We start from the raw sequence: 70,900 nt of genomic DNA, 5'->3' as shown, positions 1-70,900 counted from the left end.
AATGAAGGGTGGGAGGCCTCAGTACAGCTGTCACTCCACTGACCGAGTCCCACCAATGCAGGTGGTAGCTTACATACAGCTGTGCACCCCACTGACCGAGTCCCACCGATGCAGGTAGTGCAGACTCGGTGCAGCTGTGCACCCAACTGACCGAGTCACACCAATGCAGGTCGCAAGGCCTCGGTACAGCTCTGAACCCCACTGACCGAGTCTCAGCAATGCAGGTAGCGCGGCCTCAGTGCAGTTCTCCATCCCACTGACCGAGTCCCAACAATGCAGGTGGTGCAGCCTCGGTACAGCTGTGCACCCCACTGACCGAGTCCCACCAATGCAGGTGGCGTAGCCTCAGTACAGCTGTGTACACCACTGACCAAGTCCCACCAGTGCAGGTAGCTCAGACTAAGTACAATTCTGCACCCCACTGACCGAGTCGCACCAAAGCAGGTGGTTCAGCCTCAGTGCAGCTGTGCACCCCACTGACCAAGTCTCAGCAATGCAGGTAGCGCGGCCTCAGTGCAGTTGTCCATCTCACCGACCGAGTCCCAGCAATGCAGGTGGTGCAGCCTCGGTACAGCTGTGCAACCCACTGACCAAGTCTCACCAATGCAGGTTGCTCGGCCTCGGTACAGCTGTGCACCCCACTGACTGAGTCCCACCAATGAAGGGTGGGAGGCCTCAGTACAGCTGTCACTCCACTGACCGAGTCCCACCAATGCAGGTGGTAGCTTACATACAGCTGTGCACCCCACTGACCGAGTCCCACCAATGCAGGTAGTGCAGACTCCGTGCAGCTGTGCACCCAACTGACCGAGTCACACCAATGCAGGTGGTGCAGCCTCAGTACAGCTGTGCACCCCAGTGACCGAGTTCCACAAATGCAGGTTGCTCGGCCTCGGTACAGCTGTCACTCCGCTGACCGAGTCCTACCTATGCAGGGGGCTCGGCCTCAGTTCAGCTGTGCACCCCACTGACCGAGTTCCACCAGTGCAGGTGGCCCAGGCTTGGTACAGCTGTGCACCCCACTGACCGAGTCCCACCAATGCAGGCGGCTCAGCCTCGGTACAGCTGTGAACCTCACTCACCGTGTCTCAGCAATGCAGATAGCTCAGCCTCGGTACAGCTGTGAACCCCACTGACCGAATTTCACCAATGCAGGTGGCTCGGGCTTGGTACAGTGGTACACCACACTGACCAAGTCCCACCAACGCAGGTGGCTCAGCCTCTGTAGAGCTGTGCAGCCCACTGACCGAGTCCCACCAGTGCAGGTGGTGCTGCAGCTGTACGGCTGTGCACTCCACAGATCGAGTCCCACCAATGCAGGTGGCACAGCCTCGGTACAGCTGCTCACCCCACTGACCGAGTCCCACCGATGCAGGTCGCAAGGCCTCGGTACAGCTCTGAACCCCACTGACCGAGTCTCAGCAATGCAGGTAGCGCGGCCTCAGTGCAGTTCTCCATCCCACTGACCGAGTCCCACCAAAGCAGGTGGGAAGGCTTCAGTGCCGCTGCGCACCCCACTGACCGAGTCCCACCAATGGAGGTGGCGAGGCTTCAGTGCAGCTGTGCACCCCACTGACCAAGTCCCAGCAATGCACGTGGCACAGGCTGTGCATGCCACTGACCGAGTCCGACCTGCATGGTGCCGCAGCCTGAGTACAGCTGTACACCACACTGACCAAGTCCCACCAATGCAGGTGGCAAGGCCTCGTGCAGCTGTGCACCCCAGTGACCAAGTCTCACCAATGGAGGTGGCGAGGTCTCGGTGCAGCTTTGCACCCCACTGACCGAGTCCCAGCAATGCAGGTGGCGCAGCCTTATTACAGCTGTGCACCCCACTGACCAAGTGCCACCAATGCACATCGCACACGCTCAGTACAGCTGTGAACCCCAATGACTGAGTCCCACCAATGCAGGTGGCAAGGCCTCCGTACAGCTGTGCACCCCACTGACCGAGTCCCACCAATGCAGGTGGCACAGCCTTGGTACAGCTGTGCACCCCACTGATCGAGTCCCACCAATGCAGGTGGCGAAGCCTCGGTACAGCTGTCAACCCACTGACCAAGTCCCACGAATGCAGCTGGCTCGGCCTCCGTACAGCTGTGCACCCCACTGACCGAGTCCCACCAATGCAGGTGGCAAGGCCTCAGTAGAGGTATGAACCCCACTGACTGAGTCCAACCAATGCAGGTCACGCAGCCTCATTACAGCTATGCACCCCACTGACCGAGTCCCACCAATGCAGGTGGCGAGGCCTCGGTGCAGCTGTGTACCCCACTGACCAAGTCTCACCAATGCAGATGGCGACGCCTCAGAGGAGCTGTGCACCCCACTGACTAAGTCCAACCAATGCACGTTACGCACGCTCAGTACAGCTGTGCACCCCACTGACCGAGTCCAACCAATGCAGGTGGCGGAGCCTTATTACAGCTGTCACCCCACTGACCGAGTCCCACCAATGCAGGTGGCGAGGCCTCGGTAGAGCTATCACCCCACTGACCGAGTCCAACAAATGAAGGTGGCTTGCCTTAGTACAGCTGTGTACCCCACTCACCGAGTCCCACCAATGCAGTTGGGAAAGCCTCGGTGCAGCTTTGCACCCGACTGACCGAGTCCCACCAATGGAAGTGGCGAGGCATCAGTGCAGCTGTGCACCCCACTGACAGAGTCCCACGAATGCAGGTGGCACAGCCTTGGTACAGCTGTGCACACTACTGACCGAGTCCCACCAAAGCAGGTGGCTCGCCTCGGTATAATTGTGCACCCCACTGACCGAGTCCCACCAATGCAGGTGGCTCGCCTCGGTATAATTGTGCACCCCACTGACCGAGTCCCACCAATGCAGGTAGTGCAGACTCGGTGCAGCTCTGCACCCCACTGACCGAGTCCCACCAATGCAGGTGGCAAGGCCTCGGTACAGCTGTCACCCCTCTGACTGAGTTCCACCAATGCAGGTGGTGTAGGTTACATACAGCTGTGCACCCCACTGAGCGAGTCCCACCAATACAGGTAGTGCAGACTCGGTACAGCTGTGTACCCCACTGACCGAGTCCCATCAATGCAGGTTGCGAGGCCTTCTTACAGCTGTGCACCCCACTAACCGAGTTCCACCAGTGCAGGTGGCCCAGGCTTGGTACAACTGTGCACCCCACTGACCGAGTCCCACGAATGCAGGCGGCTCAGCGTCTGTACAGCTGTTCGCTTCACCAATCTCACTATTCTGCAAACCATGGGAATTCCTTTCTCGTCACCAATTTATGTTGTAGATAGATTCCCAGGAGTAAACATCTGGGTTGGCAAGCCAGCACACACACACACACGCACACACACACACAAACACTCTTCAGGAGCAAGCTTATTAGGAGATATTTACAAACAGACCGACCTGATGGTAATCTCGACAAGGACCACCTCAACGCTTGTCCCGATCGTCTGCATGGTGAGAGAGAGAGTCGGCAGGCACAATCTTTGCGGGAGTCCCCGAGGAGGCAAAGTGGTCCTCTGTTGTGTAGCAGCATCTCTCTCCTTTGGAAAAAATCAGGTATTCATGATTATTTGCGGTAGGCAGGAGTCCTGGCACATGGGGCCACCAAATGCAGGGAGTCTAGCCCAACTCCGCCCCAGTCGCATAAACGGGCTATCATACTGCACACGTGTGCAGACTTATTTCGGGGACCACACTTGACTTTGGGGGTCACTGCTTCACTACTCTTCAACTTCTACCTTCATGTTAACTGCAGCTGCACTGGAAAGGCTGTCTGACACTGACAGAGCAACTCAGCACTGCAACAGCCCTCCACATAATGCCACACCTCTGCTGTGCCAGCTGTGCCACCGTCTCTGCCCCACACAGCTGCCTCGTCTACTACATGCAACCAAGTGCCAGCAAGAAGACAGGCATGCAGGGCACTCCCCACTTGCACACGCCCCAGGCACTGCTCTCCTCACTGCCTTCCCTTGACTCCAAAACCCAGGCACGCAGGGAAGCTCTTGCACTAACACCAAAGGTGGCCAAGGCACTCCAGGCCCACAAGGCACGTGCAAATGATCAGGCACAGAGCTGGCTCCTGGCATGATGTGGCTCTTTTCACACGGCAGGATCCTGCTCTCTTTGGGCAGAGCAGGCTGCTGCTTTCCATCCCCATCCGCTCAAGAATCTCCACCTAAGTATGGAGGGACCGAGATTTTCTTTAGGAATACAGAAGTTGCAGATACAACGTTGAAACATTTGAGAGTCCTGAAGGCCCCCTGACCTCAAAGTAACCTCGGTTCCCTTCCTTTCCTTACTTAGAGCCCCTGTGATTGGACAAAGGTGCAGAGGTTTTGAAATGAGGCCCTAGCAAGGAGACAGCCCCAGGCTGGAGGTCTGCTGAAATGCCAGCTCTCCTGGCTGTGCGGCCTCTGCAGCAGGAGTCCCAGCTCCACAGTTGGGTTCACACAGCACTGAGGATTGAGTGCCACGAGCAGCCTGGCTCTGGGCACATCTTCAGCCCTCGCAGAGCCAGGAGCCCAACAGCTCTGAGACCTCCGTTCAAGCTACCAAGGATTTCGGGCACTCACACAAAGGCACTTGACAGATGCTGGCTTTCATTATAAGGGTCTTTCACTCATCCTACAGGGCACCACAACCTTCTAGGAAAAGCAAGGGGCACAATCTCATTTCCTGAGTGTGCTGGCAGTAACAGCATCTGTATGATGTGGGACGTGTAGCACAGCAGAGGTACCAGAAGGTGAACCCACACGCCCCAGATCACCCATGGAAGATGGGCGCATTCATGGAAGCCTTCACATCCAAGCATAGCCTCATCTCATTCACTTGCAGCCACTTTCACAGAGGGCTCACAATGGTGGCAAAGATGCTGACAGCTACAGGGACACACCCTGGCATCCTGCCTCCATCCTCAGTGGCTCGAGGATTGCACGGGGAACCTACACAACTGGAGCAACCTAGAAAGAAAGAAAGACAGAATCGATTAGGATGCAGTACGTTCTGAGATGGGAAGATGCAAGGAGGGTCCAGATTCCACAGAAAGCCTTGAAGGAATGAGCAGACCACTTTCTCCAGCAGAGTCTGTAAAACCCAAAAGACTCAGGAAGCATCAAGACCTTCAGAAACTGCAAGCCTGAACCTCAGCTGACAGAAAACAACTAACTGCAAGCATCCCTCGCTCACACCAGGATGCTCCAAGCAGGGAGCACAGTCAGCACCAGTGCTCACCCAGGGCTCCCACAAGGACACTGGGATGGCAGGCTGGCCTCTGGGAGCAGAGCACTGCTCTCTCCACACTCCTCCTCCCATGCTGAGCAGCACAACACTGAGCCAACATGTGCCTGTGCATCAGTGGTGTACAGGGCACAGCACCACACACGGCAGCACACAGGACACCCCCAAGGGCCCCACAACACAGAAAGCACAACTCTCCAGCCCTTCCAGTCCCTTCTAGGCCTCCAAGGCATGGGAAACAGTGCTTCCTCTGAACATCCACTCACAGCCCTGACATGGTCACTTCCCATCTCCAGGAAGCAGAGAGCAAGCGCTCTCACAGCTGCTGATCAGGCCAGCTCTTGCCGCTCACTTTTGCCTTACATGCCCTCAAGGCGCTCACCCAAAGGGGCCTTCCTACTGACAGGCCCCTAGAGCCTTCAAAGGGAAGCCCATCCTCACACCTTCTCTTCCCTACAGCTCGGAGGCAGGACAAACACTTTCTTCTGAAATGGCAAAAGGTAGCTTCACTTGAACAAAAAAGGAGGACAGATCCACAGGCTCATTCTCCACATGCAGATGACAGCTGCCCGACAGCCCACAAGGTACCCAGAGATGACTGGCTGGGGGCAGGCTTCAGCACCAAGGGAAATACAGTGGCCTCAGAGACTGCTGGAGCTCATGGCAGCTTTGCGAATCTCTGAAATAAATGCAAGGCTGCTTGGGCATCGCCTGCTGCCAGAAGGATGCTTTGGGCAAGAAAGGGTCAAAGATGGTACTCCATGTCTTAGGTACACCAGGAAGCATGACCCACCATGCCTGACAGGAGCAGAAGGACTTGACTGTCCAATTCACAAGCCACTCCACAATACTCGACAGCTGAGGTTGGCACTGAAACTCAGTCAGGGAGCACACAGACTTGGGCCCTGGCCTTGATGACCTGCCATTTGCCATCGATCATCCTCAGAGAATCCAGGGAGTGATGCCAGAGGACAAAGCGTGGTGCTGAGCCATCTCCAGAGCAGTACCTGACATAACACAGCTCCTGAACTTAGGCCTTCCCACAGTGGAGCCAGCAGTAAAAGGCTTCAAGAACAGAGGGGACATAATGCACGCCAAACAGGTGGGAGGCTAGCGGTGGGATGTATGTGCTCACCACCACTGCCTTGACTCCAGCTACTCCGAGCAATGCAGCTAGAGCTAAGTGGGGCTCCTCACCACCACCCAAAGTGCAGGCAAAATCCAGTCCCTTGCCAGGGTCAGCAGGGTCAGCACCTAACCACACCACACTTAGCACACTGATGGCTACACGTGGCTGCTTCCTTATTTCCCCGCTGCAGCACAGAAAGCTCACACTACAGCACGATGGTGGGGTAAATTGCAGAGACTGCACCTGGAAGGAAGAGAGACGTGGGCTGCACATCCCTTGCAGGGCACTTTTGCCTTGCTGCTCCCATTCAAAGGCACTCCTCCAAAAAAATGTGGTACAGGAAGGATTCCACCCCTTGACAGTCAGCTCCCAAGAACTCACCTGCCTTTCTCCAAAGACCACCACACCACAAGGCCTTCACTCCTTCAAAGGGATTCCAGCAGGCTAATGCCCAGACAGAAAAGCGCATCTCCCACAATGTCCGCTCCTCTCAGCACACACTGCTGCAGACCAAAGCTCTTACGAGCAAGAGGAAATGAGAGGAAAGGAGGGAAAACACAGGCTTGGTTCGCATCCTGGAGCAAGGAGAAACACTCCCTGGCCGTCAGGAAAAATCCATGCTGCAGATCCTGGAAATTGCTTAGCATCTCCAAGGCCTGAACCTCAGTGCATCAAAGGCAGCAGGCTGCCAGCGACTCTGGCCCATGACACCAGGGCAGCCTAGGCCCAGCCAGCATAGTCACACCCCCACCTTGCAGTGCTCCCCAGCTCCACACTCTGGTACCACTGCCCACACACAGCACCGCCCTCGCCAGCTATCTCCTCCCATGATGAGCACCAAAACACTGGGACCACCACCCGGACCCACCACCCGGCACCCCTGCACTGTGACACCCTGCCCACACCACTGCTCGCCTCACAGACGGGGGCCAGCAAACGTGCACCTCTGCATCAGCAACACAGAGGGCACCCCAAGTGCCCCACAACACAGAAAGCCCAGCTCTCCAACTCTGCAGTTCCCTTCTAGTCCTCCAAGGCTTTGCAACAATCACTGCCTCTCAGCATCCACTCACAGTCCTATACACAGTTACTTCCCTTCTCCAGGAAGCAGAGGAGTGCTCTCACAAGCCCTGATCGGGCCACTTCTTGCCACTCATTTGTGCCTCAACTTCACTGAAAAGAACATCTCTTTCAAAATGTGGCCGGTACCTGTTTGGGGGTGACATTCCTTCTGTCTCCTCCAACAGACTTGGCACCCATTCTCCACTGGCTGCACACTTGGACAGAAAATCACCAACCTCTAATGTATTACAGTTCCAAATGTGTCATAAAATCAGGTGGACACCTGAAAGACAGGTACAGCATTTGGGCCTTGCAGGAACATCTCACAAGCTCCTTGCTGTTTCCACAGGGGGAATTTCCAAAGCACACACAGACAATGGGGAGAAGAGATTACTAACACCACTGCTTACACCAGCATCAGATTGATTTAGCAGCCTCAAAACTCTGTCTGGACTCCCTAGCTGACCGGGAGCAGCCTGCAAGCTTCTACTTAGCAACAAGTGCAAAGTCAAACTCCATGTCCATATTCACCAGAGAACAACACCCACATTTTTCATGTAGTAGTACTGACACAGGATGACAGACTGGAACAGAATTTGTGTCAGACGATGTGGAACATCTGCTTGACTGAATAGTTACATTTACATATTGCTGTAGAGCTCTGCAGCGGTCAGTCCCTCCTCTGGGCACACACAACAAACCCAGAAGTCACTTCACCACCACCATCCAGGCTGCGTGTCTTCTCCTGATCTACCACCTGCTCAGAGAAGTGACCTCACAAGGGCAAACCCCCAACACACGCCTACAGCTGCTACGGGCTGCAGAGATACACATTTCCTCAAAATAACTTCCCCCGCCATGAACCACTGCTGCCTGAGCAGGTACTCAGACAAAAGAGACCTCACACTCAACGCCCATGCCTAACACACACTTTGGGAAGAAGAGATTATTAGCACCACTGCGTACACCAGCACTAGATTTATTCAGTAGTTTAAAAGATCTAGTTGGACTCCCATGATGACCACTAGTAGGCTGCAAGCTTCTACTTAGGAACTCAACAAAGTCAAGCTCCATGTCCATGTTCACCAGAGAACATCATCTGTAGAGAATTGGCTGCCTGAGCATGGATATCAGGCCATGCAAATGAGCAACCCTGACTTGCTGATATGGAGTAACCTTGGAGACACCTTGAAGGACAAGTAATGAGGGAGTAAGAATGAATGCTGTGTAAAAACAGGATGAAGGGGTTGGCGAGACGGGACAGTGAATATGTGGATAGCCAATAGCACAGAGCTTTGCGGCATGAACTATAGTAGTAAGCCAATTAGATATAGCCAGCTGGATGCTTGAGCGTGTGAACAGCATACGATGGTATATAAGCAGGTTAAGTTGCTGAAATAAACGGATCATATTGCTAGCTCATATTGGGTCGTCTTATGATTCCGCGAGCCCGCCTCCGACAATCATCCACATTTTAAATGTAGCAGTACTAACGCAGGATGACAGAGTAGACTAGAATTTGTGTTAGATGATGGGGGACATCTACTTCTGCTTGATTAATTTGTTGCTCTTCTCTGCTGCGGTAGAGCTCTGCAGCGGTCAATCTCTCCTCTGGGCACACGCAACAAACCCAGGAGTCACCTTACCACCACCATCCAGGCCATGAGGCTTCTCCTGACCTGTCAACTGCTCACAAGGGCAAACCCCCAACACATGCCTGCTGATGGCCTACGGGCTTCAGAGACACTAGTTGCCTCAAAAATAACTTCCCCAGCCATAAGCCACTGCTGCCCGAGCAGGTACTCGGACAAAAGAGACCTCACTCTCAACGGCCACGACTAACTGCCTGCTGCCAGTCTATCAGGGACTCAGACAGATGGGACCTCGCAGTCACCTGCACAACCAGGTCTCAGTCACTGGCCAAAAAGCCCCCAAGGCAGGAATTACCTCACTAGAACTTCCCCAGCCAGCAGACAAATCCTGGCTGATCCGCTGCTCAGGCAGAAACCATCTCAAAAACACATCCCAGTGTGGACCTGCTGCTGCCCTATCCACTGCTCCGTGGGAAGTGACATCACAAGCAACAGCCACGCCTTCTCCCTCCAGCCGGCCTATCAGGGACTCGTGCAGAACTGACCTCACCATCAACAGCTGAGCCATGGGCCTCCTCCAGCCCCACCAGCTACCTACAAACACTTGATGGGACACAGGGCATTTTCTCATACAGCCCTTTTAAACACTAGGGACCTCACTGCCCACCCTGCTGCTGCCTGCAGCTCCCCCTGCCCTTTCCCACGGCTGAGCCACCTCCTGATTCACTTCCTGGCTTCCCAATGCTCACAGTGCAGCAAAGCACCCATTACGTAGCAGTTGCAATCCCCTAAAAATACATTAGCTTTAGCCTAGACAGTCTGTGTATGTAGCAAGAGAGCAGGGCCTCATGTCCCAGTCAGAGGGAGAAGCCTTCCACAGCTCACAAGTCAACTTCCTTCCCAAATGCTGAACAAGCACAGCAAATCCTCTGCACATCGAGCACGACAACCATTCTCCTATTTTACGCACTGACAATTTGAGATACGGCAACGGACTCCATCCAGGACATTTCAATTGCTGAAACCAGCAGAGCCAGAATTCAGCAATTCTTCATCCTCATCTAGGATTATGCGAATAAAAACGGCGAGTGTGAAAATGGCCTTTTGTCAACTTCCAAGGCCCCTGAAAAGCAAAACACCTCACACTTAAGAGAGCTCTTCTGCAAAAACCCTTCAGGCTGCTCCCAGGGTCACAGGTCCTGGAGCACACCAAGAACTATGGAGCAGGCACAACGACTTGGGCACGACACCTCGCAAGGACAGCAGCAACCTGCTCACACTTTGACCAGCAGATCCCAAACACAGCTCTGAGCAGCACCTGGGGGCTGCGGGGGCAGCAGCAACTCAGGGAAACCCTTGAAAATGCATCTCAGACCGACAAAAGGTTCAAAGCTTCCTGCACCCAAACCCCACCAAGCTGCCCAGGCCCAGCTGCTCGGCGCAGGCCGGCATGCCTGGCTCGCAGGTCAGTTCCCCTCGGTGACAGGGCGCTGGGTCCCCTGGCCACAGCCCCAACAGCCCCTTTGGGAGCCCCTGCAGGGAAGCAGCCCCCTCGCCAGCACCGCTGCCCTTGCTGCAGCGAGAGGGCACCCGCCGGCATTTGAACGCACCCGCAGCCCCCACCAGCCCCACTCGCACCCGCTCTCACTCCCGCTCCCTTCTCGCCTGCTTCGCTCCCTCCCTTCTCGCACCTCTCTCTTCTCTTGGCCTTTTCCCACTCTGGACTATGCTTGGCTTAGACAGTTGTCATTCCAATCCATCCCCGCCCTCCTCCTCAGGATAGCCAATAGGAGGGCCGCATTCAGGCGATGCCATGGCAACGCCGCATTGTCCTGCCCTGACAGCCAGCTCTGCCCCCTCCCACCGCGGGATGGCGCCATCTTGTGGGCAGCAGCACGGGGCGCGGCGGGGCCTTGGGGCAGCCCGGCGCCGGGTGTCCGGGCAGTGCAGTGCCCCGGGTTGCGGCCGCTCTGCCACAGGGTCCTCGCGGGGCTCCTCGCTGCCCTGCACCCTGGGGGCCGTGCTGGGCTTGGAGGGCAGCCCTGGGGCCTGTGCTGGTGCCGGCGCTGGGGCCCTGGGAATGGCCAGGGTGCCGGAGCCTGCGGGCGATGTGCTGCTGCTGCCAGGGCAGGGCAGTGTCCTCTCGGCCCTTCTGCCCCGGCCTCTTCCCCAGGGTAGCCCCAGGTCTTTGCAGCCCTCCTGCTGTGCCTGGCAGGGCTGGGAGGGGGTCCTGGAGGGGTCACTCCAGAGGGCTGAGGAGCCCCATGGGGGCACAGGGCAGCAAGGGGGAGACCAGCTCTGGGCCTGTTGGTGCCAGGGAGTGGAGGTATGGAGTGACCAAGGGCATCGGGGGAGATGGCCATGTTGGGCTCACCCCAGCAGTGCACCCCCCAGAGAAAAGTCCTTGGGGTAGGCAGGTCTTACAGGGTGACAGTGGTGCCTCCACCTGTTCACGAAGTGCTTGCCCAAACAGGCTGTCTTTTGGGTGCAGAGGTTGGGGCCCATTTTGCAGGAGGACAGAGGCTGTGGCCATCTCAAGATGAAATCTCAGAGCCCCAAATCTGCTCTGCCAAGTTACAGTTATAAAAGGGTACAAATGGTGTCAATCCTCACTGGAGAGATACAGAAGGACTGGAAACAAGCAAGTGCATTCCTGGCTGATGGTGTCCCTGCAGCAGTCCTCCATCTCGCTTGTCCCTTTGCCCTCAGCTCACCTCTCAAGCCCAGGACGAGGGATGCTCTTCCTATCTCATCACCCAATACTCCTTTCCAACATGCTGCTGCTCCTCCACATGTCGACAAGGGCTCCTAGTGCAGCCCCGTTGCCTCCTGTCCCCCGTCATTGCCATGGAACCACCACGAAGGACAGTGGTGAGGACTGCGTGAGCAGTGCCCAGCAGCACCTGGGCCTCGCAGGGCAGTGAGGGCCCCCACCCAGGACACCAGGGAGACCTCCCTGTGATGCAGCACATCCCGCTGTGACCTCAGCTCGTGTCATCTGGGGGCTCACTATGCCATTGCCATGGAGATGGCCCAGCCAGGGAGCAGAGAGATTTCCTCCCACGTCCTGGAAAGCCATCCACTCCCTTACCCCAGTTATTTCCCAAACATTTCTGATAAATTCCTTCATCTCCAGAGGGGCCTTGGGTCAGGGCAGCCCCAGCCCCAGGACCCAGGCGTCTTGGCTGCCACATGGTCTCCCGAGCCACACAAGCTTCTCAGGCAGGATTTTGCCCGGGATCCACAGCAGGTTTTTCAGATCAAAGTTTCTGTGTGCCTCCTCAAACAGGAGCCCCTGAAGGCTCCAAGGGAGCTGCAGGAGCGTTGGGAACAAGGAACTGTTGCCTGGGCTGATGGTATTGGTCCAGCAGTCGTCCCTCTCACTTGCTGCTTGTCCTTGCCTCACCTCTGTAGCTGAGGAGGAGGGATGCTCTTCCTGTTTTGGCACCCAAAACTCCTTTACAATGAGGCCCTGCCCCACTGCCTGCTGGCGAGGGGCCCCAATGTGGCCCCATTGCATCCTGTCCCCACTTCTTTCCATAGAGCTGCTGTGGAAGACAGAAGTTTCTTTACTCTTCTTGCTCTCCATTTCCTGCTTTTGCCCATAGCAAGACAGCAGAAAAATCTCACTCTTTCAGCAGAGTCCCCTACTTTTACACACCTGCTTTCTGCACTTTTTCAACACCCTCTGTCTCCCCAACCTATGCCCCCCCATAGACCAGTTCCTGTCCTTTGCTCCAGCAGCATGCTAAGATTGAGAAAGCCTAAGTGGGGTGTGTATGCGGGCGAAATAAAATAAATAATGAGATGCCAGCATGAACAGCAGTGGGATGGCAAAGCAGGTGGTGTACGAAAATGCTTGCAAGCCATGTCAGACACCCCAAAGAAGTCACGTCCTTCCAAAATCTGCCAAGTGGAAATGACGTACAAAGCCTAACATTTCTGAAGGCTTGTGGAATTTGGTGCCTTCGGTTGTGCATGATGTCAGGGCCACCTGGCTGTAAGAAGCACTTGGGAGAGGGCCAAGCCTTGCAGGAGGCAGCCTCGGCTGGAGCTGAGCCCTGGCAGGAGCAGGAGAGAGCAAGGCAGGGGTCTTGCGGGTGCTCTGCTTCTCCTGCTAGCCAGGCTGTCTGGGCAGAGGCTTTGTCAGTGTGGGGCAAGAGATGGGAAATGGCAGCTGCCTTGGGCACCCCCAGGTATGTCCTTGCAGGCTGCCAGGCAGAGCATACAGTCAGCTTGCTGGCAGGCAGAGACCTCCTGCTCCTTGCCAGCACTTCCCACCTGCTCCTCGGCAGCTCCGGGGAGTCAGGCAGAGGCTTTCAAGGCCACCGTCATGGTCAGCTCTGCACCTTTCCAAAAGCACGTGAGCCCTGTGCGTTGGGAAGCCGAGGCAGCCTATGCCTTTGGTGGGAGTAAGCTGGGCTCCGGCTGCGCTGCACTGCTGCGTGCAGCTGCTGCTGGCCACCTGTGGGCAGAAGGACTCACAGGGTGGAGGTGGTTGCCTTGGTCTGAGTGGCTGGTGAAGAGCAGGAAACCTGAGGGCTGTGTGCAAGGGAAGCTCTGGCTGCACGCGGCCTGGCTGAGCTGGGCCCAGACCTGCTCTCTGCCCCTCAGCGCAGAGCTCACGGGCTCTGTGGGGCCCTTGGAACACGCAGGTTGCTGTGCTTTGTCCCAGGGAAAGTCCCGAGGACCGGCAAGAAATTCCCACCTGGCTGCAGCAGCTCCTGCCTGCCTCTTTCACCCCAGCTCCTTTGCCAAACCAGCTGCCTGCTCTCCGGGCAGCTCCCATGCCTGCTGCCTGCCCCTGCCTCCAGCCCCATGGCTCACCTCACCCCTGCGCTCCGGCGTGCCTGGCAGTGCGTGTGCAGCCTGGCAGCAGACGTTTGCTGCCGCTCCTCATCCCTCTGCATGATCCTCTGCTGGGGTCCTGCTGCTCTGGCCCCAAGGGCAGCTGCTGCCTCCTCAGGGAGCAGCTCTCCTCAGAGGGAGGACCCCGGGGGCTCTGTTCACAGCAGGGACACAGTCCCCATGGAGACAGCCCCATCACCAGGGCCTTGGAGGCACCATGCCACCACGCCCTGCTGCTCACTGTGGCAACACCCCTCACCAAGCCCCGGGGATCGCTGGGGGCACCCCCAGCACAACGCCTTGGCAGTCCCCATGGGCACACCCATCCCCACGGCCTTGCCTCCAAGCCTCTGCTTTCAGCTTTGGAGCCTGCCTGGCAGCTGACAGCTGGGCAGCACCACCAAGTTGCCTCTCTCCACCCCTGCACTCCATGCCCCTTGCACAGGATACCCTTCCTCAGGCACTCCAGAGCACACAGCCACTCCAAGGACACCCCTTGCTCTGCCTGCTAATCCTCCTGGCACCATCTGGCACCTTTCCTTGCCATCCGAGGCCATCTCTTCCTTACTCACTTATCTTACAGTTACCCTCTCCTCCAAGTTTCTGGTGCTAGAAGGCTCTCCTCTCCAGCTTGCCCAGCTGATTCACCCTAACCAGCTGCAGCCCACAGCCCAGCTGGGCTAAGAGAGGGGCTGGGGACCTGTCCCAGGGAAAGCGGGGCTGTCAGCAGGGGCACCGGGGTACTGGCTGCCTCCTGCCTCCAGCCTAGAGAGAACACAAGCACCGCTGCAGCCACGGCCTCTCCTCACAGCTGGGATGGTGCTGAGAAACCGGCACCACAGCTGGCACTGAGCCACAGGAGAAAGGATGCAAGAGCCGGGGACTCCCGGGGGCCGGAGGTGGCCCAGGCCGGGCCGGGCCTTCCCCACCGCTGCGGCCACACAGCCAGGCTGCGACGGCTCCGGCTGCCCCACGCACACGGCCGTTCGCTCTGCCCAGCCCGCGGCCCTCGGCCCCAGCGCGGCAGCTCCCGGCGCTGTGGCTAAAGGCTCCGGGCGGCCCCGGGCCGGGAGACGCTGCCCCACGGCAGCAGCCGCCTCTCGCCCCCTTCCCGCCCGCAGGGCCCGGGCAGCCCCGCACCCGCCCCGCCCCTCACTGCCCTCCTCTGGGCCACTGCGCATGCTCTACCGTGACCGGCCACGCCCCTCCCTCTTTACCACGCCCCTCTTGGTCCCTCCCCGCGGCTCCCCTGCCCGCCTCTCCCTCCCTGGCCCCTGAACAGCGCACACGCACTGCTGCCTCCCTCCCGCCCCCTCCCTGGGGTCCCACCCCACGAGGCCACACCCCATAGGAGCTATTGGAGGAGTGAGGGGTGGGAGGGTTTGTGGTGCAGGGGGCGTCACTTCCGGCTGTGGGGGCGGGGCCTGTGTGTCCCTGGCTGCTGGTGCTGGTGCGTGGGGAAACGCTGCTGCGGGGCGCTGCTGCCGCAGGGCCCTGCTCTGCCCCGGGGCCTGGGCGAGCCTGCGGAGGGGAGGGACGGGAGAGAAACCTCTGCACTGCGCTGGGGGCAGCTACTACCTGTGAGCATCCCAGGGACACAGCGGGGGTTTTCAGCCCGCGCTGTGGCCTGGAGGGTGCCGAGAAGCCCTGAGCTGTGAGAACTGCAGCACTAGTGACCCCACAGGCAGCAGGGGAGGAGGGAGAGGAACAGAGCAGCTGCTGCCTGTGCTGCTTCTGCCCCGGGATGTTCTCCCCTCCTGGAAAGCTGAAACGCCCTGGGCGTGTGTGGGGAGACTGTTAGGAAAAGCAGATAGGCAGGAGCTGCTGTTGTAGTGTGCGGGCGCAGTGCAGTATTCAGTTTTCTCGATCAACCTGTGAAAATTTGATTTATTTTCAGCTTTAAGTTACAAACGTTAGCAGTCTGTCCTCTGCAGTAATGAGGAAAGAAGATGGCTGTGAAAAAAAGCACGGCCTGAGCCCTGAGGTATGTACATGTAGAGCTCTAGTGCTATTTTGGGGTCTTCCTCTTGTCCTCCTTTTGCTAAGGAGGAAAGGAAAAAGATGGCCATAAATGGGCTCTGTCCTTGCTAGAGCAAGGAGAAGGATGTGAACACACCCTTGCATGGAGAGCTATTTCAAAGAGCTTACAGGTCAGGGCCCGTTGTTTCTGTTTATTTCTATTGACCCCGGTGTCCCTACTCCTTTTTCCCAGGCCCTTGGTTAAACGTACATTTTAAAGCCAGAGCATAAGGTGTGCACTGCTGCTGGAGGCAGAGGTATCTAAGCAGAGAGAGATTATTTTTTCTTGCATCTGCGTTGTGGCCATCCGTGTTCCCTGGCTGCAGCTGCTTTAGCAAATCCAAGCTCTCTCCATTCATTCCTGAATATGAAAATAAATTGGCTTTTCCTGTATGGTCAAACTACTTCTGACCCCCAGAGTGTTTGATAAGGGCAGAACAAGGTCTCCCACATGGTGAGTGCTCTCCTAAAACTGGAGAAAGATATGCTTCTGTTCAACAGTAGGTATTGCTACTACAGCCAGGTATTTAAACTGTCGTCATCCCTGAATGTCACCTTGAGCAGGCTGTAGTGTTCTTTCTCTCTGCTGGCAGGCAGATGCTGGCCAGTTGTGACTGAAGAGAGCTCGGCACAAACTTGTGTCTTGCTCAAAGTTGACCTGGGGGACACAGAAATCATAAAAATCATAGAATCACAAAATAGGAAGGATTGGAAGGGACCTCTGGAGATCATCTAGTCCAACCCCCCTTCTCCTGCAGGGTCACCTAGAGCATGTTAGAGAGGGTTGCATTCAGACAGGCTTTGAATATCTCCAGAGAAGGAGAAAAGATTCTGCCCTTATCACATGGGACAACTGAAAAGAGTTTGTCCCTGTCCCCTTGACACCCTCCCTTCAGATACTGAAGACATTGATAAGATTCCCCCCTCAGGCTTCTCTTCCCCAGGCTAAACAGGCCCAGCTCTCACAGCCGTTCCTCACAGGAACAGAGACTTTGAGCATCTCTCTCTGCTGGATTCTGACCCACGCTTGCCCACCTTGCGGTCACTCCTGGTAATAGCAGCTGGACAGTGTGCATTTAGAAGTATAGCAACTGGTGCATAGGTGAAAATCCATTCCAAATTATATACTCAGGCAAATGGGGACTATCAAAATGTAAAAGTACCATTGAGACTGATGTTACCTCCTGCCTCCTGGGCACAGAAGCAAGACCATCCTAGCAGGGAACTGTACTATTTTAACACAGTGAAAAGACCTAAAAAATTAAATCAGTTAATGCGTGCACTGTTCCCAAGTGTGGGTGTCATCTCTGCCACCCTTGAAATCATTCAAAATGCTGCTCTTAAGTGTCTCAAGAAACCTAAAAGTAGAAGCAAAGTCTTTCTCTCCATTAGCCCTCTAGAATCGCTGGGCTTTAGATTACCTAGTGGCCACACAGTAGGGAGTGTGTGTGTTGGCATGCACTGTCTAAAAACAAATATTATGCAAACATCATTCAATGACATGTGCGTACCTTCCATCGAGTAGCCAAAGAGCAGTAACTGCTTAATTTCCTAGCAACAGAACTGGTCATGGTTGTGGTCATGGCTACCAGGTCTGGGAGTGTGGACCAGATGTATTTTAATAATTTTAACATTAATCCTGGCAGTAGGAACGGTGCTTTTCTCTTGTCTCATGCATGGGTCAAATATGCCTCTCCATGTGTAAGGAGATATCGGTGTAGACCAGCGTAATATTGAAAGGTGGTATGCATGAAATGAAAGGAGGGAATGTTAAGGGAATTTCCACTGTCCTCTAGTTTAGCAGAAAAAAGAACATGGAAGCTCATGTACCCTGCAAGCAGAACATCTTATCTGACTTCGCCTTAGGCCTGTTCTTGTACAAAGTTGAAGATCTGCAAAGAAGCCAGGTTAACCCAGCCAGCAGTACAAAAGTTGTTCCAAGGTACCAGCAGAAGAGGTGCAAAATCAGCTCATGAAGAAGATGGACCATATGAGGTTGTCACGGAACTCTCTTGTACTGTAACACAGCAAGAGGATGGGTAGAAGTAAAAATTGTGGATCGATCTGGCTGGTTGTGTAAATTAAAGTATTGAACATGTAACAATTAACTATTGCTTAAAAGTTGTAACAAAAAGCTGCTTGTGGCCCCTTCTTGTGCTGCCAGCCAAGAGGCAGTTTATTGCTAGCAATAAAAACTAAAAAAACTTAAAAATCTGACTCCAGCTGCTCATTACTGGTGCCTGTGAATGCACAAACGAGAACAGGTAATTTTGACACCATAACCCGCTTCCTGCTCACACAGTACCTCTGCCCTTCAACAGTTTTCATCCCCTGCCCAGCAGTTTTGCGGCCTCATGTCCCAGCAGGACCTCTGGCTCACGTGTTCCTATTCCCATCATGTTCATTTTCTCTCTTTCCCACCCAGGCCCCTCAGACTTCTCTTGGCTCTCCCACTGGTGGGATCTGTGAGTGGAAGACCGTTTTCCCGACCTCCGGACGTCTCTCCTGCCTTGTGGTGACACATTCACTTCAGTGCAGGAGCAGGACCCGCACAAACCTCCCAGCTCGCCAGACTCGAGCAATGCACTTGTGGGTGAAAAGGCTCCCTGCACTTGTGAATAGGGGGCTCTCTGGTTTGACAAGGAACTCTGCTCAGGAGGGTCTAACAGCTGAGTAGGAAGGCTGAAAGTGATGTAGGAAAAAAACAGGCTTGGGGGAAATGTGAGGAAAGGTTATTGAAATTCTTTTTTACTCAGCAATATTGCCTGCCTCCTGGAGGCTGGGTTACAAAAAGCACTTAAGGTGTGCCTTACTCTGCTTCTTTACTGGCACGTCCTTTCCAAAGTCTATCAGCAGGTGTTACGTAGTTAAGCCTTGTTCTTGGCGCATACTCACTGTTAAAAGGTATGGCCTTCTCCTAGAGCAGGCAGCAGATTGCTGAGCACATCACCTTTTCTATTCTGATTACAACACCCTGGGGTGAATTCGGGGCTGAATTTCTGTACTTGCGCACAGCTGTACAGGGATCCTTCACAATGTCTCCTGCCCCTCCCTGCCCCAGCTGTGTCCTGATCCAGTTGAGCAGTCCAAAGGACTTGGAAGGATAACCATTTTCCCTTTCTGAAAAGGAAAACTTAATGGCAGCCCCGATGAGGACACCTCCGGGAGGCTGGGAGATCAACAGTGTTAGGACCAGTACCCAGCACAAGGCATACACTTTACTAGGGCTAAAATATAATCAGTCAGGGTTATAGAAGGCTCTCTCTTCTGCCCTGTGTCATCTTCCAAGAAAGAGAAGAGCGAGCATCCTGAGCAGCCACAAATGAAACCCAAGAGTTTCCCAAAACATCTCCTGGCTGTGTCTTCACTGGCCTCTTGATGTGCTGGGAACCTTCTTGTGCCTCCCCTGCTCACGGGAAATGCTCTTTTCTGCTACCAGGAACTGACCCAGGAAACCCAGAGGGAAAAGGGAAAATTCCCCTCCTCACAACAGATGAGAGTGTGCAGGGTTGTTCAATTCAGCACTGACTACAAGAGCACAGGACATGTAGTTCAGACTTCTCTCTGCTGCTCAGTCCCAATGTTCAAATAAAGAAAAAAATCCTCACAAGTCCAGAAGTACCTACAATGGCTGGATTTGTTTTATTCAAAGTTGAAAAATACCAACTGCCAACAACAGCATGGCAATGAGGTGGCCAGGGGGTTTACAGTGACGCACTGCTAATCTGTTCTGCACCATGCACACGGGCTCAATCAACATCCTCATCAAAGATGCTCCTGTTCCTGACTCAAGACCAGCCCGGAAGGAGTCTTTGGGGGCAGTGGGTGGTCTGCAGTCACTGTCCCCACAGGCAAGCATTTTCAAGGTCATTCTCAAAGCTGCCCAAGCAATCACCTGCTTCTCCCCACTCCTCTCACTTGAGCTCAGTCACAACAAAAGCCAAACATCTCTGGAGGGTACATCCCTGGGTCGGCAGACCTGCTGGTGCCTGGGACATGCATGCTGCTATGGGACATCCTTTCTGGACCACATGGGATGGCCAGAGAAGCTGAAGAGCAGCACGGAGGATGCATGTGTGTCTTGTTGAAGCTGAGCTGAGCTGAGCTGAGCCATCCCCCTCCCTGATACAAAGGACAGACAAGGACCAGCATGTATCCATTTTGAGTGGTCATGTCTGTACATCTCCCTCCTGAATGGGGAGAAGGGAGGGTGCAGTGCTGTGGGGCAGCCAAAGAGGCCAGTTGAGTCCCTGCTCCTGTGACTGTGTGGGAATGTGGGAGCGCTTCAGAGCTCTGCCTGCTGTGCAGACAGCTCTGCCAGAGACCCCTGTGGCAGCGTTAGACCTTTATCTGCCCGGAGCACAACCTCAGCTGAGTGGGCAGTGCTCTTCCGCCAGTCTATGCTCAATCCTTGGCCTGACTTTTTGGCCGGAGAGAAGCTGAGACTGGAGACAGAGCAGGATGTCCTGTGTCACAGATGTAGCTGAGCTCCTGCTGGGACAGCAGGGTTCAGCAGCAGCAAGAGCTGCTGAGGGGTTGCAGCAGCAGAACTTCTTCCCCTATGCAGAGACAGGAGCTGCAAGGTGCTGCAGTTGGGCTGGCCCTGGCAGCCTGATGGATGAGAACATTTGGGTAAGGAAACTGGGAGGGGGCGGGGGGATGCAGACATTTGTGCCGTGAGCTGGCACAGAGAACAAAAAGTTCAGGAGATGTAGAAAAACCCTGTAAATTTGTAGTGCAAAACTGAGTACCAGTCTCTGATCTGAGGCTCCTGTGAAGCCAAGGTTTTAGAGTCAGGTTTCACCCTGCCTGCTACATCCCAGGGGAGTCACTGCGATTCTGCTGTGCCTTGGGCCCTTTCAGCAGGAAGGAGCTGATGCAGAGGAACATTCATTAGGGGTCCCAGGCAGATCTCTCTGTGCTCTTTCTCTTCCACAACACAGCCTGCTTTTTCTTTCCCTTTTACACCTCTCATTCCAAGCACCAGCTCCAAGAAATCTTTGGGGAATAAATCACAGCCAGGGATTCTGCATTTTTAAGCATTTGCCCTTCCAAAAAGGAAACCTTAATGGCAGCCCTACAAAGGAAACCTCAGGGAGGCTGGGTCCAAAGAGATCCATCCTTTCACGGCCTCCAGCACTTCACCTCAAGTCTTCAGCAGCTGCCACTGGCTTGGGAACAAGCGTCTCTCCTGGTTTAAACAATGTCGTGCTTTATAAGAAACACCCTAGCAGAAACCTGAGCCCTTTGAAGGGACATCCCTAACAAGGAGAGGTGCCTGTGGAAAACAACATCGTGATACAGACCTCTGGAAAACATCCTCACAGGCTGATAACTTGAACCACCCAATCAGTGGTCTAGGTGCCTTCAGGGTGTCTCCAGGCTGCTAAGGGCATTGCAGCATCAGCTGTGGCCCCCTGAAAAAACACAGTATGCAGTTATACAAAGATACACAGGCTTGGAGTGACTTGGTTCAGCTACTGTCAACAGAGACTCTTTTTCTGCAGAATCCAATGACATGCATGTACCTGAGAAAGAGTCATCACTAGGATCGGATCTGCTCCAGCCTCTAGGGTGAAGCGAAAAATCTGAAATATCACCATTACAACACAGGGTGTCCTAATTCACTAGCAGTGGACTAAGACTACTCTTCAAGTCCTCATTTTCCATGGCCATGTCAGCCTCCTGCTTTCCTCGGCCTGAATTTGCTCTGCCCTCTTCCCTTTTACAGGCAGTGTTGGTGACAGGCCTAACTGGTTCCCTGATAGAATAAAAGCAAGCTTCAGCACAGCGTATTTGTTGGTATGAATCACGAGGCCAATTAAAAAACTTGAGAGCAGAAATCTCAACAGGACTGCTGACAGCTCACTTTGCATTCCACAGCACTAGAGCTCTGAATTGCTAAGAGCAGCCATCCACCAATACGTGGGGAAAATAACGCAGTTTACCCTTCTCTCTTCTTCAGCAGCAAAGGGACTACTACCACCAAGACTACCCTCGCCACTACCACACCGGAGATGACTTCAGAAGCTATTACAATGCGTTTGTGTAGATCTTTATGAGCTGAAGCCTCCGCTTTCTTCTTCTTACCCCACCTGGAGGAGAAATACTACCATTCTGCACACTAGAGTGGCAGACTGCATTACTCCTCACCTAATGGTGCCTCCAGATTTCCCAGGCAAGCTGAGGAGTTAACATGTCTGCCTGAGAGAAAACCCTGCAGCTGCAACGTTTTCTAGGTTCCACGAGGAACAGCGGGAACTCCCAGCTCCCTGCCAAGGAAGGCACTCCCAGCTCAGCACCCTAAGCCCAGCTCACAGAGGCAGGCTCTCTTGTGCTCCTGCTCTCTTGCTCAGGGACATTGGGGGCCCTGGCTGCAGAGAGGCACAGTTGCAGCTGGAACAGTACCAGCTGCACTTCCAGCCCAGCAGTCACTGTGTGCTCTGGCTTCCCTAACACACAGGCATCACCTCACCTTCCTCCTCTCACAGCTCTTCCAGGGAACACTTGAATGCATCCAGGTTCCAGCACTGCTCTCTGGGGACTTTTGCATCCCCTCACAGCACCAAAGGCATGCAGCTAAATGCGGGAAGCCCAGAAATAATCGTTACACCTACAAGCTGGTCCTCTAGCCTTGGCCAACAGAAAAATGCCCTTTAGGTCTCAGAGGCTCCCCTGAAAATATATGTGAGGATCAAGAGAGACACGTATCGTGGGCTTTCACCACTATATTCCTCCTACAAGCAGCACCATTGCTGCACTCACAGAATCTTCCAAAATGTGCACACTACCTTTCCGTCAAGAGCAGGCTGCTCTACTAGACTCAGGAGAGAACTAGAATTCACACGGTGCTTTCCGAGGTTCGATTTGATGAGACCAAAGCGACACACCTGGGCTTCAGAATTAAAAGCACCAAACACAACAGGAATCTTGCACACGGTCTCCTTCTCCTGTCTCACTGCACATGACGGTCCCCTTGCAGTTACACAGACTGCAACAACATCTGCCCCAGTAAATCACAAACAGCAATAATCGCCACATACCAGAGATGAAAGGCTGCTCCAAAAAGCCACTGCTGGCCGATCTTCCTATCTCCTAAGGAAGGAGCCCAGAGGCACACAAGCAGTTAGAGGTATTACACCAGCTGACAAGGGACAGCAATTACCTGGCATCCCTCTTCCTTCCATAGGCTTGGCTCCTCTATCGGAGACAAACACTCTGTGACTGCCTCCTTCCCAAAACATCTCCTCTTCCACAGTCTCATTATCTGTCCCTTTAGAAAGAAAGAAAGGAAAGGTGAAAGCAAGGGAAGTCTTTAGAAAGCAAGGAACTGTGAGCAGACCTAACTGGGACCTCATCAGGAACACAGTATCTTCAGGAGGCAATACTTCCCAAAGGGCTTGAAGACCAAAACTTCTGTCCTTGGTGGTCCAGCTAGCCCACTAGCCCAAACAATGTTTCATGTGCGGAGAAAAAGGTAAGGGCACAACATCTTCCAAGAAACTGGTGCAGACAGCAAAACCAGACAGGCTGGATGATGAGAAACTTGCATGTGCTCTTCCTGCTCACATGCCAATTTTTGGCATTTTGGTGGGGGCAATGTAAGAGGACACTGAATCATAGAATGGTAAAGTTGGAAGGAACCTCTGGAGGTCATCTATTCCAACCCTCAGCACAGCCCATACAGGGATTGAACCTGCGACCTTGGCATTAGCAGCACCACACTCTAAACAACTGAGCTAAACCTGCCCCCCAAGGATTCACATCACAGAGGACAGGAAAAAAGGGGCAGGCGTTTCAGCTGGGGACAAAATCCTTCTGAGAAGCAAGTCCCATCATGCCAGGGAGCTTATCAGAAATTCCCCCTGCACTATTTTCCTCACAGCTTCTGAAAATCCCACAGAATATTCAGATGCTTTATCTAGGAAGCTTCTCTCTGAGGATCTTCAGAGAAAGTAGTAAGTTACATTTCAAAGAATACAACACGAAAACAGAAAGGTTTCTTTGTGCATGGAAATCCATGGAGACCATTAACCCACAGGATCCCTCCCAGGCTTTGAATTCAGGAGCCACCTTAGAGGCAGGGTCACAAGTGTCTACAGGCACATCTACAACCAAATACAAATGAGAAGGTACCAGTGTTTTTTTTCCAATATGATACAAACTGCAGGGAAGGCGAGTGGATCATGTCACTCCACAGGATGTACATGTGGGTCTAGATTCTCAAAGTTGCAGAGTGGGGCAGGCGCCCTTTCAACTGGAACCGGCACCTCCTCAAATCCTGCATTGATGCAGGATTTTACATCCCTCAAAGATCAGCTATACCAACAGCCTGGCCCTTGGTGCAATGTCCCTGACAAGGAGGTCTCTAATGGGACACCAAAGAAGCCACAGCTGGAGAGGCAGCATTTTGCCCCAGCACACAAAACAGACCCTTTACACTTGCCTTGTACAAGAGCCCGTTGTACAATTGGTATGAATCTGGGCTTCATACCAAAGATGTTTGCTGGGTAGCCTGGATTCATCTGGAGGGCAGACAACTATTACAAGAGAAAAGACGATTTGTGCCAGTATTGAATAGCCACACCTCACCTGTGCAATTCAGACCTCTCTCCAAAACCTCAGCTAGCTGAGAATCTGCAGAAGCCTCCCTCCAGCCACATCTGCAACTGGAGAAGAGATTTCCTTCACTTATGTATTCAGATAGATGGCTTTGGAGTCACAAAAGTGATCCCATAACATCACAAGCTGCTTCATTCAGGGAAAAAGTATTAACTACTTGCCTGTAGCGTTCTGCAGAGAGGCCAAAACCTTGTCCAGACGAAAGGCTGGGAAAGCTTCACCTACAGGCACATCTGCAATCAGAGAGGAGATTGGTTTTGCTTCTATGTCATGGCAGACGTCTTTTGAGCTACCATCCAGATTACAGCACAGAAAAAAAATGCTTGTTTAAAAAATCTTGTCCCTGGCAGCAAATAAAACCTGACTCCTTACCCCTGGGGTCCTGCAGAGGCTCTCAAACCTCATCCAGCTGAGCAGCCACATGTGCAGCATCCACAGGCACATCTGTAAGCCCCGAGGCACTGCCATAGACTGCTGGAGGGCTGCAGCAGAGCCAGCAACAGCTGTACCCATCTATGGCACAGCTCGGGGCAGCAGCAGGTTTGCAGGCAAAGCCAGTGCTGGGCTTGGCCAAGCTTTCCTCTTCCAGCCTCTTCAGGCTGTCTCCTGCCGCACCAGCTCCCAAAAAGGCCCCGTGGGCCCCATGTCCCCTCCTGCCCTGCACCTCCACACTACCTTCCCACCACCTGCTCACTGCAGGGGCCTATATTGGCTCCGGCACCAGCCCTGGCACCAGCACCAGTGGTGCTGCCAGCCAGGCCAGCGGTGCTGCTGTCTCTGTGCTGTCTGTCCACCCTACCTGGGCCCAGTGCTCCCTGCACAGCAGCCTGGGCATCACGGGCACACAGAGACCCTTTCAAAGGTGAGAGAGTGCAGCCTTGCAAGGACCTAGGCTAAAACGTTCAGCTCCCACAGATGCAGTCTGTGAGGGCCCCACGCACTTCTATGGGCAGAGCTCTGGCAAGGAATCCCTCCCTCGAACCTTGCACGTTGCCTGCAGTTCATCTCCCCCACAACCCCCCTCCACTAAGCATAGGAGCTGGGGGTGGGGGGGATGTTGTTGTTGAAGACCAAGGCAAAGAAGGCACCGAGGACCTCACCTTTACCTGCCTCTGCTCTCTATCTCTCCTGCTAGGGAGCTTTCTCTTTCCTAAGGCCATGCCCATGTGCCTGGGAAACACTTCTAAACTCTTCCTCTGTAGCCTTCTCCCTTCTCCCTGCTCCTATCCCCCACGTGCTGCCTTTTTGCCTTCTAACTGCATCAGGAATTCGCTGTTTACAGCAGTGGTCTCCTGCTGTGCCCGTTCTCCTGAGCACAGGGCTGCACTCTTCTGGCACTTGGAGGCAGCTGCTTTTAAAGGCTTGCCAGCTTCCCTGCTCTCCTTCCCCCTTCAGAGCTGCCTCCCATGACATGCCCCCCACCAGCTGCCTCAAGGAGGTGAAGTCTGCTCTCTCAAAGGCCACATCTCTACAGTTGATACTGTCCTTCCCCATTGCCCTCAGCATCTTGAACCTCCAGGACTGCATGGCGACTACAGGCACCAGCACCTGCCCACCAGCATCCTGGGCTGCATTAGGAGGGCAGTCACCTCCAGGTGATTTTCTCCTCTCCTCAGATCCAGTGAGGCCACACCTGGACTACTGTGTGCAGTTCTGCCCTCCCCAGTACAGGAGAGACATGGCCATACTGCAGCAAGTCCAGCAAAGGGTCATGAAGATGATTACAGGACTGCAGCATCACATGCAGAGAGGCTGGGAGTGGTCAGCGTGGAGAAAAGAAGTCTCGGGGGGAATCTGATCAATGTGTTTCAACACATTGGAAGAACAGCGGATGGAGGCCGACTCTTCTCCCTGGGGCCCAGTGACAGGACAAGAGGTAATGGGCACAAACTGGCATCTAGGAAATTCTCTTGAAACACAAGGGACAGGTTTTTCACTCAGAGGGGGTGGTCAAACACTGCCCAGGTCACCCAGAGAGGCTGTGGGGTCTCTGTTGGTGGAGATATTGAACACCTGACTGAACGCGACCCCAAGCAACCTGCTCTAGCTGACCCCCACCCTCTGCTGTTCCGTGGTTCCGTGACCCTGAGGTTGCTGATGTTCAAATCTCGGAACAAGCCTGAGTTCTCCCAGGCAGAGAGGACGCCACGCAGCAAGCTAGAAAGCTTCCTGGTCTTCAGAGGTATACAGACAGTGCATTAAGAGAGAGCCAACAGGTAAATCTTCCTTTAAAAAGCAGAATCACCCAGAACTCACTGAGGTCAAGGGCAGGTCCTCGCCACCTCCCTCTGCTCTGCAGGAAGCATGTCTGCTTACCCTTAGATTGTTCTCGGTAGTTCTGTGTATCCCGCCCCACTTTCGCGCCTCAGCTATACGTTACCTGACACCCCCATCCCCACCCCTGCCCCCTCCACAGGCAGCTCTGTCTGGTGAATGCTTCCCTTCCTCCTTCAGAAATGCTGGGCAATTCCACAGATTCATCCCGTATTTCTGCCTCTCCTCATGTTACCTCTGACGACTTCTCTGAATTCCGGATCGGTTGCGGCCTTATTCACACGGTTTGAGGTACCAAGCCACAGGTCGGATTTTCCCCTAGCTGCAGCCTGTTCCCTTCACAGCCACACGCACATACACACAGGGCCCTCCAGCCTGACAGCACCGCGCGGAGAGCGCACCTGAACCCTTGGAGGAGCCGAGACGCACCTGCGTTCCCCACGCGCACTGCCCCCAGCAGAGAAGCCCATGGAGGTGGGTGCCATCCGCTCTCACTGAGCAGCCCACAACTGACGGGACACGCGGAGCGACGGGGCTTGCTCTTATCGTGCTGAGAGAGGCCATCACACTGCTGCCTGCTGCCAAAGCCCCCGCCCTGCCCACTGTGAAGACACTGTCAGCTTGGGGAAGCTGCAGGGTCAGGAGAGGCCCCCGTCCTCTCCTCCAGCTCATCGCCTCTCCACCCTGCCTTGAAAAGAGCAGGGTCCAGAGCTGCCAGGGACACGGGGTGTTGCTGAATTCTGCTGCCTTTGGCTGTATGGCAGCGCGGAGGGGCCCTCTCTCTGCCCAAAGAAATAACATTGCTCCCTGACAGAGAACTCACGTGTCTGGGCCTGAACCTTCAACCAGACAGCTCAGGAAGCACCCTGAAAGCTGTGGAAAAGCGCAAAGATCCAGGAAGGCTTGCCAAAGGTGTCCAAGCCCTGGCACCATGTCCTTTCCCAAAGGAACACTGGTCCTGTGGTCAGGGCGTCCTCTCTGTGCAGCTCAGGGCACCCTTGTGATGGCACCTCTGAGCTTCTGGGGCTGCTCTGCTCTCCGTGCAGCTCCCCAGGGGCAGAGTCCTGCCCAGCTTAGCTCACCCCCAGGCTGCTGATGAGCCTGTGTGCAAGACACAGCAGGAGCTCCGCTCACGCATGCCACTCTCACGGGGGCTGGGATGTTTTGGGGCTAGCAGCAGCCCAGGGTGCTCAATTCCAAAGGTGCCTTCTGTCTTTCCCATACTCCCACTGGGCTCACTGAGCTGACAGCGAGGCTGTGCATCTATGGCCAGTGCTCTGTGGGCACCAAGAGGCTGCAGGGGTCTCTGGAAACACTCAGGCACCTCGCTGCCTCTTCCTCAGTGCCCACCGGCAGCTCTGAGCTGCACCTGGCAATGTCCCGCAGGCTAGGCTAGGCAAGGAAGGGGTGATGGAGAGTGGGCTTTGGGGAAGTGCTGAGTCCCAAGCAGCACAGCAATGCTTTTGAAGAGGAGAAGCAGAAAGGGCTGCGCTGAGGCTGGGTACCCAAGAATGGCAAGGCTGCCCGTCGTCCCCAGGCACAGTATGTTGGTTCCCCAGGTACCTGGCTGCTCCCAGTTCATCAAGGAAGAGTTGCTCTGAGGCATGACTGAATGCATGTGCCCACAGCCTCCCGTGTTCGGCTGATGAAAGTGGTATTGGTGCAAACAGGCCTCTCCTCTTTCTGAGGAAGGAGGCAGAGAGCTTCTGCACATCCTAGGCAGTTCCTGAGCCTGAACATTTTGCAATGCCTTTCCTTGCTCTCTTCCTTAGTTGGCAGGAGCTTGACCCACAACACCTCCCTTTTTGAGGGCACCCAGGCCTTCCAGGTTATTAGCCCACCAGCGCCCACATTCTTTTGTCTCAGCCCCAAAGGTGCCTCCTCTGAGTTTCGGTGTGTGCCAATGGTTCTTCTGCACCCCCGCCTGCACCCTAGTCCAGCCCCCACATCACCCTCACAGTCTTCCTGACAAAGGGAATCATCTTGGCCTCTCTTTCTTCAGCAGAGCACAGCAGCAGCAGCTGAGGCACCTGCCATGGATGGTAGTTCCTCATCCTCAGCTCTCCCCAGCCCTCTGCAGCACACCACACCAACACCAGCAGCTCCAGATGCTACATGTCCCATCTGTCTGGACACCTTAGACGACATTGCCTATGTGAAACCCTGCTTCCACAAGTTCTGCTTTGGTTGTGTGCTCCGCTGGTCGAAAACAAAGGCCGAATGCCCCCTCTGCAAGCAGGTTTTCCAGTCTATTCTGCACACAGTGCTGGCAGAAGATGACTACCAGGAGTATGTTGTGAGGCCTCCCAAAGATAGCTCTTGTGCCAGGCGGCCGCGACAGAGAGCTCCTCGTCGCCCTGCCACCAGGAGGCACCGTCGCCCTGCAGCTCACCCGCAGCAGCAGTCCCCTGCTCCTCAGATGCCATCCTCTGCCCAGGACGGCAGCAGCCTGGAGGGGCCTCCAAGCCACAGCAGGCAGAGGCAGAGAGCCGGAGGGCTGCGGGAGCCAAGCCAGAGGCTGTCTCTGCACAGGCAGGCCAGTGCTGAGAGCAGATCTCAGAGACATGTGCCAGCGACAGAGGAGGAGATGCTGAACTTCTGCCGTGCTCTGTACCGCACAGGGATGCGCGTGCAAAGGGTTCCCCATGGCGGCCACCCCCAAGACATCTCCGCAGAGTTCTTCTCCCGCAATCCGGACAGCATTCAGAGGTTGCTGCCCTGGCTCCAGCGCGAACTGAGAGTCCCCTTTGGAGTCCACCAGTCACTGATCACCATCACGGAGCTCATCGTCCTGACAAACCTCAGGAGGTATGACCTGGACAGTCAGGCCTTTGCTGACGACTTAGAGCTGCTGCTGCTGAGTCGCACCAGGCATTTCGTCCACGAGCTCATCAGCTTTGCCCAGTGCTCATGCACCATGGAGACCTACGACCAGCAGGCCATATATGATTGCCACTCTCACAGCCAGCACGAAGGAGGCCCCTCAGCGTCATTAAGCCCAGCAGCTGCTGCGGGTACAGCCACGACTCCAGGGCCAGCCCAGAGTCCATCCCCAGCTGGCAGCCCTGGCTATACAACGCTTCCTGTCACCTCGTATGCAGGCCCCCGTGACATTGCCACAGCCACACAATCTCACCAAGATCTACAGACAAACTCTGACAACAGGGCAGCTCAAGCAGGAGGAGAAGCCCAGAGACAGTTGCCGGCTCCTGCCAACCCCCAGGACAGTGACTCCTCGTCAGACAGCTGTGTCCTTGTGGGATATTGGAAGCCCTCGGCAGAGAGAAGCCCTGAATGCATTGTGCTCTCCTCAGACTCGGAGCACTCAGCCCCAGCAGAGGAAGGCGACACTGGGCAGAAAGAGCAGCCACTCCACACACCCAGCTGCAGCCACAGCAAAGCCAGGGCGGGCAGCTCGCTAGTCTCTGCCATGCCAAACCAAACTAGCTGGAGCCACCCCAGCTGCTGCCCTGCTGCCTCCAGGGAGGAGAGAGAGCTCCAGCAGGGGCACATGGAGGACACGGCTGCTTGCGCTGTGCAGGGCTGCAGCCACGTCCCCTTTGCTGATGGCAGGGACAGGCAGCGCTCACCCGGGAGGCCCTGGCTGCCCACCAAGAGGAAGGCAAGCAGCTCTGAGGCCTGTGCCCAGCCCAGCAAGAGGCACGCATGGCCTTGGCAGTAGGAGGGACAGTGGGACTGCCCAGCAGATGGTCAGCAAGCAGAGATGAGAGCAGTCCAAGAAGCCTGGGGAGATGAAGACTACAAAAGAACACCAAAGCAAGTGGAAAAGGGTCTGGAGTGCTGCACTCTGAGGGCTGTCTTCAGCACAACGAGCTCTGATAGTCAGTTGGTGAGTAGTGTCATCCTTGGTGGAGGGGGAACTGCAATGCTAGGGGCAAAGACTCGTTAAGGTCCTTCTCAATGAGCTGAAGAAGGGCATGAACGGCTCCTGGGGAAATCTTGGAGCACGAGCTGGGCTAGGCACTGGCAGGTGCAGAGCCCGCACACATGACCACGTCTGTCTGTCCCCACAGCTGTTAGTCGAGGAGCTGGCTGTCTAAAAGTACCTTTGGCAGGACACTGCAGCACCAGGTTTATAGAAAGACCAGCGCAATGCAGCTGGGTGCCATGAAAAATGCTGAGCAGAGGCAAGGTGTCAGAACATCCCCAAGCTGGGGATTCAGGGAGACCCTGAGGAGTCCCAGTGAGACAGTTTTCTCGTTGTCTGTGCCCTTTACACTAGTCTAAGAGATGAACGCCAACACCACTCCAGATACAGCATCTGGGCCCTGCAACATGGGCTCTCCTACTGCAGGATTTGTGTTTTCAAGACACAGACCACTACTGTGCTGGCCAGGAGCCCCAGACAGACACGTGAGGATCGATGGCAGAGAGCAGTAAAAGGCTGTGCCAAGAGAGCAGCTGAGCACTGACAGAGCAGGTCCTGTCTGGAAGCAAAGTCCCACAGCTGTGCGATGTGCTCAACACCTCCCTCCTCCACACAGGAGCTGACTTCTAAGAGGTTCCTCAGCATGACTCACTTGCCTCCTGTCACCCTCTGCTCTCCCTCAGCAGGGAGACCCTGACTCCTGTCCTTCCCTGCTTTGTCTGGTGTTCCTGCTGGTGCCTTGTTTGTAGGAGCTCTGCACAGCCATTGGAAGCTGGACAGAGGCAGGTAAGTGCGGTGGGAGAATTATGTGCACTGAGCTGCTTCGGGTAGGAATGGTTTGGATTGGGGTTTGGGTTTAGATTGCCTCCACGTTTTGCTCCTTTCACTCTCACCCCACCTGCCCATGGGATTTTATCTCCTTGTGTGTTTTAATTCTTCCCCTTTGTGCTGTTGCTGTGCAGTGCAAGCCACGGTGTTGGAGCGGGAGCTACCTTCCAGGTAAGAAGCTGGCACTGGCTCTCTTCAGCAGTGCTCTTGCTCTTGTTCATTTCAACTCCCTTAAGCCATGTAGCATGGGAGCTGCTGGAGAGCTGCCAGAGCTCAGGACACAAGAAGATTGCCTTCAGTTGCCTCGCTCTCCTCTGCTTGGAGGCAGAGCTAGCAGCACCAGGACATGACAACTTGACAACCCCACTTGGAAGCTTCTTTTAAGCAGCCGCAAGATCACCTCCGGGAGGTGCATCACCTCAGCACGTCCAATGGCTCCTGCGAACTGGGCTGCAGCCCTGGTGAGTATGGCTTTGGCCGTGGGAGTTGGCAGGACTGAGCAATGCAGGCTCTGGCACTCTCTCCCCAGGGCCCCTGCAATGAGGTGAGGAAATGCATGGCGTCTCTGATGTCTCCTCCCAGGGCCACCCTGCAGATCTGCAAGAGCAGATCACGCTGCCTGACCCCTGCTCATCTTTCTCACAGGCACTTCCCCACCCCCATGCTCCCGGTGTCACCTCAGCACAAGGCTGGGGGGCAGCTTCCAGCATGAGCCCTTGTGCTGTTATGATGGAGAGCAGGCAGGTTGCTGAGAGCAGTGGGCAGGAGGGAGGCTGGTGCCAGATCAGGTGCAGACAGGAGCGTTGGCAGCTGGGCTGTAGGAAGGGCGGCCTGGGGAAAGCAGAGTGAGCTGCTGGGGGATGAGGGCTTCGTGATGGCGTGCCTGGCTTCAGGTTGCGGGTGGACAATTCCAACTGTTTGCTTTCCTGTCTCCTGCCCAGCACCATCTTTCCATGCCATCTGCGTGGCTCCTCAGGGCTTCTGTCTCCCTTCTATGACTCACACGTGCTTTACGCTGGGGACGATGAAGCGTGTCCCATGTGAGCGAACGCTGACCTGTCCGGTTCTTCTCCCAGCCTGCATTGCATCACCCACCTCGCGCACGGTGAAGTCCAAGGTGCTCTTGAGGTGCGTGAACAAAAGACCATGGGCTGATAGGATGCGGCTGGAGAGACCCTGCAGAATGAGTCCATATTTCCCACTGCCAGCGACATTCCTGCGCATTCCACACCACTAGTTTCATGGGCAGGTACTTTGCAGAGCCCTAACCTTCCCACACAAGGATTTGGGCATGACTAAGTTGGGAGGGGGTACATCCATTTGTGATGTTGCACAGCTTTGGGGACCAGGCACTCTCCCCACATCGTCATGCAGTGCCCCACAGCCTGGCTCAGAGGAGCTCATCTCTTTGCCTTTAGGGTGGTGGAAACAGACGGCACTAGGAGACCAGGCCCAAGACGCTGTGGCTGAACTACTTGCTGGAATATTGTTCCCATTTACCATAGAAGGGAATAGGGGAGTGGCAGTATGTACCTTTAGCGTCTCAGTGGGGTACTGGATTCTTGGTCTTCAGGGCCATCAGAGTTCAAAAGAGTAAGTGGTATGCAGAAAAGAGAGGGGGGCAGATGACAGCCTCCGTTTCCAGTTTGATGCATGTACCACTGTTGGCTCGACCCAATTTACCTCTGAAAGTGGCCAGCTTACTGGTGGAAGTGCCAGCAGAATCAAAAACAACTTAGCTCCCTAGCTTTGGTGAATGAATTTAATTGACGTTCCATTTCCAAAGGGGACCTGAGAAGCGTAAAACTCTCAGCTCCTTTGCGCACCACTTGTGCTTGCAGGATGGGCAGCCTCACCTCAGTCTGACAGGCAGCGGGGTAAACTCTCCAGGGGGTCTGTCTCCCAGCAAGTTTTGGAGCCTCTAGAGAGCCCTGTGGATCTCAAGGCGGACAAGGCCTAGTGCACCTTGTGTCTTCAGCTGTGGGCTTGTGGAGTAGCGGAACGACACTTTGGCAGCTGCTGCTTCTCTGCAATGATGGTAAATGGAGCACAAAGAGAGTCATCCACAGGCAGACATCTGCATCACAAGGGTCTAAGGCTGCACAGGATAAATGCAGCACTCGCTGGGGGGTGATGTTAGCTTTCCCAGGGAGATTTGTGCCCTTTTTCTCTTCTGCTCTCCCACCAGGAATGATGCCAAAGAGAAACCTTCAAGTGGCAGCCTCTGAGATTTTTCCTTCCTACAAACTGAGCCCAGCCAAGAGCCTCACTGAGCCCAGCTCCATGTTTGTGCCTGCCGCGTAACTCTTTGCTGCAAGTGGGGAAATGCAACCACCACAAGCATCTACAAAATGACAGCAGGATGACACTTCCATTTCCAGGGCCTACGTAAAGGGATCAGCCCAGGGAGCAGCTGCACTGGAAAGGCTGTCTGACACTGACAGAGCAACTCAGCACTGCAACAGCCATCAACCTCATACCAGACCTCTGCTGTGCCAGCTAGTCTACAAACACACTGTCTCTGCCCCACACAGCTGCCTTGTCTGCTACATGCAACCAAGAGCCAGCAAGAAGATAGGTCTGCAGGACACTGGCCACTCACACTCCCCAGACACTGCTCTGCTCACTGCCTTCCCGTCCCTCCAAAACACAGGCACACAGGGAAGCTCTTGTGCTAACATCACAAGGTGGCCAAGGCACTCTAGGCTCACAGGGCATGTGCAAATGATCAGCACAAGATCAAGCACAGGGCTGGCTCATTGGGCAATGCTCCTGTTTTCAGAGGGGAGGATTCTGCTTTCTTCAGGCAGAGCAGGCTGCTACTTTCCACCCCCACAATCTCAGGAACCTCCACCTACTCAGGGCAGGGATGGGGTTTTTCTTTAATAATACAACGCTACAGATATAATGTAGAAACATTTGAGAGTCCTTAAGGTCTCCTGAGATTGAGGCCTCCTGAGACCAAAGTAACCTCACTTCCTTTCCTTTAGTTACTTGGACAAGAAGTCCCTGTGAAGGGAAAAAGTGTGCAGAGGCTTTGAAATGAGGCCCAAGCAAGCAGACAGCCCCAGCCTGGCGGTCTGCTGAAATGCCACCTGTCTGGCTGCACAGGCTTTGCAGCAGCACTCTGAGCTCCACAGCTGCATTCACAACCTGACCCTGGGCACATCTTCACCCCTCACAGAGACAGGAACCCAACAACTGTGAGACATCCTCAATTTCAAGCTACAGAGGCTTTGGGACACGCAGACAAATATGTGGCACCACAACCTTCTTGGAAAAGGAGGGAACACAGTAGCATTTGCAGAGCAAGCTGGCACTAACAGCATTTGTGCGATGCAGAAGTTGCAGCACAGCGGACGTGAACCTACACCCCAAGTCACCCATGGAAGCCAGGCGCACTTACAGAAGCCTTCACATCCACTCGTAGTAGCCTCACCTCATTCAGCACCTCACCTCTTGCAGCTGCTTTCATAGACAGATCACAATGGTGGCAAAGATGTTGACAGGTACAGGCACACACCCTGGCATCCTGCCTCCATCCTCAGCAGTTCTAGGACTACGCCAGCAACATATGGGACTGGAGTAACCTAGAAAGAAAGAGAAAATCAGCGTGTTACTGTCAGCTCTGCTGGCCTTCCACAGTCGCAACAGTCGGTGGCAAATGTCTCCCCTCTGCGCTGAGCTGTATTTGTGAGAGTACAGCCTGTGGGGCCACTGAAAGCTTCTACTCCTCTTTTTTGGCACAGCTGAGACCATGTCTGTATATCGGGTCCCTTCTGGACACCCCAGTTCTGCAAAGGCACAAACACACAGCAGGGGGTCCAGCACAGGGACACCAAGACAGTCAAGGCCTGGAGCATGGGGCATACAGGTAGAGGCTGAGAGAGCTGGGATTCTTAAGCCTAGACAAGACAAAGCCAAGAGGGGCACGCATGCTGTGCACAGCTGGCTTATGGAGGGCACAGACAAGACAGAGATGGATTTTTTTGGAGGTGCACACTGAGAGCATGAGAGGCCACAGGGACAAATTGGACAATGGCAAATTCTTCTTACATATTAAGAACCCTTGTTTTCCAGGAGGGTGGCCAAACTGTGGCACAGGGATCCAGGCACGTCCCCACATCTCCATCCAGGCAAATAATCAAAACTCTACTGAGAAAGGCCCAAATAGACCTGCTCCACTGGGACCTGCCTTCAGCAGGCTGTTAGATCCCTATCTCCAGATGTCTCCCCATTGCAGGCTCAAGGCATATGCTGTTCTCAGACTCCTTCCAAAGGCACCAGTGGCTTTGCAGATGCTGCCTCCACCACTGACCAAGGACAGAAAGCCTTGAAGGAGTGAGAAGATTGCTTTCTCCAGGGGAAACGGTAAAATCTCAAAGACTCAGGAAAGCACAAGACCTTCAAAAACTGCAAGCCTGAACCTCAGCTGACAGAAATCACCAAACTGTAAGCATCTCTGGCTCACACCAGGATGCTCTAAGGTCAGAGCACGATCACCAAGAGTCCTCACCCACGTTTCCCAGAAGGACACAGTGATCGCAGGCTGGGCTCTAGGAGCACAGCACTGCTCTGTCCAGACACCTCTTCCCATGGCTGAGCACCAAACCACTGGGGCCACCACACAGCTCCAACACAGCCCCTTGACAGTCAGCTCCCAAGAACATACCTGCCTGCCTCCAAAAACCATCTTGCCAGAAGGCCTTCACTCCTTCAAAGAGCTTACGGCATTCCCTTGCCCACTTCCCAACAAGCATCCCCCGCCTGCTCCTCCTCTCTCAGCAAACACTGCTGCAGATAAAAGATTTCATCAGGAAAAGCAAACAAGAGGCAAGGAAGGAAAAAGCAGGCTTTGTTTGCATCTCAGAACAAGGAGAAACACTCCGGATCCTTTAGGCAGCATCCTACCTGCACATCCTGGCAAGAGCTTAGCAAGCTCAAGGCCTGGACCTCAGCGCACTGAAGGCAGCAGTCTCCCAGCATCTCTGGCCCATGACACCACAGCAGCCTCGGTCCTTTGAGCAAACACCTCCTTACTTCACAGGGCTCCTCAGCTCCCCAACCTGGCAGCACTCCTTCTGCACTGTACTGCTCTCTCCAGCTACCTTCCTCCATGCTGAGCACCGAGACATTGCAGCTACCACCCAGCCCCACCACAGGCCATGCCTGCACAGGGATGCAAACCGCATTCATCGCCCCTCGCCTCTAAAAAGGGTTGTCAGCCAACATCCACAATTGTATCAGCGACACACACAGCACTGCACCACATATGACAGCTGGCAGGGCACCCCTATGTGCCCCACAACACACAAAGCCCAACTCTACATCCTTCAACTCCCTTCTGCTCCTCCAAGGCCTTGCAACAGGCACTACCTCTCAGCATCCACTCACAGCCCAGGGCCTGCTCACTTCCCACCTCCAGAAAGCACAGAGCAAGGGGCTCTCACAAGGGAGGAGCAGGCCAGCTCTTGCCTCTTGCTTGTGTCTCAGCTTCCATGAAAATGAAATCTCTTTGAAAATGGGGCCCATAACTTTGGGGGGATGACATTCCTTCATTTCCCTCCAACACCCTTTGCACTCCTTCTCCAGTGACTGCATACTCGGACAGAAACTCAGAGACCTCTAACGTGTTACACTTCCAAATGCGTCATAAAAGCAGGTGGACACCTAAAAGACAGGCACAGCATTCAGACCTTGCAGGAAAATCTCACAGCCTCCCTACTGTTTCAACAGGGGGAATTTCTAAAGCACACACACGCACACCCTGGGAATCAGAGATTACTAATATCATTGTGCACATCAGCACTAGATTCATTTAGCAGCTTCAAAACTCTACTTGGACTCTAGCTGACCAGGAATGGGCTGCAAGACTCTACTCAGCAAGAAGTACAAAGTCAAACTGCATGTCCACGTTCACCAGAGAACATCATCTGCATTTTAAACGTAGCAGGACTAACGCAGGATGATGGAGTGGAACAGAATTTGTGACAGATGGTATGGAGCAGGTACTTCTTCTTGACTGAGTAGCTGCAGTTCCATATTGCTGTAGAGCTCTGCAGGGGTCAACTCCTACCCTGGGCACAAAACCAGGAGTCACCTCACCACCACCATCCAGGCCATGTTGCTTCTCCTGACCTGTCGGCTGCTCACAGAGAGGGGACCTCACAAGTGCAAACCCCCAACACATGCCTGCTGCTGCTATGGCCTTCAGGGACAGAAATTTCCTCAAAGTAACTTCCCCTGCCACGAACCACTGCTGCCCTAGCAGGGACTTGGACAAGAGACCTCACACTCAACGCCCAGGCCTAACTGCCTGCTGCCGGTCTATCAGGGACTCAGAAAGACGGGACCTCACAGTCACCTGCAGAACCAGGTCTCTGTCTTTCTTTGGCCAAGAAGACTCTGAGGCAAAAATTACCTCACTAGAACTTCCTCAGCCACGAGACAAATCCTGGCTGATCAGCTGCTCAGGCAGAAATGATCTCAAAAAAACACAACCCCGCCGCAGACCTGCTGATGGCCGTGGTCACAGCCCCAACAGCCTCTTCGGGAGCCCCTGCAGGAAAGCAGCCCCCTCGCCAGCACCGCTGCCCCTGCTGCAGCGAGAGGGCACCCGCCGGCATTTGAACGCACCCGCAGCCCCCACCAGCCCCACTCGCACCCGCTCTCACTCCCGCTCCCTTCTCGCCTGCTTCGCTCCCTCCCTTCTCGCACCTCTCTCTTCCCTTGGCCTTTTCCCACTCTGGACTACGATTGGCTGAGACAGCCATCATTCAAATCCATCCCCACCCTCCTCCTCAGGACAGCCAATAGGAGGGCTGCACTCAGGCAATGCCATGGCAACGCTGCACCCTCCTGCCCTGGCAGCCAGCTCTGCCCTCTCCCCTCCCACCGCGGGACGGCGCCATCTTGTGGGCGGCAGCGCGGAGCACGGCGGGGCCTCAGGGCAGCCCGGCGCCGGGTGCCCGGGCAGTGCGGGGCCCGGGGGCGGCCGCTCTGCTGCAGGGGCCCCGTGGGGCTTCTTGCTGCCCTGTGCCCTGGGGGCCGTGCTGGGCTTGGAGGGCGGCTCTGGGGCCTGTGCTGGTGCCAGCCCTGGTGCGGGCGCTGGGGCCCTGGGAATGGCCGGGGCGCCGGAGCCTGCGGGCGACGTGCTGCTGCCGCCAGGGCAGGGCAGTGTCCTCTCGGCCCTCCTGCCCCAGCCCCTTCCCCAGGGTAGCCCCAGGGCTTCGCAGCCCTCCCGCTGCGCCTGGCAGGGCTGGGCCACAGCCCAGCAGGGGCTGCTCTGTGTGGGGCCGGGCTGTGCCCCGAGGGGTCGCTCCAGAGCGCTGAGGAGCCCCATGGGGGCACAGGGCAGTGAGGGGGGGTACCAGCTCTGGGCCTGCTGGTGCTAGGAAGTGGGGGTGTGGGGTCGTGAAGGGACTGGGGGAGATGGCTCTTTTGGGCTTACTGCAGCACTGCACCCCATAGCTCAGAGAAAAATCCTTGGGTCAGTCAGGACTTGGCAGTGGGCACCGTGCCTCCACCTGTTTCCAAGGTGCTCTCCCAAATAGGCTTTCTTTTGCATGCAGATGTTTTGAGTCCAATCTGCGCAAGGACACAGGCTATGACCATCTCGAGATGGCTTCTCTGAGCCCAAAACATGCTGTACCAACTTGTACCAAGCATGAAAGGAACAGAGGTCCTCTCAAACAGGCAGGGGACCTGGGGTCATTACAAGGTGGTTTCCTTATTGTACATGGACATTTCAGCAGGTTCTTGAGAGCCCCATGAGAGCAGCAGGCTGCCCCAGCCTCTGGGATGCAGGACCCCAATTCTTCTCAGAGCCAGATCGCAAAGGGGGACACAATCCGTGGAAAACCTGCCATGCATTCCCATGCCCCCCACGGACCCCAAAAGGCAATGGAGCTGGCCCCACAGAAGCCTTGAGGCTCAGCGCATCTCCTGCCCCATGACCCAGGAGTCCTGGCTGTCCACTAAGACAGATGGGACCCTCAGAGATGACTCTTGTGGCAGCCCCCAGTCCTGTCCAGCCACCCCCACAGCCCTGGATTCACAGCAGTTTTTGCAGTTACCAATCTTTGTGCAACATCTCGGGAAGAAGTACCCAAAGCCCTTACCCTCAGTGGAGAGCTGCAGGAGCCTTGGGAACAAGGAACTGTGGTGGTCTCGGCTGATGGTGTCCATCCAGCAGTCCTCCATCTCGCCTCTGCCCTCGGCTCACCTCTGCAGCCCAGGAGGAGGGATGTTCTTCCCTTCACCCAACACTCCTTTTCATCGTGCTCCTGTTCCTCTGCATGTCAGCGACAGATCCCAGCACAACCCCCATTAACTCCTGTCTCCAGTCTTGCCATGGAGCCACTACAAGGGCAGTGGCAGGGAGGGCGTGAGCAGTGCCCAGCAGTGCCTAGGTCTCGGAGGGAACTGAGGGCCCTCACCCAGGACACCATGGAGACCTCCCTGTGATGCAGCACATCCCGCTGTGACCTCAGCTTGTGTCATCTGGGGCACAGCAGGTCAGTGCCATGGAGATGGCACCGCCAGGGAGAGAGCAGAGAGATTTCCTCTCCCCTCCTGGAAAGCAGGCATCTCCCTTCCCCCAGTTATTTTCCCAAACTTTCTGATAAGTCCTTCAAGAATGTCTCCAGGTGGAGCCAAAGTCAGGGAAACATCTGAAGTTGGGACCTGGAGAGGTCACTGCTGTGCTCCTGCACTCCCTGGCTGCTGCACTAGGCAACAGGATTCTGTGCAGGAATCTGGGGTTTGGGGGTTGGATTGGGGTTTGACATTTTTACAGGATCAAAGTCCGGTGGGATGAAAAAGCACAAAGGGTGGCCACAGGCTGAGATGCTTAGATGAGCCTCAAAACTGGTGGCTGCTGTGGATCTCTCTTTTATTTGAAGTAGGGTATAGGAGAATAAGGGACAGGACGTAACCTTCCTCCTTTAGGCACCAAAGCAGGCTTTTTGATTTGAGAAGCCTTCAGCAAGGTTTCTCGGTCTGTGGTGCTTAAGATAGAGATGATATGCCAGAAGAGAGCAAACACACATCATCCAGAGAGCTCTACCCAGGACCCTCTTCCCTGCAAGACTCCAAAGCCATTGGTCAGGCCACGTAGCCAATTGGAGGAAGTTTTCCCATTTCCCATGAACTTAGTCCACCTTTCCTTCTGTGTGAGCCTGAGAAAAGCCAGGTCTCAACTCTGGGCTTCAGATGGTCCTTGGGCTTTTCAGTGTCACTTTGGGGCTCTGCTTCTCCCCTGGGTACGCTCCTCAGCCCCCTGCCCTTCCCCACACCAGCCCCCTGGCTCCTCCAGGGATCTGTGCAGCCCAGGCACCCTGGATCCACACTGGCACCCTTGCCCTCCCACGATCTGTACAGCTCTGGCACCCTGGATCTCCCACATTTGAGGATTCAAGGCTTCTCAGGACATCCCTCATACTGCAGTGCTGCTCTCTGGGCTCTGGTGCAGAGCCTACGAGGCACTGCAGTGCCTCAGGGCCTGCATTCAGAAGTTTGTAAGGGTACCTCCCCGCTCTGCGGCTGCTAAAGCTTGCAAGCGTCCTTACAACCAACCTTCCTGCTCTTCCTAGTCTCTGCAGAGTGCTGGGGCAAGTCTTGCAGGAGGGAGACTCCACCCCCCTTAAATACTGTCCGAGATGTGCCTTTCCAAGTCCCTACAGGAGTTAGTTTGCTTAGTCAGCCTCTAGTCATCTGTGACGCAGGGAGCCCAACTCTACCTGCTGGCATCTCTGCCCTTTCTCTCCCTTGTCTCCTGTGTGCCTACCCAGTCTTCTCCATGCACCAGAGGCATGGGAAGTGTTGCCTGAGAGAACTCACCTGAAGCTATGACACGTTGTGGAGCTGAGGGCCTGATGGAGGGAAGTCTGGGGTGTCTGTTTCCCCGTTTCCTCTCCTACTCCCAGCCCAAGGGTTAGGAATGTCCTCTGGAGAGAGTGGTTGGTTTGGTATGGCTGGGATGGGTTTCCCTAGACATCGCTGGGTCCTGCCTGTGTTGCTCTGAGTGCCCAGAAAATTTCTCTTCTCTGGGGGCTTGCATCAATGTTTTCCAGATTTTTGTACAGAAAAATAGCTTGCTCCAAGAGCCCACAAATCCCTTCCCACACACACACACCCGCAGGACGGCACAATCTTGTGGAGATTTGTTTTGCTTCTCTGTCATGACAGACATCTTTTGAGCTACCGTCCAGATTACAGCAGGGAAAAAAATGTTTGTTTAAAAAAATCTTATCCCTGGCAGCAAATACAAACTGACTCCTTACCCCTGCACCTCCACCATTCAGTAGAGCAGCAGCTCATGCCTCTCTACTTTCCCCACCAGTTTCACCACCCACCCAGAGTGTTTCAGTTTTCCATTAGGAGGGAACATCAAGCAGTAGAAGAGGCAAAGAAAGCGGCTTCTCTCTTCTTTTCACTCTTCACCTGCTGCCTTAGGTTTCACTAGTGATGGAGCTCTCACAGCTCAGGGCTTCTCTGCACCTCTCAGGCTGCCGTGCTGCGACAAGAATTTCTGCTCTAAAGCAGGATTCAGGAAATGTGGAGGTTGCTGCGAGTTCTTATGCAGGCACAAAGCTGAGCGTATCAGCTAGTTACAGATTAATAATCTACAAGTAGAATCACGAAGAAAGGAATAGTTTCCCAGCAGATACAGAAGTATTCCTAATGGCACTTGAGGGATAGCATATGACGTACTGTGAGTAATTCTGGTTTCCTTGGAGAAAAAGAACTGAGACTGCAACAAAAAGCAACAAAGGCAGGCTATGCAAATGCCCCAGAAGTGAAGTGCCAATCACACGGAAGCACACTCGGAGAATTCAGTTTGACATAGCCAAACTAAGACAGAGGAAACAGGATTGTTCCGTACAGGAGAAGTTGCTCTATGGAGAGAGAATCAGTTACCCTCACAAGCAATGCTGCCACAAGGAGCAATACCCATAAAGTTGCCATCAGGAAATGCCACTTGGATTTGAAAAGACTTCAAATTCCTGAAAAGGAAATTCTGCATGTGGCTCTCAATCAAGGAAATATCTCACAAGGGAACTTAAGTCTATCTATAAAATCGATTCTGCGATAGATTTGCCTGGAGCAGGTGACTGAACTCCAGGACCCAGGAGATTCTTTGGGAGGGGATGAGATGTCAAGGAAAAACAGGCAAATAGGGACCCAAACCTGAGTCACAGCGACAGGCACAGGAAGCTAAGCAGTGCCCCTTTAAACTCTAGGCTAACCCCACTGCCCAAGCACATAGCGTTCTTCTGTGCATAAGGAATAAGACAACTTAGTAACTGAGGAGCAAACCACAACAAATTAAAAGCTGCTTGTGCCTATGTGATGGAAGGCATCAGGCAGTCTTCTTGCCTCTTTCAACCCCAGCCATCGCTTGGGTAAGTTTTAGAGTGGAAAAAAAAAAGGAGCATGAAGTGTATATGCCAACTTCTCACTGTTCCTTCAGTTTTTCTGAGGAAGAAGATAGGTCCTCCCTGATTAGAGGATACCTCTAGTATAGCCTTACTTATCAATTTGTAAGTTATAATGAGACAGGGATAATAAAAGTTCTCTCAGACTGTGACACTCTGAGAGCGTGTGAGAGACTGTGTCACTCTGAGAAATTGAGACAGGTACATAAAACCATAGAAAAGAGGAAAAAAAAGAAGGAAATGGTCCCTTTGGAGAGATCATTAAGAACAAGCATTTGAGAACTTGCAATTACATGCTGCACTTAGATTCCATTTTCCCTCCTGCTGAGTGCAGTGAAAGAAAAGCAAAGAAATTGAAAAGAAACTTCACATACACAGTCAAGAGGTATGAGAACATGACTACACGGCAGCAGACATTACCTCATCCTTGAACTAGCAAAGGTTCCTTAGTCTATGGATATCCTCAGGGGTGGCAGTGAGGTCGAAAGCACTACTCCTGATCTCCTCTGGCTTGCCTTCCTCCGATGCAGCAGTGAGCTCTCTCACAGTGGCCTGAAAAAACACAGTGAAAGCGCAAAGGGCTCACTGAGCGCACGAACCGGGATGGAGCAGTCGCCTGAAAAAAGGCCCACCAAAAAGCAGGTCAAGTTAGACCTTGGAAACTGTCACAGTGTTTCAGAGCGGAGGATCACAGGCTTCCTCAGCTTGCTGCTCAGGTAGCAACAGCAGCCGGGTTCTTTGTTTCACACTCCTCGCTTGGAAGGGCACAGTTGTTTCAGGCTGTTCTCACTTCAGCAGTAACAGGGGAAAGAGAGGAAGCTGACAGAAAACAGGAGGACTAGCACAGGACGACTAGCACTAGCACTGAAAACAGGAGGGCTACACAAGAAAGCAGCTCAGGAATGAACACAAGAACAGCAAAGGCCTCTTGTGCCACATGACGCTGTAGCCCTCCCAACACTGAGGTTTCAGACAACCACAGCAGGCGTTCTCCAGACCAAGGCACCAAAGACAGGAGTCTGGAAGAACTGGAGGCAGGTGAGCTCCAAAGGGAGCTGAGCTGACAGCCAAAGGGGAACAGACAACAACACTGGAGTCAGGCAATAAAGACACCACGGTGTGCATTAGACTGGCTGCAACACGGCTGTTGGCATCCAAGTGTGCTTAAGGAAGGCAAACAACCCCTGGGCCTGTTAGGATAAAATACCTGGATCTGCAATAGGGCTGGGTTCACAAACAACAACAACAACAACAAAAATAAATAAAGAAAGAAAAAATATCCCCTTTTTCCTCAGGCTGTAGCATGACTCTGCAGGCCCTTGTTTTCCTAGCCCTCTGAAAGCCAAGTGCTAGCAAACAAGGACAGACCGTCTGACTAACAGACAGTGCAAAGAGTCTTCCTCATGCATAAAACAGAGAGAAGGATACTTTTGCACACAAAAGCACCCAACCAACCAGCACATTCCTCCCTTTCCAAACTCCCAAGGTCCTTCTTTGGGATGGCTGCTTTCAACCTATCCCACTGTGTACTACTGTTTCTCTGCTCAGAATGGCACAGAAACAAAAAAAGTGACAGCAGGCAACCTCTGGGAAAGTGTCATTTGCAGAAGGATGCTCTCCTCTCCCCTGGGGAAAAAATAAGGCAGCAGAGCATTCTTTACAACATACAAAGAGTGCAATGGCTGAATACACTCAATCATCATTCCCTAAAAATGAAATGATAAGGAACACTAGCTTACCTCTGCACTGGCTTGCTTCACTGCTTTGCCCTGGTCACAAGCATTTTCTGCTGGTCTGTAATGCCTGAGAGAAGCAGAGAAAGACAGCAACGAGTTGTTTCAATGCCATCACCTCCAGTGCTGATGAATCCACCTCAGGGTTAGGAGGTGCCCTTTTTGCAGTGCTCAGTCTGGCTACAACCTCCATTGCACAAATGGACAAGGGAAAACATCACATCAGCTTCCAGCGCTATTCTTTCTGAGCAGCAAGAGAAAAAAAGAGAAAAGAGAAAGAAGAGCTCACGTGCTTTCCCACTGCCTTCTCTCAACGCATGGCAGGAGCCTTTCTCTTTTGCTGTGTCACTTTCACTCACTGGAAAAGGGGGAAGCCACGAGCACCTCCTCTGTAAAGCCCTTGGTGATCTACTGGGGAGGAAGACTGCAAGCTGCATGTTTTCCTGCCAGGGAAAACAGGAACATTTCCAAGCATGCTTGCCTCCAAGCACAGTTAGCTCACTCCAAGTAAAGACCAGCACACCGAGTTACAACTGGACGTCTCCAAAATGCTCACTTGCATTTTAGAGGCCAGTCAGCAGAGTGACTATCTCCACCTGGAAAGGAGTACCATTAAACCACATAGACTCTGAACACCAAGCACATACACAGACATTCCCTGTATACACCTCTACTGCCCCCCAAAGGAGTACTTTCACTGTCACCAGAGATGGGACTGTTCACTCTGGCTCAGCCTTTGCGCCTAACACCTGGCTCCTGCTGAGGCCTGTGGTAGGCTGCGGGCAGCACCATTAGGCTACAGCGAGAGCAAACACCTACACCACACCCTCACGGACAAAAAGAATGAGGTCTGCTATCCTTGCAGGTTTTTCAGTAACTCTTTGTTTATACCTGCCAAGTCTGGAACTCTTTGGAATTAAGTCAATCCTTCCCCCAGTAACCAAAAGGACCAATAGGGATGGTATGGACCAAACTTCCCAGCTCGAAGGTACTGGAAGGAAAATGCTCTCCACGCAAGGGTGTGTTCAAGTCCTTCTCCTTGGTCTAGCAAGGACAGTGCCCGTTTGCGGCCATCCTGTTGCTTTCTTCCTTAACAACTGCAGGAAGAGAGGAAGCTTTCAACAAAGCTCTAGAGTGCTACATATAGTTACCTCAGGGCTCAGGCCCTGCTCTTTTCACAGCCCTCTTTTCTCCCCACTCCTGGACATGACACCTTGCGACTGTTCCTAATTGAAAGCTGAAGAAAGAAGTCACATTTTCACAGGTTGATCGAGAAAACTGAATACTGCACTGCCCCCACACACTACGACAGCAGCTCCTGCCTATCTGCTTTCACCAAGTTTCCCCCACACACACCCAGGGTGTTTCAGCTTTCCAGGAGGGGAGAACATCCCGGGGCAGAAGCAGCACAGGAAGCAGCTGCTCTGTTCCTCTCCCTCCTGCCCTGCTGCCTGCGCGGTCACTAGTGCTGCAGCTCTCACAGCTCAGGGCTTCTCGGTACCCGCGAGGCCGCAGTGAAGGCTAAAACCCCCCACTGTGTCCTCGGGATGCTCACGGGCAAGCTGCTGTCCCCAGCACAGCGCAGAGGTTTCTCTCCCATCCCTCCCCTCCCCTCCCCTCCCGCAGACTCGCCCAGGCCCCGGGGCAGAGCGGGGCTCTGCAGCAGCAGCGCCCAGCAGCAGCGTTTCCCCACGCACCAGCACCAGCAGCCAGGGACACACAAGCCCCGCCCCCACAGCCGGAAGTGACGCCCCCTGCACCACAGACCCTCCCACCCCTCACTCCTCCAATTGGCTCCCGTTGGACGTGACCTCGCGGGGCGGGACCCCAGGGAGGGGCGGGAGGGAGGCAGCAGTGCGCGTGCGCTGTTCAGGGGCCGGGTGGGAGGGGGGCAGGGGAGCCGAGGGGAGGGACCAAGAGGGGCGTGGCAAAGAGTTGGGGGCGTGGCCTGTCAGGGTGGAGCATGCGCAGTGGCCCAGAGGAGGGCGGTGAGGGACGGGGTGGCGGCGGGTGCAGGGCTGCCCGGGCCCCTAGGGTGGGGAGGGGGCGAGAGGCGGCTGCTGCCGCGGGGCAGTGTCTCCCGGCCCAGGGCCGCCTGGAGCCTTTAGCCGCAGCGCCGGGAGCTACCGTGTGGGGGCCGAGGGCCACGGGCTGGGCAGAGCGAACGGCCGTGCTCGTGGCGGCAGTCGGAGCCTCTGCGGCCCATCTGTGTGGCAGCAGCGGCTGGGGAAGGCCCGGCCTGGCCTGGGCCACCTCCGGCCCCCGGGAGTCCCCGGCTCTTGCGTCTTTTCTCCTTGTGGCCCCATGGCTCGGTGCCGGATGCTGTGGTGCCGGTTCCTCAGCACCATCCCAGCTGTGAGGAGAGGGTGCAGGTACAGTCGAGGGTCTGAAGGTGACATTTCCTCAGGAGAGCAATGACCCACAGGCCCATCACAGTCCTGTGTGCTCAGCTCTGCCCCACAGACACCTCCTGGCAGCGAGGCAGTGTTGAGGGGCATCTGCGTGTTGGCAGGTGCTCAGGGGCAGTGGGGACAGATCCTGCTGAGGCCAGCAAAGGTGCTGCTGGTGCTGTGCATGTCGGGGAAGGAACTTTGTGAGCTTCCTTCAGACCTGCTGGTCTCTCCATCAGCTTTGGAGTCTCAGGCTCTTGTCCAGGCTTGGCAGCTCCTCTCCCTTCCCCCCACCCCAGCAGCTGGGACCTGAAAGCAGAGATGTGGGGAAGCTCCTTGCCACTCCTTCACCCTAGAGCTTCCCCAGCCCGTGTTCAGCCTATTTGTAGTTATCCCTGTGTTGTCCCCAAACTGCGTTCTATTACCCAGTGTGCAAGCACCCAATAGACACACAGGGTCCAGAAAATTGTTTCTTTCATTTCTGCACAGAGATGGGTGCTAGGAGGTAGATCCACAAAGCTAGCACACCTTCTCTGCTTCTTACTCTTCTTCCCTCCTTTTCCTTGAGTCTTGTTTGCTATTTGCACGTTTTTTTTCACAGCATTGCTCAAACAAGGGTGGCAGCGTTTCTTTGGCAGGAGACTTGCCAAGTGCTGAGCTGATGGTGATTCAGCTGGGCAAGCTGGTGGGGGAGCAACCTAGAGGAGACACTGACTGCAAGAAGAGTGAGGAAGCAATGGCCTGGGATGGCAAGCAAAGGTGCCAGGTGGTGTGGGGAAAAACAAGCCCATCACGACAGCAGCAGGAATGCAGGGAGCTGTGGCGTGAGCTGCACAAGGAGCCACTGGAGAGGGCTGAGGATTAGCAGGCAGAGCGAGGGGTAGCCTTGGAGTGGCTGTGTGCTCTGGAGTGCCTGAAGAACGGCAGCCTGTGCAAGGGGCATGGAGTGCAGGGGTGGAGAGAGGCAACTTGGTGGTGCTGCCCAGCTGTCAGCTGCCAGGCAGGCTCCAAAGCTGAAAGCAGAGGCTTGGAGGCAAGGCCATGGGGATGGGTGTGCCCATGGGGACTGCCAAGGCGTTGTGCTGGGGGTGCCCCCAGCGATCCCCGGGGCTTGGTGAGGGGTGTTTCCATGGTGAGCAGCAGGACTTGGTGGTGGTGGTGGCATGGTGCCTCCAAGGCCCTGGTGATGGGGCTGTCTCCATGGGGACTGTGTCCCTACTGTGAACAGAGCCCCCAAGGTCCTCCCTCTGAGGAGAGCCGCTCCCTGAGGAGGCAGCAGCTGCCCTTGGGGCCAGAGCAGCAGGACCCCAGCAGAGGATCATGCAGGGGGACGAGGAGCGGCAGCAAACATCTGCTGCCAGGCTGCACACGCACTGCCAGGCAGGCCAGAGCGCCGGGGTGAGGTGAGCCATGGGGCTGGAGGCAGAGGCAGGCAGCAAGCATGGGAGGTGCCCGGAGAGCAGGCAGCTGGTTTGGCAAAGGAGCTGGGGTGAAAGAGGCAGGCAGGAGCTGCTGTGGCCAGTGGGGAATTTCTTGCCAGTCCTCGGGACTTTCCCTGGGACAAAGCACAGCAACCTGCATGCTCCAAGGCCCCCATGGAGCCCATGAGCTCTGTGCTGAGGGGCAGAGAGCAGGTCTGGGCCCAGCTCAGCCAGGCCATGTGCAGCCAGAGCTTCCCTTGCACACGGCCCTCAGGTTTCCTGCTCTTCACCAGCCAATCGGACCAAGTCAACCGCATCCACCCTGTGAGTCCTTCTGCCCACAGGTGGCCAGCGGCAGCTGCACGCAGCAGTGCAGCACAGCCGGAGCCCAGCTTGCTCCCACCAAAGACACAGGCTGCCTCGGCTGCCCAACGCACAGGGCTCATGGGCTTCTGCACGTGTCCTCGCAAAGGTGCAGAGATGACCATGATGATGGCTTTGAAAGTCTCTGCCTGACTCCCCGGAGCTGCCGAGGAGCAGGTGGGAAGTGCTGGCAAGGAGCAGGAGGTCTCTGCCTGCCTGCAGGCTGACTGCATGCTCTGCCTGGCAGCCTGCAAGGACATATCTGGGGGTGCCCAAGGCAGCTGCCATTTCCCGTCTCTTGCCCCACATGGACAAAGCCTCTGCCCAGACAGCCTGGCTAGCAGAAGAAGCAGATCACCTGCAAGACCTCTGCCTTGCTCTCTCCTGCTCGTACAAGGGCTCAGCTCCAGCCGAGGCTGCCTCCTGCAAGGCTTGGCCCTCTCCCAAGTGCTTCTTACAGCCCTGTGTCCCTGGCATCATGCACAACCAGAGGCACCAAACTCCACAAGCATTCAGAATTGTTTAGCTTTGTACGTCATTTCCACTTGGCAGATTTTGGAAGGACGTGACTTCTTTGGGGTGTCTGACATGGCATTTTCATACACCACCTGCTTTGCCATCCCACTGCTGTTCGTGCTGGCATCTCGTTATTTATTTTATTTCCCTCACATACACACCCCACTTTGACTTTCTCAATCTTAGCATGCTGCTGGAGCAAAGGAAAGGAACTGGGGCGTGTGGTGGTGGTAGGCAGGGAATACAGAGGGTGTTGAAAAAGTGCAGAAAGCAGGTGTGTAAAAGTAGGGGACTCTGCTGAAAGAGTGAGATTTTTCTGCTGCCTTGCTATGGGCAAAAGCAGGAAATGGAGAGCAAGAAGAGTAAAGAAACTTCTGTCTTCCACAGCATCTCTATGGAAAGAAGTGGGGACAGGATGCAATGGGGCCACATTGGGGCCCCTCGCCAGCAGGCAGTGGGGCAGGGGCTCATTGTAAAGGAGTTTTGGGTGCCAAAACAGGAAGAGCATCCCTCCTCCTCAGCTACAGAGGTGAGCCAAGGACAAGCAGCAAGTGAGAGGGACGACTGCTGGACCAATACCATCAGCCCAGGCAACAGTTCCATGTTCCCAAAGCTCCTGCAGCTCCCTGGGAGCCTTCAGGGGCTCCTGTTTGAGGAGGCACACAGAAACCCTTAACTGAAAAACCTGCCGTGGATCCCGGGCAAAATACTGCCTGAGAAGCTTGTGTGGCTCAGGAGACCATGTGGCAGCCAGGATGCCTGGGTGCTGGGGCTGGGGCTGCCCTGATGCCCAAGGCCCCTCTGGAGATGAAGGAATTTATCAGAAATGTTTGGGAAATAACTGGGGTAAGGGAGGGGATGGCTTTCCAGGACATGAGAGGAAATCTCTCTGCTCCCTGGCTGGGCCATCTCCATGGCGACGGCATAGTGAGCCCCCACATGACACGAGCTGAGGTCACAGCAGGATGTGCTGCATCACAGGGAGGTCTCCATGGTGCCGTGGGTGGGGGCCCTCACTTCCCTGCGAGTGCTCACACAGTCCCCACCACTGTCCTTCGTGGTGGCTCCGTGGCAATGACAGGGGACAGGAGGCAACGGGGGTGCACTAGGAGCCCTTGTCGACATGTGGAGGAGCAGCAGCATGTTGGAAAGGAGTATGGGGTGATGAGATGGGAAGAGCGTCCCTCGTCCTGGGCTTGAGAGGTGAGCTGAGGGCAAGGGAGAAGCGAGATGGAGGACTGCTGCAGGGACACCATCAGCCAGGAATGCACTTCCTTGTTTCCAGTGCTTCTGTAGCTCTCCAGTGAGGATTGACACCGTTCGTATCCTTTTATGATTCTAACTTGGCAGAGCAGATTTGGGGCTCTGAGATTTCATCTTGAGATGGCCACAGCCTCTGTCCTCCTACAAAACAGGCTCCAACCTCTGAACCCAAAAGACAGCCTGTTTGGGCAAGCACTTCGTGAACAGGTGGAGGCACCACTATCACCCTGTGAGACCTGCCTACCCCAAGGACTTTTCTCTGAGCTATGGGGTGCAGTGCTGCAGTAAGCCCAAAAGAGCCATCTCCCTCAGCCCCATCCTGACCCCACACCTCCACTTCCTGGCACCAGCAGGCCCAGAGCTGGTCTCCCCCTCGCTGCCCTGTGCCCCCGTGGGGCTCCTCAGCCCTCTGGAGTGACCCCTGGGGGCACAGCCCAGACCCACACAGAGCAGCCCCTGCTGGGCCGTGGCCCAGCCCTGCCAGGTGCAGCGGGAGGGCTGCGAAGCCCTGGGGCTACCCTGGGGAAGGGGCTGGGGCAGGAGGGCCGAGAGGATACTGCCCTGCCCTGGCGGCAGCAGCACGTCGCCTGCAGGCTCCAGCGCCCCGGCCATTCCTAGGGCCCTAGCGCCGGCACCAGTGCTGGCACCAGCACAGGCCCCAGGGCTGCCCTCCAAGCCCAGCACGGCCCCCAAGGCGCACGGCAGCGAGGAGCCTCGTGGGGCCCCTGCGGCAGAGCGGCCGCGCCCCGGGCCCCGCACTGCCCGGGCACCTGGCACCGGGCTGCCCTGAGGCCCCGCCACGCCCCTCGCTGCCGCCCACAAGATGGCGCCGTCCCGTGGTGGGAGGGGAGGGGGCAGAGCTGGCTGCCAGGGCAGGAGGGCACAGCGTTGCCATGGCATCGCCTGAGTGCGGCCCTCCTATTGGCTATCCTGAGGAGGAGGGCGGGGATGGATTGGAATGACAACTGTCTAAGCCAAGCATAGTCCAGAGTGGGAAAAGGCCAAGAGAAGAGAGAGGTGCGAGAAGGGAGGGAGCGAAGCAGGCGAGAAGGGAGCGGGAGTGAGAGCGGGTGCGAGTGGGGCTGGTGGGGGCTGCGGGTGCGTTCAAATGCCGGCGGGTGCCCTCTCGCTGCAGCAGGGGCAGCGGTGCTGGCGAGGGGGCTGCTTCCCTGCAGGGGCTCCCAAAGGCGCTGTTGGGGCTGTGAGCAGGGGACCCAGCACCCTGTCACCGAGGGGAACTGACCTGCGAGTCAGGCGTGCCGGCCTGCGCCGGGCAGCTGGGCCTGGGCGGCTTGGTGGGGTTTGGGTGCAGGAAGCTTTGAACCTTTTGTCGGTCTGAGATGCATTTTCAAGGGTTTCCCTGAGTTGCTGCTGCCCCCACAGCTCCCAGGTGCTGCTCAGAGCTGTGTTTGGGATCTGCTGGTCAAAGTGTGAGCAGGTTGCTGGTGTCCTTGCGAGGTGTCCTGCCCAAGTTGTTGTGCTTGCTCCATAGTTCTTGGTGTGCTCCAGGACCTGTGACCCTGGGAGCAGCCTGAAGGGTGTTTGCAGAAGAGCTCTGTAAAGTGTGAGGTGTTTTGCTTTTCAGGGGCCTTGGAAGTTGACGAAAGACCATTTTCACACTCGCCGTTTTTATTCCCATAATCCTAGATGAGGAGGAAGAATTGCTGAATTCTGGCTCTGCTGGTTTCAGCAATTGAAATGTCCTGGACGGAGTCCGTTGCCATGTCTCAAATTGTCAGTGCGTAAAATAGGAGAATGCTTGTTGTGCTTGGTGTGGAGAGGATTTGCTGTGCTTGTTCAGCAATGGGGAAGGAAGTAGACCTTGAGCTGTGGGAAGGCTTCTCCCTCTGACTGGGACATGAGGCCCTGCTCTCTTGCTACATATAGAGACTACCTAGGTGAAAGCTAATGTATTTTTGGGGGGTTGCAACTGCTACGTAATGGATGCTTTGCTGCACTGTGAGCATTGGGAAGCCAGGAAGTGAATCAGGAGGTGGCTCAGCCGTGGGAAAGGGCAGGGGGAGCTGCAGGCAGCAGCAGGGTGGGCAGTGAGGTCCCTAGTGTTTAAAAGGGCTGTATGAGAAAATGCCCTGTGTCCCATCAAGTGTTTGTAGGTAGCTGGTGGGGCTGGAGGAGGCCCATGGCTCAGCTGTTGATGGTGAGGTCAGTTCTGCACAAGTCCCTGATAGGCCGGCTGGAGGGAGAAGGCATGGCTGTTGCTTGTGATGTCACTTCCCGCGGAGCAGTGGATAGGGCAGCAGCAGGTCTGCACTGGGATGTGTTTTTGAGATGGTTTCTGCCTGAGCAGCGGATCAGCCAGGATTTGTCTGCTGGCTGGGGAAGTTCTAGTGAGGTAATTCCTGCCTTGGGGGCTTTTTGGCCAGTGACTGAGACCTGGTTGTGCAGGTGACTGCGAGGTCCCATCTGTCTGAGTCCCTGATAGACCGGCAGCAGGCAGTTAGTCGTGGGCGTTGAGAGTGAGGTCTCTTTTGTCCGAGTCCCTGCTCGGGCAGCAGTGGCTTATGGCTGGGGAAGTTATTTTTGAGGCAACTAGTGTCTCTGAAGCCCGTAGGCCATCAGCAGGCATGTGTTGGGGGTTTGCCCTTGTGAGCAGCTGACAGGTCAGGAGAAGCCACATGGCCTGGATGGTGGTGGTGAGGTGACTCCTGGGTTTGTTGCTTGTGCCCAGAGGAGATATTGACCCCTGCTCTACAGCAGCAGAGAAGGGCAACAAATTAATCAAGCAGAAGTAGATGTCCCCCATCATCTAACACAAATTCTAGTCTACTCTGTCATCCTGCGTTAGTACTGCTACGTTTAAAATGTGGATGATGTTCTCTGGTGAACATGGACATGGAGTTTGACTTTGTTGAGTTCCTAAGTAGAAGCTTGCAGCCTACTCCTGGTCATCATGGAAGTCCAACTAGATCTTTTAAACCACTGAATAAATCTAGTGCTGGTGTACGCAGTGGTGCTAATAATCTCTTCTTCCCAAAGTGTGTGTTAGGCATGGGCGTTGAGTGTGAGGTCTCTTTTGTCTGAGTACCTGGTAGATCAGGAGAAGACAGGCAGTCTGGATGGTGGTGGTGAGGTGACTTCTGGGTTTTTTGTGTGTGCCCAGAGGAGGGACTGACTGCTGCAGAGCTCTACAGCAATATGTAAATGTAACTATTCAGTCAAGCAGATGTTCCACATCGTCTGACACAAATTCTGTTCCAGTCTGTCATCCTGTGTCAGTACTACTGTGTCAGTACTACTACATGAAAAATGTGGGTGTTGTTCTCTGGTGAATATGGACATGGAGTTTGACTTTGCACTTGTTGCTAAGTAGAAGCTTGCAGGCTGCTCCCGGTCAGCTAGGGAGTCCAGACAGAGTTTTGAGGCTGCTAAATCAATCTGATGCTGGTGTAAGCAGTGGTGTTAGTAATCTCTTCTCCCCATTGTCTCTGTGTGCTTTAGAAATTCCCCCTGTGGAAACAGCAAGGAGCTTATGAGATGTTCCTGCAAGGTCTAAATGCTGTGCCTGTCTTTCAGGTGTCCACCTGATTTTATGACACATTTGGAACTGTAATACATTAGAGGTTGGTGATTTTCTGTCCAAGTGTGCAGCCAGTGGAGAATGGGTGCCAAGTCTGTTGGAGGAGACAGAAGGAATGTCACCCCCAAACAGGTACCGGCCACATTTTGAAAGAGATGTTCTTTTCAGTGAAGTTGAGGCACAAATGAGTGGCAAGAAGTGGCCCGATCAGGGCTTGTGAGAGCACTCCTCTGCTTCCTGGAGAAGGGAAGTAACTGTGTATAGGACTGTGAGTGGATGCTGAGAGGCAGTGATTGTTGCAAAGCCTTGGAGGATTAGAAGGGAACTGCAGAGTTGGAGAGCTGGGCTTTCTGTGTTGTGGGGCACTTGGGGTGCCCTCTGTGTTGCTGATGCAGAGGTGCACGTTTGCTGGCCCCCGTCTGTGAGGTGAGCAGTGGTGTGGGCAGGGTGTCACAGTGCAGGGGTGCCGTGTGGTGGGTCCGGGTGGTGGTCCCAGTGTTTTGGTGCTCATCATGGGAGGAGATAGCTGGCGAGGGCGGTGCTGTGTGTGGGCAGTGGTACCAGAGTGTGGAGCTGGGGAGCACTGCGAGGTGGGGGTGTGACTATGCTGGCTGGGCCTAGGCTGCCCTGGTGTCATGGGCCAGAGTTGCTGGCAGCCTGATGCCTTTGATGCACTGAGGTTCAGGCCTTGGGGTTGCCAAGCGCTTGCCAGCACCTACAGCATGGATTTTTCCTGAATGCCAGGGAGTGTTTCTCCTTGCTCCAGGATGCGAACCAAGCCTGCATTTTCCCTCCTTTCCTCTCATTTCCTCTTGCTCATAAGAGCTTTGTTCTGCAGCAGTGTGTGCTGAGAGGAGCGGACGTTGTGGGAGATGCGCTTTTCTGGGTGGGCCTTAGCCTGTTGGAATCCCTTTGAAGGAGCGAAGGCTTTGTGGTGTGGTGGTCTTTGGAGAAAGGCAGGTGAGTTCTTGGGAGCTGACTGTCAAGGGTCTGAGTCCTTCCTGTACCACATTTTTTGGAGGAGTGCCTTTGAATGGGAGCAGCAAGGCAAAAGTGCCCTGCAAGGGATGTGCAGCCCAGGTCTCTCTTCCTTCCAGGTGCAGTCTCTGCAATTTACCCCACCATCGTGCTGTAGTGTGAGCTTTCTGTGCTGCAGCGGGGAAATAAGGAAGCAGCCACGTGTAGCCATCAGTGTGCTAAGTGTGGTGTGGTTAGGTGCTGACCCTGCTGACCCTGGCAAGGGACTGGATTTTTCCTGTGCTTTGGGTGGTGGTGGTGAGGAGCCCCACTTAGCTCTAGCTGCATTGCTCGGAGTAGCTGGAGTCAAGGCAGTGGTGGTGAGCACATACATCCCACCGCTAGCCTCCCAGCTGTTTGGCGTGCATTATGTCCCCTCTGTTCTTGAAGCTTTTTACTGCTGGCTACGTTGTGGGAAGGCCTAAGCTCAGGAGCTGTGTCATGTCAGGTACTGCTCTGGAGATGTCTCAGCACCACGCTTTGTCCTCTGGCATCACTCCCTGGATTCTCTGAGGATGATCGATGGCAAATGGCAGGTCATCAAGGCCAGGGCCCAGGTCTGTGTGCTCAATAACTGAGTTTCAGTGCCAACCTCAGCTGTCGAGTGTTGTGGAGTGGCCTGTGAATGGGACAGTCAAGTCCTTCTGCTCCTGTCAGGCATGGTGGGTCATGCTTCCTGGTGTACTGAAGACATGGAGCACCATCTTTGACCCTTTCTTGCCCAAAGCATCCCTCTGGCAGCAGGCGATGCCCAAGAAGCCTTGCATTTATTTCAGAGATTCGCAAAGCTGCCATGAGCTCCAGCAGTCTCTGAGGCCACTGCATTTCCCTTGGTGCTGAAGCCTGCCCCCAGCCAGTCATCTCTGGGTACCTTGTGGGCTGTCAGGGGCAGCTCTCATCTGCATGTGGAGAATGAGCCTGTGGATCTGTCCTTCTTTTTTGTTCAAGTGAAGCTGCCTTTTGCCATTTCAGAAGAAAGTGTTTGTCCTGCCTCTGAGCTGTAGGGAAGAGAAGGCGTGAGGATGGGCTTCCCTTTGAAGGCTCTAGGGGCCTGTCAGTAGGGAGGCCCTTTTGGGTGAGTGCCTTGAGGGCATGTGAGGCAAAAGTGAGCAGCAAGAGCTGGCCTGATCAGCAGCTGTGAGAGTGCTTGCTCTCTGCTTCCTGGAGATGGGAAGTGACCATGTCAGGGCTGTGAGTGGATGTTCCGAGGAAGCACTGTTTCCAAGGCGTTGGAGGCCTAGAAGGGACTGGAAGGGCTGGAGAGTTGGGCTTTCTGTGTTGTGGGGCCCTTGGGGGTGTCCTGTGTGCTGCCATGTGTGGTGCTGTGCCCTGTGCACCAGTGATGCACAGGCACATGTTGGCTCAGTGTTGTGCTGCTCAGCATGGGAGGAGGTGTGTGGAGAGAGCAGTGCTCTGCTCCCAGAGGCCAGCCTGCCATCCCAGTGTCCTTGTGGGAGCCCTGGGTGAGCACTGGTGCTGACTGTGCTCCCTGCTTGGAGCATCCTGGTGTGAGCGAGGGATGCTTGCAGTTAGTTGTTTTCTGTCAGCTGAGGTCCAGGCTTGCAGTTTCTGAAGGTCTTGATGCTTCCTGAGTCTTCTGGGTTTTACGGACTCTGCTGGAGAATGTGGTCTGCTCATTCCTTCAAGGCTTTCTGTGGAATCTGGACCCTCCTTGCATCTTCCCATCTCAGAACGTACTGCATCCTAATCGATTCTGTCTTTCTTTCTATCTAGGTTGCTCCAGTTGTGTAGGTTCCCCGTGCAATTCTCGAGCCACTGAGGATGGAGGCAGGATGCCAGGGTGTGTCCCTGTAGCTGTCAGCATCTTTGCCACCATTGTGAGCCCTCTGTGAAAGTGGCTGCAAGTGAATGAGATGAGGCTATGCGTGGATGTGAAGGCTTCCATGAATGCGCCCATCTTCCATGGGTGATCTGGGGTGTGTGGGTTCACCTGCTGGTACCTCTGCTGTGCTACACGTCCCACATCATACAGATGCTGTTACTGCCAGCACACTCAGGAAATGAGAACCTTGCTTTTCCTAGAAGGTTGTGGTGCCCTGTAGGATGAGTGAAAGACCCTTATAATGAAAGCCAGCATCTGTCGAGTGCCTTTGTGTGAGTGCCCGAAATCCTTGGTAGCTTGAACAGAGGTCTCAGAGCCGTTGGGCTCCTGGCTCTGCGAGGGCTGAAGATGTGCCCAGGGCCAGGCTGCTCATGGCACTCAACCCTCAGTGCAGTGTGAACCCAGCTGTGGAGCCTGGACTCCTGCTGCAGAGGCCGCGCAGCCAGGAGAGCTGGCATTTCAGCAGCCCTCCAGCCTGGGGCTGTCTCCTTGCTAGGGCCTCATTTCAAAACCTCTGCATCTTTGCAGAGTTCCCTCCATACTTAGGTGGAGATTCTTGAGCAGATTGGGGATGGAAAGCAGCAGCCTGCTCTGCCCAAAGAGAGCAGGATCCTGCCCAGTGTAAAGAACCGCATCATGCCAGGAGCCAGCTCTGCGCCTGATCATTTGCATGTGCCTTGTGAGCCTGGAGTGCCTTGGCCACCTTTGGTGTTAGTGCAAGAGGTTCCCTGCGTGCCTGGGTTTTGGAGTCAAGGGAAGGCAGTGAGGAGAGCAGTGCCAGGGGAGTGTGCAAGTGGGGAGTGCTCTGCATGCCTGTCTTCTTGCTGGCACTTGGCTGCATGTAGTAGACGAGGCAGCTGTGTGGGGCAGAGACGGTGGCACAGCTGGCACAGCAGAGGTGTGGCATTATGTGGAGGGCTGTTGCAGTGCTGAGTTGCTCTGTCAGTGTCAGACAGCCTTTCCAGTGCAGCTGCTGCCTGGGCTGATCTCTCAACGTTGGCCCTAGAAATGGAAGTGGCATCCTGCTGTCAATTTGTAGGTGCTTGTATCCGTACTACGTGAGACTTGAAGGGAATGGTCTGTGTTGTAACTTTTTAGTGCCTAGAACAATACCGCTGTGTTAAGTGGCATACAAATACGTAACTAACAAGGTCTTGGAAATCTGAGAGAAAGAACAGCAGTTGGTTACGTATGGATTGTGTGGCTTCCAGCCACAGAATAACCATGAGAAGTAGTTAACATGAAGGTCAGAAGTTGAAGAGTAATGAAGTAGCAACCCCCAAAGTCAAGTGTGGCGCCCGAAATAAATCTAGCCCGGTTATGCGACTGGGGCGGAGTTGGGCTAGACTCCCTGCATTTGATGGCCCCATGTGCCAGGACTCCTGCCAGGACTCCTGCCTACCGCAAATAATCATAAATACCTTATTTTTTCCGAAGGAGAGAGAGGCTGCTACACAACAGAGGACCACTTTGCCTCCTCGGGGACGCCCGCAAAGATTGTGCCTGTCGACTCTCTCTCTCGCCATGCAGACGATCGGGTCAAGCATTGGAGTGGTCCTTCTCGAGATTACCATCGGGTCAGTCTGTTTGTAAGTATCTCCTGAAAAACTGCTTGCTACTGAAGAGTGTTTGTGTGTGTGTGTGTGTGTGTGTGTGTGTGTGTGTGTATGTTTGCACTGGCTTGCCAAACGAGATGTTTAGCCCCGGGAATCTAACTAGAACATAAATTGGTGACGAGAATGGGATTCCTGGGGTTTGCAGCATTGTCAGATTGGTGAACCGAACCAATGTACGGACGCAGAGCCACCTGCATCGGTGTGAGTCGGTGAGTGGGGTGCACAGCTGTACCAAGGCTGCGCCACCCGCATCGGAGGGACTCGGACAGTGGGGTGCACAGCTGTACTAAGGCTGCGTCACCTGCATTGGTGGGACTTGGTCAGTGGCGTGCACAGCGGTAGCGGGGCCGCGCCACCTGCATTGGTGGGATTCGGTCACTGGGGTGCACAGCTGTACTCAGGCTTTGCCACTTGCATTGGTGGGGCTCGGTGAGTGGGGTGCACAGCTGTACCGAGGCCTGTACCACCTGCATTGGTGGGACTCGGTCAGTGGGGTGCACAGCTGCACTGTGCCGTGCCACCTGCATTGGTGGGACTCGGTCAGTGGGTTACACCACTGTACCAGGCCTTGCCACCTGCATTGGTGGGACTCGGTGCGTGGGGTGCACAGCTTTACAGAGGCCTCGCCACTTCCATTGCTTGGACTCGGGCAGTGGGGTTCACAGCTGTACCGAAGCTTCGCCAACTTCATTGGTGGGACACGGTCAGTGTGGAGCACAGCTGTACCGATGCAGAGCCACATGCAATGGTGGCACTTGGTCAGTGGGGTGCACTGCTGCACTGTGGCCGAGCCACCTGCATTGGTGGGACTCGGTCACTGCGGTACACAGCTGTAGTGAGGCTGCACGACCTTCATTGGTGGGACTCGGTCCGTGGGGTACACAGCTGCACTGAGGCCGTGCTACCTGTATTGGTGGGATGCGGTCAGTGGGGTGCAAAGCTGTACCGATGTGAGCCACGTGCATTGGTGGGACTTGGTCACTGGGATGCACTGCTGTACTTACTGTGCACTACCTGCATTGGTGGGACTCGGTCAGTGGGTTGCACAGCTGTACTGAGGCCAAGCCTCCTCCATTGGTGGGACTCGGTCAGTGGGATGCACAGCTGTACCGAGGCCGAGCCAGCTACATTGGTGCAACTCGGTCAGTGGGGTGCAGAGCTGTACCAAGGCCTCGCCACCTGTGATGTTGGGACTCGGTCAGTGGGGTACACCGTTGTACCATGGCTGCACCACAAGCATTGGTGGGACTCGGTCAGTGGGTTGCACAGCTGTACCGAGGCCGAGTCACCTGCACTGGTGGGACTCGGTCGATGGGGTGCACAGCTCTACCGAGGCCTCGCCACCTGCATTTTTGGGACGCGGTCATTGGGGTGCACAGCTGCATCAAGGCCGAGCCACTTGCATTGGTAGGACTCGGTAAGTGGCGTACACAGCTGCATTGAGGCCTCACCACCTGCATTGGTGGGATTCGGTAAGTGGGCTGCACATTTGTACCGAGGCGAGCCACCTTCATTCGTTGGAATTGATCAGTGGGGTGCACATCTGTACCGAGTCTGCACCACCTGCATTGGTGGGACTCGGTCAGTGGGGTGCACAGCTGTACCGAGGCCGATAGACGTGCATTGGTGGGACTTGGTCAGTGGTGTGCACCGTTGTACTGAGGCCAAGCCTCATGCATTGGTGGGACTCGGTCAGTGGGGTGCACAGCTGTACTGAGGCCGAGCCACCTAAATTAGTTGGACTCGGTCAGTGCGGTACACAGCTGTACTGAGTCCGCAAAACCTGCTTTGATGTGACTTGGTCAGTGGGTTGCACATCTGTACTGAGGCAAGCCACCTGCATTCGTCGGACACGGTCACTGGGTTGCATAGCTCTACCGACTCCTCGCCACCTGCATTGGTGGGAGTCGGTCAGTGGGCTGCGCAGCTGCACAGAGGCAAGCCACCTGCATTGGTCGGACACGGTCACTGGGTTGCATAGCTCTACCGACTCCTCGCCACCTGCATTGGTTGGAGTCGGTCAGTGGGGTGCACCGTTGTACCAAGGCCGAGCCACATGCTTTGGTGGGACTCGGTCAGTGGGTTGAACAGTTGTACCGAGTCCTCGGTTCCTACATTGGTGGGACTCGGTCAGTGCGGTACACAGCTGTACTGAGGCCCCAAGACCTGCTTTCGTGTGACTCGATCAGTGGTGTGCACCGTTGTACCGAGGCCGAGCCACGTGCATTGGTGGGACTGTCAGTGGGGTGCACCATTGTACCAAGGCTACACTACAAGCATTGGTGGGACTTGGTCAGTGGGATGGACAACAGCACTGAGACTGCTCTACCTGCCTTGGTGGGACTTGGTCAGTGGGGTGCACAGCTGCACCGAGGCCTCGCCACCTGCATTGGTGGGACGAGGTCAGTGGGGTGCACAGCTGCACCGAGGCCAAACCACGTGCATTGGTGGGACTCGGTAAATGGTGTGCACAGCTCTACTTAGGCCAAGCCACCTACATTGGTTGGACTCGGTCAGTGGGTGAACAGCAGTACCGAGGCCGAGCCACCTGTATTGTTGGGACTCGGTCAGTGGGGTACACTGTTGTACTGAGGCTGCACCACAAGCATTGGTGGGACTCGGTCAGTGGGTTGCACAGCTGTACCGAGGCTGAGTCACCTGTACTCGTGGGACTCGGTCAATGGGGTACACAGCTGCATCGAGGCCGAGCCACCTGCATTGGTGGGACGAGGTCAGTGGGCTGCACAGCTGTACCGAGGCGAGCCAGCTGCATTGGTGGGACTTGATCAGTGGGGTGCACATCTGTACCGAGTCTGCACCACCTGCATTGTTGGGACTAGGTCAGTAGGATGCACAGCTGTACTGAGGCCGAGGGACGTGCATTGGTGGGACTTGGTCAGTGGTGTGCTCCGTTGTACTGAGGCCAAGCCACATGCATTGGTGGGACTCGGTCAGTGGGGTGCACAGCTGTACTGAGGCCGAGCCACCTGCATTGTTGGGACTTGTTAGTGGGTTGCACAGCTGTACTGAGGCCGAGCCACTTGCCTTAGTTGGACTTGGTCAGTACGGTACACAGCTGTACTGAGGCCGCAAGACCTGCTTTGGTGTGACTCGGTCAGTGGGGTGCACAGCTATACTGAGGCCGCAAGACCTGCTTTGGTGTGACTCGGTCAGTGGGGTGCAGAGCTGTACTGAGACGGAGCCACCTGCATTGGTGGGAGTCGGTCAGTGGGCTGCACAGCTGTACCGAAGCAAGCCACCTGCATTGGTCGGACACGGTCACTGGGTTGCATAGCTCTACTGACTCCTCGCCACCTGCATTGGTGGGACTCGGTCAGTAAGGTGCACCGTTGTACCGAGGCAGAGCCACGTGCATTGGTGGGACGCGGTCAGTGGGATGGACAAGTGCACTGAGACTGCGCTACCTGCATTGGTGGGACTTGGTCAGTGGGATGGACAACTGCACTGAGACTGCGCTACCTGCATTGGTGGGACTTGGTCAGTGGGGTGCACAGCTGTACTGAGGCTGCACCACCTGCATTGGTGGCACTCAGTCAGCAAGGTGCACAGCGGTACCGAGGCCGAGCCGCATACATTGGTGGGAATCGATGAGTGGGGTGCATAGCTGTACCGAGGCCGAGCCACCTGCATTGGTGGGACTTGGTCAATGGGTTGCATAGCTCTACCGAGTCCTCGGTAACTACATTGGTGGCACTCGGTCAGTGGTGAGCATAGCTGCACCGAGGCTGAGCCACCTGCATTGGTGGGACTCGGTCAGTGGTGTGCACAGCTGTACCGAGGCCGAGGTACGTGCATTGGTGGGACTCGGTCAGTGGTGTGCACCGTTGTACTGAGGCCAAGCCACATGCATTGGTGTGACTTGGTCAGTGGGGTGCAGAGCTGTACTGAGGCCGAGCCACCTGCATTGGTGGGACTCAGTCAGTCGGATGCACAGCTGCAGTGAGGCTGCACCACCTGCATTGGTGGGACTCGGTCAGTGGGTTGCACAACTGTACTGAGTACTTTCCACGTGCATTGGTGGGACTCGGTGAGTGGGATGCACAGCTGTACCGAGGCCGAGCCACCTGCATTGGTGGGACTCGGTCAGTGGGGTGCACAGCTGTACTGAGGCCGAGCCAGCATTGTTGGGACTTGGTCAGTGGGTTGCGCAGCTGTACTGAGACCGAGCCACCTGTATTGTTGGGACTCGGTCAGTGGGGTACACCGTTGTACCGAGGCTGCACCACAAGCATTGGTGGGACTCGGTCAGTGGGGTGCACAGCTGTACCGAGTCTGCACCTCTTGCAATGGTGGGACTCGGTCAGTGCGGTACACAGCTGCACAAAGCCTTCACCAGCTGCAGTGGTGGGACTTGGTCAGTTGGATGGACAACTGCACTGAGACTGTGCTACCTGCATTGGTGGGACTTGGTCAGTGGGGTATACAGCTGTACCGAGGCCAAGCCACCTGCATTGGTGGGACTCAGTCAGTGGGGTGCACAGCTGTACAGAGGCCGAGCCAGCTACATTGGTGCAACTCGGTCAGTCGGGTGCACAGCTGTACTGAGGCCGAGCCACCTGTACTGTTGGGACTCGGTCAGTGCGGTACACAGATGCAGCGAGGCTGCTCGACCTACCTTGGTGGGACTTGGTAAGTGGGATGGACAACTGCGCTGAGACTGCGCTACCTGCATTGGTGGGACTTGGTCAGTGGGGTGCACAGCTGTACCGAGGCCAAGCCACCTGCATTGGTGGGAGTCGGTCAGTGGGGTGCACAGCTGCACCGAGGCCGAACCACGTGCATTGGTGGGACTCGGTCAATGGGGTGCACAGCTGTACTCAGGCCGAGCCACCTGCATTGGTGGGACTCGGTCAGTGGGGTGCACAGCTGTACTGAGGCGTCAACAACTGCATTGGTGGGACTCGATCAGTGGGGTGCACAGCTGTACTGAGGCTACACAACTTGCATTTGTGGGACTCGGTCAGTGGGGTGCACAGCCGTACTCAGACTGTGCCACCTGCATTGGTGGGACTTGGTCAGTGGGGTGCACAGTGTAATGAGGCTGCGCCACCTACATTGGTGGAATTCGGTCAGTGGGGTGCACAGCTGTAATGAGGACTCGCCACCTGCATTGGTGGGACTCGGTCAGTGGGGTGAAAGCTGTACTGAGGCCTCCCCACATGCATTAGTGGGACTCGGTCAGTGGGGTACACAGCTATACTGAGGCCGAGCAACCTGCATTGGTGGGACTCAGTCTGTGGGGTGCACCACTGTACTCAGGCTTCGCCGCCTGCATTGGTGGGACTCGGTCAGTGGGGTGCACACCTGTAATGAGGACTCGCCACCTGCATTGGTGGGACTGAGTCAGTGGGGCATACAACTGTACGGAGGCCTAGGCACCGGCATTGGTGGGACTCGGTCAGTGGGGTGTACAGCTGTAATGAGGCTCTGCTACCTGCATTGGTGGGACTCGGTCAGTGGGGTGCACAGCTGTACTGGTCCTGCGTGACATACATTGGTGGAATGTGGTCAGTGGGGTGCACAGCAGTATCGATGCCGAGCCAGCTGCATTGGTGGGACTTGGTCAGTGGGTGCACAGCTGCACTGATGCCTCGCCAACTGCATTGGTCGGACTCGTTCAGTGGGGTGCACAGCAGTGTCAATGCCGAGCGACTTGCATTGGTGGGACTCGGTCAGTGGGGTGCACAGCTGTACCAAGGCTGCACCACCAGCATTGCTGGGACTTGGTGAGTGGGGTGCACAGCTGTACCAAGGCAAGCCACCTGCATTGGTCGGACTTGGTCAGTGGGGGGCACAGCTGTACCGAGCCCTCGCAACCTGCATTGGTTGGACTCGGTCAGTGGGGTGCACAGCTGTACTGAGGCTGCGCCACCTGCATTTGTGGGACTTGGTCAGTGGGATGCACGGCTGCACTGAGTTCGAGCCACTGGCATTGGTGGGACTCGGTCAGTGGGATCCACAGAGAAATACTGGTAGAGAAATACTGTGAGAAAAGCCTTGCAAATAGGTAACAAGAATCTAGGACAAGAGAGGTAGAAAAGCCGTACTGCAAAATATAACCAGCTCCGGCCAAATTAGCCTTCATAAAACCGCAGTGCTTCTAAGAATGCGATGGGTAGGTAAGACAAAAACAGCAGAGTAACCCAGAAGTGACCTTTGGTTCATTAAGGCTTATTAACATATTAAACTTCACAACCCTAAATGAATAATGAGATGGAAATGACATGATAATGATGTTAGCGCCTCTTCTTCACTTCCTATGCTAATTAACAAGAGCGTTAAAACGCAACTGCAGAGCAATTAACTGATGTAATGAAACTGTAACCAATAGAAAGATTTGGATAAAATACTCCCTGAAAAGTGTGTATAAATGAAGGATGAGAGGGGGAGAAGGTGTGCTAGCTTTGTGGATTTACCACCTCGCGCCCATCTCTGCGCAGAAATGAAATAAACAAATATCTTGACCCTGTGTGTCTATTGGTTGCTTACACGCTGGGTAACAGAACCCAGATTTTGGACAACAGCAGGAGAAACACTTTCTTCTGAAATGGCAAAAGACAGTGAGAGCTACATGGGGCTCCTCACCACCACCACCCAAAGCACAGGAAAAAATCCAGTCCCTTGCCAGGGTCAGCACCTAACCACACCACACTGATGGCTACACGTGGCTGCTTCCTTATTTCCCCGCTGCAGCACAGAAAGCTCACACTACAGCACGATGGTGGGGTAAATTGCAGAGACTGCACCTGGAAGGAAGAGAGACGTGGGCTGCACATCCCTTGCAGGGCACTTTTGCCTTGCTACTCCCATTCAAAGGCACTCCTCCAAAAAAATGTGGTACAGGAAGGATTCCACCCTTTGACAGTCAGCTCCCAAGAACTCACCTGCCTTTCTCCAAAGACCACCACACCACAAGGCCTTCGCTCCTTCAAAGGGATTCCAGCAGGCTAAGGCCCACCCAGAAAAGCATATCTCCCACAACGTCCGCTCCTCTCAGCACACACTGCTGCAGAACAAAGCTCTTATGAGCAAGAGGAAATGAGAGGAAAGGAGGGAAAATGCAGGCTTGGTTCGCATCCCAGAGCAAGGAGAAACACTCCCTGGCCGTCAGGAAAAATCCATGCTGTAGGTGCTGGCAAGCGCTTGGCAACCCCAAGGCCTGAACCTCAGTGCATCAAAGGCAGCAGGCTGCCAGCAAATCTGGCCCATGACACCAGGGCAGCCTAGGCCCAGCCAGCATAGTCACACCCCCACCTCGCAGTGCTCCCCAGCTCCACACTCTGGTACCACTGCCCACACACAGCACCGCCCTCGCCAGCTATCTCCTCCCATGATGAGCACCAAAACACTGGGACCACCACCCGGACCCACCACCCGGCACCCCTGCACTGTGACACCCTGCCCACGCCACTGCTCACCTCACAGACGGGGGCCAGCAAACGTGCACCTCTGCATCAGCAACACAGAGGGCACCCCAAGTGCCCCACAACACAGAAAGCCCAGCTCTCCAACTCTGCAGTTCCCTTCTAGTCCTCCAAGGCTTTGCAACAATCACTGCCTCTCAGCATCCACTCACAGTCCTATACACAGTTACTTCCCTTCTCCAGGAAGCAGAGGAGTGCTCTCACAAGCCCTGATCGGGCCACTTCTTGCCACTCATTTGTGCCTCAACTTCACTGAAAAGAACATCTCTTTCAAAATGTGGCCGGTACCTGTTTGGGGGTGACATTCCTTCTGTCTCCTCCAACAGACTTGGCACCCATTCTCCACTGGCTGCACACTTGGACAGAAAATCACCAACCTCTAATGTATTACAGTTCCAAATGTGTCATAAAAGGAGGTGGACACCTGAAAGACAGACACAGCATTTAGACCTTGCAGGAACATCTCACAAGCTCCTTGCTGTTTCCACAGGGGGAATTTCTAAAGCACACAGAGACAATGGGGAGAAGAGATTACTAACACCACTGCTTACACCAGCATCAGATTGATTTAGCAGCCTCAAAACTCTGTCTGGACTCCCTAGCTGACCGGGAGCAGCCTGCAAGCTTCTACTTAGCAACAAGTGCAAAGTTAAACTCCATGTCCATATTCACCAGAGAACAACACCCACATTTTTCATGTAGTAGTACTGACACAGGATGACTGACTGGAACAGAATTTGTGTCAGACGATGTGGAACATCTGCTTGACTGAATAGTTACATTTACATATTGCTGTAGAGCTCTGCAGCGGTCAGTCCCTCCTCTGGGCACACACAACAAACCCAGAAGTCACCTCACCACCACCATCCAGACTGCCTGTCTTCGCCTGATCTACCACCTGCTCAGAGAAGTGACCTCACAAGGGCAAACCCCCAACACACGCCTACAGCTGCTACGGGCTTCAGAGATACACATTTCCTCAAAATAACTTCCCCCACCATGAACCACTGCTGCCTGAGCAGGTACTCAGACAAAAGAGACCTCACACTCAACGCCCATGCCTAACACACACTTTGGGAAGAAGAGATTATTAGCACCACTGCGTACACCAGCACTAGATTTATTCAGTAGTTTAAAAGATCTAGTTGGACTTCCATGATGACCAGGAGTAGGCTGCAAGCTTCTACTTAGGAACTCAACAAAGTCAAGCTCCATGTCCATGTTCACCAGAGAACATCATCCACATTTTAAACGTAGCAGTACTAACGCAGGATCATGGAGTGGAATAGAATTGGTGTTAGATGATGGGGGACATCTACTTCTGCTTGATTAATTTGTTGCCTTTCTCTGCTGCTGTAGAGCTCTGCAGGAGTCAATCTCTCCTCTGGGCACACGCAACAAACCCAGGAGTCACCTCACCACCACCATCCAGGCCATGTGGCTTCTCCTGACCTGTCAGCTGCTCACAAGGGCAAACCCCCAACACATGCCTGCTGATGGCCTACGGGCTTCAGAGACACTAGCTGCCTCAAAAATAACTTCCCCAGCCATAAGCCACTGCTGCCCGAGCAGGGACTCGGACAAAAGAGACCTCACTCTCAACGCCCACGACTAACTGCCTGCTGCCGGTCTATCAGGGACTCACACAGATGGGACCTCACAGTCACCTGCACAACCAGGTCTCAGTCACTGGCCAAAAAGCCCCCAAGGCAGGAATTACCTCACTAGAACTTCCCCAGCCAGCAGACAAATCCTGGCTGATCCGCTGCTCAGGCAGAAACCATCTCAAAAACACATCCCAGTGCAGACCTGCTGCTGCCCTATCCACTGCTCCGTGGGAAGTGACATCACAAGCAACAGCCACGCCTTCTCCCTCCAGCCGGCCTATCAGGGACTCGCGCAGAACTGACCTCACCATCAACAGCTGAGCCATGGGCCTCCTCCAGCCCCACCAGCTACCTACAAACACTTGATGGGACACAGGGCATTTTCTCATACAGCCCTTTTAAACACTAGGGACCTCACTGCCCACCCTGCTGCTGCCTGCAGCTCCCCCTGCCCTTTCCCACGGCTGAGCCACCTCCTGATTCACTTCCTGGCTTCACAATGCTCACAGTGCAGCAAAGCACCCATTACGTAGCAGTTGCAACCCCCCAAAAATACATTAGCTTTCACCTAGGTAGTCTCTATATGTAGCAAGAGAGCAGGGCCTCATGTCCCAGTCAGAGGGAGAAGCCTTCCCACAGCTCACAAGTCTACTTCCTTCCCCATTGCTGAACAAGCACAGCAAATCCTCTACACACCGAGCACAGCAAGCATTCTCCTATTTTACGCACTGACAATTTGAAATACGGCAACGGACTCCATCCAGGACATTTCAATTGCTGAAACCAGCAGAGCCAGAATTCAGCAATTCTTCATCCTCAGCTAGGATAATGGGAATAACAACGGCAAGTGTGAAAATGGCCTTTTGTCAACTTCCAAGGCCCCTGAAAAGCAAAACACCTCACACTTAACAGAGCTCTTCTGCAAACACCCTTCAGGCTGCTCCCAGGGTCACAGGTCCTGGAGCACACCAAGAGCTATGGAGCAAGCACAACGACTTGGGCACGACACCTCGCAAGGACAGCAGCAACCTGCTCACACTTTGCCCAGCAGATCCCAAACACAGCTCTGAGCAGCACCTGGGGGCTGCGGGGCCAGCAGCAAATCAGGGAAACCCTTGAAAACGCATCTCAGACCCACAAAAGGTTCAAAGCTTCCTGCACCCAAACCCCACCAAGCCGCCCAGGCCCAGCTGCCCGGCGCAGGCCGGCACGCCTGGCTCGCAGGTCAGTTTCCCTCGGTGACAGGGCGCTGGGTCCCCTGGTCACAGCCCCAACAGCCCCTTTGGGAGCCCCTGCAGGAAAGCAGCCCCCTCGCCAGCACCGCTGCCCCTGCTGCAGCGAGAGGGCACCCGCCGGCATTTGAACGCACCCGCAGCCCCCACCAGCCCCACTCGCACCCGCTCTCACTCCCGCTCCCTTCTCGCCTGCTTCACTCCCTCCCTTCTCGCACCTCTCTCTTCTCTTGGCCTTTTCGCACTCTGGACTCCGATTGGCTTAGACAGCCGTCATTCCAGTCCATCCCCGCCCTCCTCCTCAGGACAGCCAATAGGAGGGCCGCACTCAGGCGATGCCATGGCAACGCTGCACCCTCCTGCCCTGGCAGCCAGCTCTGCCCCCTCCCCTCCCACCGCGGGACGGCACCATCTTGTGGGCGGCAGCGCAAGGTGCGGCGGGGCCTCAGGGCAGCCCGGCGCCGGGTGCCCGGGCAGTGCAGGGCCCCGGGTGCGGCGGCTCTGCCGCAGGGTCCTCGCGGGGCTCCTCGCTGCCCTGCACCCTGGGGGCCGTGCTGGGCTTGGAGGGCAGGCCTGGGGCCTGTGCTGGTGCCAGCGATGAAGCCCTGGGAATGGCCGGGGTGCCGGAGCCTGCGGGCGACGTGCTGCTGCCACTAGGGCAGGGCAGTGTCCTCTCGGCCCTCCTGTCCCAGCTCCTTACCCAGGGTAGCCCCAGGGCATTGCAGCCCTCCTGCTGTGCCTGGCAGTGCTGGGTGGGGGTCCTGGAGGGGTCGCTCCAGAGAGCTGAGGAGCCCCACGGGGGCACAGGGCAGCGAGGGGGAGACCAGCTCTGGGCCTGTTGGTGCCAGGGAGTGGAGGTATGGGGTGACCAAGGGCATCGGGGGAGATGGCCATGTTGGGCTCACCCCAGCAGTGCACCCCCCAGAGAAAAGTCCTTGGGGTAGCCAGGTCTTACAGGGTGACAGTGGTGCCTCCACCTGTTCACAAAGTGCTCTCCCAAACAGGCTGCCTTTTGGGTGCAGAGGTTGGAGCCCATTTTGCAGGAGGACAGAGGCTGTGGCCATCTCAGGATGAAATCTCAGAGCCCCAAATCTGCTCTGCCAAGTTACAGTTATAAAAGGGTACAAATGGTGTCAATCCTCACTGGAGAGCTACAGAAGCACTGGAAACAAGGAAGTGCATTCCTGGCTGATGGTGTCCCTGCAGCAGTCCTCCATCTCGCTTGTCCCTTTGCCCTCAGCTCACCTCTCAAGCCCAGGATGAGGGACGCTCTTCCCATCTCATCACCCAATACTCCTTTCCAACATGCTGCTGCTCCTCCACATGTCGACAAGGGCTCCTAGTGCACCCCCGTTGCCTCCTGTCCCCTGTCATTGCCACGGAGCCACTACGAAGGACAGTGGTGGGGACTGCGTGAGCAGTGCCCAGCAGCGCCTGGGCCTCGCAGGGCAGTGAGGGCCCCCACCCACGACTCCAGGGAGACCTCCCTGTGATGCAGCACATCCCGCTGTGACCTCAGCTCGTGTCATGTGGGGGCTCACTATGCCGTCGCCATGGAGATGGCCCAGCCAGGGAGCAGAGAGATTTCCTCCCACGTCCTGGAAAGCAATCCCCTCCCTCCCCCCAGTTATTTCCCAAACATTTCTGATAAATTCCTTCATCTCCAGAGGGGCCTTGGGCATCAGGGCAGCCCCAGCCCCAGCACCCAGGCATCCTGGCTGCCACATGGTCTCCTGAGCCACACAAGCTTCTCAGGCAGGATTTTGCCCGGGATCCACAGCAGGTTTTTCAGATCAAAGTTTCTGTGTGCCTCCTCAAACAGGAGCCCCTGAAGGCTCCCAGGGAGCTGCAGGAGTGTTGGGAACAAGGAACTGTTGCCTGGGCTGATGGTATTGGTCCAGCAGTCGTCCCTCTCACTTGCTGCTTGTCCTTGCCTCACCTCTGTAGCTGAGGAGGAGGGATGCTCTTCCTATTTTGGCACCCAAAACTCCTTT

At 55.2% G+C, this 70,900-nt stretch overlaps 1 protein-coding gene across 1 annotated transcript; it reads left to right on the top strand.

Annotated features, from left to right (window-relative positions):
• Nucleotides 1-28,859: 28,859 nt before the first annotated feature.
• On the top strand, nt 28,860-33,350 carry LOC134154336 (E3 ubiquitin-protein ligase Topors-like; the record flags this gene model as incomplete). Its single annotated transcript, XM_062601086.1, has 3 exons — nt 28,860-30,111; nt 32,561-32,612; nt 33,326-33,350. Coding segments are annotated over 3 exons (1,329 nt in total), but the record flags the coding sequence as incomplete, so codon positions are not given.
• Between the last annotated feature and the right edge of the window lie 37,550 nt (nt 33,351-70,900).

Source organism: Rhea pennata, unplaced genomic scaffold (genome assembly GCF_028389875.1).
Source record: "Rhea pennata isolate bPtePen1 unplaced genomic scaffold, bPtePen1.pri scaffold_23_2, whole genome shotgun sequence".
In the NCBI taxonomy this organism is placed as follows: Eukaryota; Metazoa; Chordata; class Aves; order Rheiformes; family Rheidae; genus Rhea; species Rhea pennata.
Note: the sequence above shows the minus strand (reverse complement) of the source record. Positions and strands in the feature narration are given on the sequence as shown.